Raw genomic sequence first — 68331 nt, forward strand, 5'->3', positions numbered from 1 at the left:
AATGTGGAGCAGTGCGTATGGATTTCATCGTCGCCTCCGAGAAATTCAAGCTCGAAGAACTGGGCCAATGCTGCAAACACACGTCTTATTGCTCGAGAAATTCCTCACCGTTGACTCCTTCTGGCCCATTTTCGACGCCTTCCACAACATACACCCTCTCGTTTACGAAGCCACTCAGGAGGTTTGAATTTTCAACCGTTTTTTCTAGGACTGGCGCCCTTGATGGCATTCCTTTCCAGTTCTAAATGTTCCAGAAGGAAAAAGGGTTTAGCGAACTGTTGGAGGATATTGGCAGCGTCGTCAATATCTTCAAAAGCATGTCTTTCTTCAAAGTCTGATTTTTTTCGGTTTTTCTGATTATTTTCAAATAAAGCAATTCTTTATTTTTCGCAAACTGCCTCTGGTTGGTGTAAATCTTTTGAAATAATATTTTGTGAAAAGATAGCATCTGATGACTTGTTATTGGAAATTAATAAAATCTTGCACAAAAAAAATTGATATCGTTTTTTATTTATTTTTTTTAAATTTATCAACAGTTTTTATCCTGAACAACATATATGCGTGTAGTAGCTAAGCAGTTTTTTTTAATTTTACCCGCCATTGACCGTTGGAAAAGAAAAGGTGTGACCGACTAACTTGCCCCCTGGCTCACATACACGCCCTGATTTAACCGAAAGAACCTTCAGTATTGTGGGTGACGCTACGAAAGTCAGGTGATTTTGAGAGGGAACTCTGAGCGATCGAATTGGTGAGGCTTTAAAGACTATTTATTTGGTTTTAATCAGGCTTTTAACGTTCCACTATCTGATTAAAATGTTATATTTCTCGAATTGAACAAAATACCCGATCAAAAGTATAATTCAGGGATCCATTTTTCTCTGTAATTTCAGACCCTTTACAAAACTATTGATTTCCAATTTATAAAAAGATTTATTATTGATTTAAATTCTTTTTTATGATACTTTAATAATTCGACCAAGAAATTGAACGGCGTATGATACGATCAGTACAACCACAAAACATGAAAATTAAAACATTATTTCAGAACTGTATTTTAAGAGTTGAGTTGTCGTCCAGGCGAATGTTTGATGGCGGCCATTTGCAGAACGTGTAATAGAAACCCTTTACAAACGGGTGGAAATTCATGTGCGGATTGCTGATTCCATTTAAGGTAGTATTTTTTCTTTTGTTAGTTTTGGGATGAATTTTAAACAAATATGTTTGCAGGAATTTCGAAGACCCATAGCACCACCCACCATATCCAGGTACAGATTACCAAATAAAATTAGTGGAGGATGCAGAAAATTTTTATCTAATTTTATTTCAGCTGAGTGGTGTGCGATGCCTTTCAATCCAAGGCAAGGTCAATTGCAGCCATTCGATAATCCATTCGATCCACCTCAATCTGCTTCCCAATCAATGGAACCAATTAGACAGCCCCACATCTTGCAACCGCAGCAATATCAAACAGGCATATATTTTTCTTCCTTTCCTCTGATTTTTTGTATAATGAATACGATTTCAGCTTCCTCCAGTCATTATGACGTCACATCTTCTTCGAATGCGAATTACAGTGGAAGTGTGCATGCGAATCAAGTCTATGAAAACCAAAATCAATACTATGGTAAAACAGTTATAAAAACAAACTCTTGACACTCGTACGGCAACCCAAATAGAGCTTTTCGTGTCCCATATTCAGACGCCATCTTGCATTTGCGCAGTGCGAACCAATTTTATTGCACATCTGGACCCCGCTGCACATCTATATATATTTATTGGTCTAGACTAAAAAGATCTTATCGAATTTCAAATAGGTGTTAGCCATGCATAATGCAAGCAAAATGATTTAACCACTTTTAATTCCAGCAGGGAAAAACACTAGTATGCCTTTCAATCAGTGTTTCAACACCAAGCGCAACCAAGATCTGACCCTTACAACACCACTCGATCCAAACAAGAGAAAATATTTAAAAGCTTGTTTTGGAAGACTACGAAATTAATTATTAATCTTAATTTACTCAACTCAATCTAGTTGCCAAACCTAGTCTGTCATTATATTTGTACAAAGATGATTAATATTGAATAATAGAGATTTCTTCTAGAATAATGCAACTTTCAGGATTCAAATGTCTACAAAAATCTATAAAATCTCGTTTACTCTCTTTCTGCTTTTCTAGGAAAATCGATTCATGATGTATCGCTCGACCTGCATTATATGGACGAAGTTCAACTACCAGGCACAGCTGAACCAAAGAAATTGCAGAATAACTCGAGTGGCCAGAATCAAGGTTTCGAGCAAATATATTCAGTTGGACAATGTTCCCCTTCAAATCCATCAGAATTTGTGCCTAATCCTACCATCCGAAATTATGCCAATGTCCATCATAGTCATGCCAACCAAGGTGTGTATTTTTTGAGTAATTATATTTCTGAAAAGACATCAGCGGCAGAGAGATAAAGGCCGACGAAAATTGCTGTTAAAATTTGTTTAACAATTTGTTTGATGTTATTTCTGAAGAATCGCACCTCTCTAGATCCAAATTAAAATTACTTTTCCAGACACAAGAAGAGTGCATGTCCCTCAGAGCTTTAGCCAAAGGAATTTCCACCAGCCGATCGAGCATCCTTATTCTCCAGCGCATTCGCAAAATGTTCCACCAAATGCTGTCCAAGAAGGTAAAATAGTTCATTTTTATCTCAATAAACATAATAGATTTCGTCAAATTGCTCAAAAAATGGAGTGAACAATTTTAATAATTAGTATCTATAGTGCACCATTTCAAAATAAAATTCCAGGTGCCGCGAGTATTGCTTTCCAGCAAAGTCAGATTACTCAACACTATGACCAAAGTTCATTTCATCTGCCACAAGAAGCACCTTACGTCGCTCAAGCTAGGGGATCTCAAGTTCCGCAACATTACGCGTCTTGTGAATTCCAAAATGGTACATTTTTATTGTTTAAACTTTTGCTTTGAAAAATATTATTATTCATTTTATTGGACTCCATCGGTGTACAACTAACAGTCAATTAATTACAAATTTATTTATTATAATGGAATGCTTGAGATAAAGTTAAAGGTTTTTTGACACAGTCTAGTAAATGGTATGTACTAGAAAGCTTTGAAAAATATGATAATAATTTGTATACAAAATAAGTTATATTTGGAGGAATTTTTTCTTCTAATATATTCTTCAGTTTTTTAATTGAATGAATATTAAATGATTTGTCTAGTAACCTCTGACAAGCGTGGACCTTCTCTCGTTTGGACCCTCCCAACCTACCCAATATTTCTCGCCAAATCAGGGAGCAAGAAGCATGAATCTGCAGCAAAAATGGCTGCTCAGCAGTCGCCTCTGCATGGTCCACGACGTTTGTTTCCAGCGCAGCCTCCATCCACTTCCTTTTCTCAGGCCTTCCTAAATGTGGCTGGAAACGCTCTAATCATTGATGGTAGATTAAATTAATAGCATTAATGAACAAATATTTTCAATCGAAATCTCTTGAGTCAAAATGGCTGAAAGATGGAAGAAATAAACAAACTGTTCCTTCAAAAGTTATTAAAAACTCAAGTTCAAGCCCCCGTTTCAGCAGATAAAGTCAAATTTTTCCAAGGGATTGATTTGCAAGGCACAAAACACGATTGTCTATATTTCCTGTATTTATTCCTTGGTGAATGTTTAGAATTAGAGAAACGAAAAGGAACAAAATAAATTTGTTCATTACCCTTTTCCAGGTCAATCAAATCGTTTCGAGAAGAAATATCAGTGCCCTTACTGTCGAGATAAAAGATACACACGCATCCAAAGTTTGCGTGTTCATTTTAAAAAAGACCACAGTCAATTTAAATTTTGTGATGTGTATCCTTGCGGACGAGAATTCGATACTGATGAAAAGCTGAGAGACCACAAACGCATGGATCACACTCAAGAAGAAATCGATGACCTGACACCTCCGAATGGCATGACCTTCTGCCCGTTCTGTAAAGAACGTTGGAGTGATGGTGGAGGAATCTTTGGCCATGTCGAAAAGTGTCATTCTCGTCCCAAGGGGCAGGATGTCTTGATTTGTGAATTACATCCTCAAAATATGTACTTCGGAAACGCAGCGGAAAAGGAGCAGCACGACGAGAAAGTGCACAAGAACCATTTTGGGTTTATTTCGTCACTTACAGGATAAATGCTAAGGACGATTCCCAAAACTTCTTTTTTGAATAGAAAAAATTACTATGGTGTTGAAAAATTAATCAGAATGAACTTACAGTTCTTTGAAAAAAGCCTAATTGATTTTTTTTACTTAAGATTCCCTTTTAAAATAAGCATGATATGTAAAAAAGCCATAAATGCTTTTGAAATTCATTTTCGATCTCACGGCAGCATCTGCTGGTGGTAATATTTATTTAATACTCAACCAGAAGAAACCAAAAGACGGACGTTTTGCTTCTATCGCCTGTCTGTTTTGCGGAACTTCAAAACCAGTAACTTATAACTTAGTACACTGCTGGCGAACAAATCCAATCTTGTGCTGTTCCGCTAAAGTGTGAATTGCATATTCCATGCGTTGTGTACTTCAGAATCGCGGAGGAGAAGAAACAGCATGACGGTGCACATCAAAAGTACCATGATGGATATTTTTGCTCTTTTGATCCCTGTCCGAGGACCGGGAAGGGCAGTAGCACGAATGCTGAAACCCGGGTCCCAAAATCGCCGTGAACGGATAATGGGCGCACACGTTCCTAACTTCGGTGATCTAACGAGAACCGCGGCGTGGCCAACATGATACACCCTGCTAGACGATAAATCGATATTAATAAAACCACGCTGATAAATCCTTCTTTTTATTCGATTTTCATTTTTTATTCACTGCGCGAGAGGAAAAAGAGCCAAAATTAACCAGGGTAAAAAATTAGATTAGAGAAGCAAAGTTATCGGGATTATAATGCACCCAATTAAAACATAAATAAAGTTTGTGAGTTGAGAACGCTGAGAATTGTACGTATTTACACAAGAAGGTTAAGAAGCTATTAAAAGGGAAGCGAGGAAGACACCGGCTCAAATTTTGGTCTCTCTGTAAGAAAAAGAAAGCACTTCTTGTTATTCATTTTTACCCGCCATTGACCGTTGAAAAAATAAAAGCGTCACCGACTAACCTGCCACCTGGCTCACACGCCCTGAGTTAATCGAATGAACCTTCAGTATACAGGGTGATGCTACGAAAGTTTGTTGATTTTATAGAATAGGTGAGGATAAAAATAAATTTAATTCCTTTTAATCAGGCTTTCAACGACGTTATATTATCTGATTAAAAAATATTAATTTTCCTAATTGAACAAAATACACGATCAAACGCAAAAATCTACGATCCTTGTCCCTTTTTTGATTTAATCCTTTAAATCAATGGATTTCCAAAGGATTGAAAAAGGGGGTCTTTTATTGATTTGAATTCCTATTTATTTTTTTATAAATCAAACAAAAAAAGGAACAGTCTCTTTCATGCGGGGTTAAATTAAAAATCTAAATTCCATTTTTTGTGACTTTTTAGCAAATTTTCTCATATTATTAATGTGGCCGCTCTTCATCGGCGGGGCCTTAGTCTATCGAGTTGAGTCGGCTAGTCGAAACCAATTTCCTTCATACAAATCTGTCAACTTCTGCATCAGTTAACAAGAATATTTTTTCGGAATATCTGCAATGTCTTTTCTATTAAACCTTTGCAAGCCTGAAAAATGCGATAAATGACGGGAATTCTTCTCCATTTCTCGCATCTTCCCAATTTTTTCGCGGACCCGCTGCGCATCCATCACATGCATGTCACTTTTCCTCTCGCTTTAGCGTACGGTCGGCAGTAGTATTCACGTGTTTCAGTTTCAGAGCACAATTTTACGGACATGGCCGAAGGAATAAAAGGTAAAAATTTCGAAATTATGTTCCGTTAGTTTCTTCAATTGCGCTGCGGCCGAGTTTTGTATTTATCCGAGTTCCGCAGATGGACCAAATTGGCAGCATTATCCGCGCGGTTCAAAGCCATCAGATGCAGCAGGTGGATCAACCATTATCCTTATGGAATTTTTGGCAAATCATTTCACATTATTTTCACAACGCCCACTTGCTTTAATCTTAAGAGACACGCGGCGCGTCGAAAGAAATCTCGATTATTGCCACCCGCTGCGACTCATTCTCAGCATTCGCAGCAGCTGACAAGAATTTTGTCTTGGAATCACTGAAATGCCTTTTCCTTTTCTGCCGTGGAAATCTCAAGAATTAGAGCAATGAGGCGAATTCTTCTCCATTTGTCGCATCCTCCGAATTTTTATACCGTCATTTCTGTCATTTCGAAGGATCCTCTCTTGCTCTTCACTCACTGCGTCCGGCTCTTTCCTAAATTTCACCAGTGAAAATGAGCGTTTCCGAGAGGATCTTTTCTGATATGAAGAGTTTTTCCGATTTGAGGCTCAGCCTCCTGGAAAAAGGTGACATTGCCGACGTCGAACTGACCGTCGCATCCGCCTCTTCTGTTGATAACCACGTGAGTTTTCGATTTTTTTATTCAGGAATTTTTGATTCAGACATTTTTGCAGCGTATTTACGCTTCGAAGGTGCACCTGAGTAGCTCGAGTGTGTATTTCAAGAAGCTGATCACCGACAGCAAAGAAAAGTCTGGAAAATTCATCGTGCTCAGATTGCCTCCAACTGAACCTGAAGTCGTACGACGCGTCGTCGAGTAAGATTTAAATTTATTTTTAAAGAGTTAATTATTTGAGTTTAATTTGTATTACAGATTTGCGTTTTTGGGAGGTAAAATGCTGACCGAGTTGGAAGATAAGGAGGTGTGCGTGGGTCTCATCGTCGCCTCCGACAAATTCGAGCTCGAAGAACTCGGCCAATACTGCAAACACATCTTGCTCCACAAATTCCTCACCGTGGACTCCTTCTGGTCCATTTTCAACGCCTACCACCACAAACACCATCTCGTTCACGAAGCCACTCAGGAGGTTTGAATTAAAATTGGATTTTTCCGGGAAATTAGGAAAATTAAATATATAATTTTGCCAGTTTTTGGTGAAGAACAGCGAGGCGGTGCTGAAGCACAGGGCTATGCACAGAATCAAACCTCAGGCCCTCTCCGCTTTTTTGCTCGACCCGAATCTGCACATTGATTCCGAGATGAAGCTCGTCAAGGCCTGCATCAACTACGCTTTGGCCAACGCAGGAAAAGAGGACGCAAGGTGATTATTATATTAAATTTTAAAACTATCGCAGGATTTATAACCAAAATACTAAATTCAGGACGATTTTCCGGCGAGTGGCCCTTCCACACCTGCGGCTGTACAACCTGGAGAAGGAAGAGGACGCGGACGAGTTGAAGGCCTTCCTGACCGAAAATGAGTACCTCTGTGTGGCGATCAACATGGCTCCAGGCGGCTTCAACCGCATCCTGGACGACGCCATGTATAGACTCTTTTACCCAGTCGAATTCTGCACGAAGAATCTGCCGAGGAAGCAAATAAAAAGGCCAGTCAAGGTCCGCTTCCTGCCCAGCTACCCCATTTCCGTCCGCCACAATTATTACCTCTCTCAGAAAAGCTGGTACGAAAACCTGGTGATGGGCGCGGTTCAGTCCAGGTTCGTGCTGAGTTTCAAGGCTCCGAGGGACATGGTCATCGTCAAGCTGCAAACCGTGCATCCAATTCGCATCAGCCACTCTAACATCACAGATGTCTTTAAATGGTAAATCAAAATATTCGTTTACAAATTTTAGGTTTAAAATTAAAGCCTAGCTAAATTGTCGTCTTTCGGCACAAAGTTCAACGTTTTAAAATTATAACAACTCGAGAAATTTTCCAAACAATTCTTACAATTAGCAACACATTTATTTGATGTATTTCTATTTTTTTCAGCACCTTTATGAATCCCGTGGAATCGCGCTGGCTGCTGCCGTCGTCGGTCACGATTGGAGAAAGCACAAAGTTGAAACTGGACGAGACAGAAAAAGACAGCCACCTTTTGACCTGGGCGACCTGGAAGACGTGCGCCCAGGTTAAGGAAGGCAACCAGGTGACAATCGAGGTTTTCTTCGACGAGCCGTGCCTCTTCAGAAGAAACGACTTGCAGATTGACAAAAAACGTGCCGGCGAAGGCATTCCTTTCCGGTTCCAAATGTTCGAGAAAGATGACAAGGATGACGAGTGGTCGGATGTGATGGACCGCGACATCAATATCTTCAAAAGCCTTTACTTCTTCAAAGTCTGATCTTTCTCTGCTTCTCTCAGATGATTTTTCAAATCAAAAATTTCTTTATTTTGTGCAAACTGTAGCAGCGTTTGTGATATCTTTTGTTATAATTTTGTTTGATCGCGCATTTGTCAAAAGAAAATGTAAATTTCACTTGGAAAATAATAAAATGTTCCTTTCAAAATAGGATTTCATTTTTAATTCCAGTCCATCTTCAAAGACTTTTAAAAACTCATAATATATTAAATTGAAAAATTCACTAAGCAGTTCCCTCAGAAACTAACGCAGTGTCGTTTCAGCTTAAAATTAAATAGAGATCTGCCGAAAAAGAATGCAAACTCTTTTTACCTAATATTAGTTAGGCAACCTGTTTGGCTTCGGCGTCCAGCAGGTTGCATACATCTAAATCAACTGTTTTTAATTATTTATCGGTTTGTTAAGAAGCTAAAAAGTGGGATCTCTCCTTTCTGCTAAAAAAAACCGAGTCATTTTTATACCGGTACTTTGCATCACAGAAGAAGCGTCTGCTTTTGTATTGTGTTAGACTTTTCCGCAAGTAAGACTTTCTGCTTCTGATAAATAGCGACCACGCCTTGATCTTCTCATTGCTGAGCAAAAAGTGAAGAAAAGAGACCGCAGGAAAGGCTTAAAAATGGGTGCAGTGGGGAAAAGTTTTTCCCTTCTGACAATTGTGACTCTCCTGCTCCAAATTTCGGGCTCGAACGCAGCTTTTAGGGAATTCCAAGATCAAACCCGAGACAACTTTGAGATGTGTGCTGGTGGAAACGGTTCGTATAAATGCGTTTACACACTTCTTTCTCCTGCTAAAGTGAAAACGAGCCATGCAATGAATTAATATAATACTGTTTTGTTGCAGGTAGGGAATATTTGTTCAACTTCTGCCAACGCCAGGTTTTGGCCAACATCAGAGAGTGTTATCGACTGGAAGAAATGAATGGTGTTTGCGGTTGCACTGCTGTTTCTCAATCCAGCGGCGGAAAAAATGGCTCATTCAACCTCGCGGTCAACTGCAACGGCGATTCACGTAAATCCCGAGTTTAAATTGTCTTTGGAATTTCCTAATTTATTCCTTCTGCGTGTATAGATTCACCCGACATGTGTCCTGAGAAGAAATTTGGATTCTACTACCAGTCAGACCCGATCAACGTCGTTGGAAAGACTGATTGCAACTGTGAGGATGCCAGCGGCAGTATCAAAACGGCTATCGCTATCATCTGGGTCCTGGTTGTGATTATAATATGTCTGATTTGCTTCATTTGCAAAGACCGGGTGCTTCGCTGCTACCGAGATTATTGCCAGAGGTATTGCCGAGCAGGCACGCAGATAAATAAAGCAGCTACCACCCAAGACGGAGCTCAACCGTTCCCTGCCGAATCTGCACTGCTGGAGGGAGTTCACATTCAGAAGGAAGAAAACTCTGATCTATGTTCTAAAACTAGCCAGAACGACGAGGAAACTGCTCTGTAATTAAATTGGTTCAAATACCATTAATCACAAAGCAATCCTTTCCTTTTGGATTTAATGCAGTTTGCGCTGGATGCAATTCTGCAATTTATATGAATAAATATGTACTTAAAAAATGTGTTAATAAATAAAACCAATAAAAAATAAGTAAAAAAACAAGCACAAGTTGGATTAGACAAAATATTTTTATTTAATTTAAATTACAGATGAGATAACAATGTTACACAAGAATTAACAGCGTAATAATATGTATATATAAAATATTTGCGATAGTAATAATGGCTTTCTGCGTTCAAAGCTGGGCTTGCGAGTCTCTCCAAAGCTGCGGCTGGTTGATATTCAGCTGCGAAAAGGCCGTGTTCGTGTATCCGTACACTTCGGACAGCGCCGGAGCTCCCGGCGGTGAACCGTTACCCTATTTAAGTGGAATGTTAGTGATTTTTATTTAATAAAATTAAATTTCATGGAAAGTTAACGCTAACCGATTTATTTTTGACCAAAAGTGGCCCAAAATCCAATTTTTCCGATTTGTTACGCCCTCTTTTTTAACAAAGGAAAATATAGTTGCTTCCGATATGAGAAAAATTATGAAAATCAAATAGTGAGAAGTTAAAAAATAGTTCTTTTGATTCTTGAGAGTTATTTATATATTTTTTTCACAAATTGCTGATTTTCGAAAGAGGTGTTTTTGGCCTGATTAAAATTCAGCAGATGACAGTAGCGTCAAAAACTATCTAAATTCAGAAAGCTGATTAAATTTCCAGTTTTTTCCTAAGCAAACTGTTCTCAAATTTATTATTTTCGCAAAAAAATCGTCTGAAAATTTCAGCTGGCCGTTAAACCTTTAAATATTTTTGGGAAAAATCAAAACACCCAAAAAATGAAATTAATTTATTCAAGATAGAATCATCAAGGCAAAAGGGGAGCATTATACCTGCATAAATTTGTTGAGCTCCTCCTGCGTGTCGAAGATCATGACGGAGAAGGGTGAGCCTGGCACGTGCTGCCCCGCCCATTTCACTTCCAGCTTGTAGTCTCCGGGCTCGGTGGGCTCGTACTTGCACAGAATCGAGCGATCGCGTTGGCTCTCGCGCTGCATCTCCACGCGGAAGGCACCTGCAGAGGGAGCGGTGAAAATTATGTTCATTCAGAGCTCAGGGTAGTGGCCGGACTCACCTTTGGGGCCTCTGATGCGGACGGTGAGCTGTCCAGCGCCTGCCCCCCGCGTGTCGCACACGAAGCGAGACTGGAAGGTGGCCAGCACGCCGTGCTCGATGCCAGGTCCGAAAACACGCACCTTGGACGCGTCAGGGGAGCCTGCAACCTTCAGGCTGAACGGACTTCCGGGAACGTGCTGGCCTGTGAGAGAAATAACCATAAATTAATTTCTTAATTTAGATTTTTTTTAAAAAAAACGAACCTCCGTATTTGATGGAGAGGGCGTGCTTGCCCGGCTCCTGCGGCTTCACATTCAGGGTGAAGGTGCCGTCTCCGTGGTCGTAGAGTTCGCAGTAAGCCACCTTGTTGGGGCCGACGCACTGCGCCGTCAGCTCTCCAGGGCCGGCTCTGCGCGTGTCGATGAACGAGCGGATCTCCTTGCCGACCGTGCCCACCCTGAGGCCCTCACCTGAGCAAACCACCTGCCTTGCGTCCGCCGCGGACGACACCAACACGCTGAATGGCGACCCTTTCACCTTTGAAAATAAAAAGGAGTGTTAATTATTCGGGATAAATAAAAACGCCCTGATTTTACCTGCCGCCCTGCCCACTCGACGCGGAGCTTTCCATGTCCACTCTCGACTGGAGTGAAGGTCGCTCGATGCACCCGTGCACCTTCAGGCTTGATGCTCACAGGGTAGGTCACGCCGTCCAGGGTCAGGCTCGCTTCCGGGTTTCCTGGGGAGGAAAATTGTTAAAAAAAACTCAAACTGGAATCAGAGACGAACGAAATCTCACCTGGCACAGGTTTGCTAGAGTTTATGAGGAAGTAGGTCTCCCTGCCGACGCGGCAGCCTTCGAGGGCAGGGCCGCTCAGGGTCACCTCGCCGTAGTCAACGCCGTTCGACCTGAGCATTCGGTTTCCATCAGTCGAGTCGCCTGCAACCTGAGCCAGGCCTTCTTCAGAGACGACGAAGGTTACCGGAGAACCTGAAGAAACCATTTTAGTTTTTAAATTGTTCAGCATGACCTGATTAAAGGTGCTCACCTGGAACCTCTCGGCCGCCGTACCTAATGCTGAACCTGTATTGGCCAGGGGCACTTGGCGTGAAGGTGATCATGTCCGATTCGGGCTGTTCGCCGCCCGTCACCTGCAGAGGAAGGTTTTGTCCCAGGGGAGACGTCGCGGTCACGTCAAGCTCAGCAAATCCGGCGCCCTTCCGCAGAACTAAAAGCACACCTTTACCCTGAGCATATTTTTTTTTAAATTGTTAAACTCACCGTGGAAGGAAAGCGGCTGGTGCACGAGGGCAGGGTCCTTCGGGCTGGCAATGCGCACCTTGGAAGGGTCGTACACCTGGCAGAAGAAGGGTGAACCTTTGACTGCCTTGGTGCCGTGCAGCACCTCGACTTTGTACGCGCCGGCCCCAGGAGGAGTGTACTGCGCCAGAAGGTTTCCGTCCTTCTGCTGATAGCATCGGACCTGAGGAGGACGTGGTTTCAAAGGAATAATTTAATTTGAAGACTAAAAAACGTACGGGAATGGCGATTCCGGCAGGGCCACTGATGACGACGTCAAACTCCCTGGCGGGTCTGGCGAGCGTGAGGATGGTAAAGGCGGCCTCCGCACCGGCCTCGGCCTGGAAGAGACCTTTGCCGGTTGCGGCCAGGTCGCGGCCGGCCGCTGCATCTCGGACGGCCACCTCGGTCGGGCAGCCGGACACCGGCAGGCCGTTCAGCTTGACGTCGACGCGGTGCGGCGTGCAGATGCTCGGAAGGAAGCTGACCTCGTGACGTCCGTGACCTACGTCGCGCACGGCCGCCTTTACCTCGCGACCGGCGGCCGTCACCACCACCTGAAAGGTTCACAGGGTAATTTTAAGAGGAAATTAAAATTAAGACCAATTTTACCTGGAGATTGGCTCGTCCAGCCTTGGAGGCGTCGATGGTCAGGGTGCAGGGTTGTCCCAGGACGGCGTCGGACACGTGGGCAAGGCTAGCCTGCGCAGGGTCGAAGACCTCGAGCTCGAAAGGGTTGTCGGCGGCGGCCAAGCCCGCCCTCCGCACCCAAACCTGATGCAGTCCGACGGCCACGGGCCGGTACTCGGCCCGCAGGCGGCCGGAGGCGGCCACGGGGGCCAGACGGACGGCCAGTGGCGCGCCGTCCGGCCCCAGAACCTCCACTTGCGGAGGCGGCTCCGAGGGTCCTCCAGGATCCACGTCAAAGAAGGCGGGAGCGCCCACCACAGCCCACCGGAGGCCCTCTCCGCGCACGGCCGCTGGCCTCTCCATCCTGGCCGTCTCCCCGGCGGCCACGGCCACTCTCCACTCGAACGGACTGCCCGGCACGTCTTCTTCGTTGAACGAAACGTGCACAAAGTGCGGCTCGGCGCGAGTTGGCACGAATGTAACCTGCGAGGAGGGCTTAGCTGGATTTAGGTAAAAAGGGTGCAGGGGCTCACCTTGTAAAGGCCGCGCGCCACTGCAGCCACCTCAGCCTTGACCGTGCCCTGAGCGGTTGAAACCACCAGCTCCAGGGTACCCTCTCCAGCCTCCGCGGCGTCTACCTCGAAGGTTACTGGATTAGAAACGACCTGAGAAATTAAAACGTTAGCATAAAGGTGTTTTAAACGATTTTGTAACTGACCCCAGTGGCCTGGAGGCCTGTGACCTTGACCTGGCTGACGTCATACACGTTGGACGCGAAGGGACTGCCCTTGACGTGTTCCGAGTCGAGCACAATGGACACGGCATGTCGACCTTTTGACCAAATTTACAACTTGCACCCTGATTATTTTATTCCGGGACTTACCGACTTCGAAAGGTGTGAAAGTGGCAAAGAACTTGTCATGGGCGGACCCTGAGACGACCGTGGGCACGTTTTGTCCCGAAGGAGCGAGCACCGTGACGTTGCACTCGCGGACGAGGGCGTCGTGCGGCTCGACGGTGAGCAGGGCGGGCTTCCCCAGGGCCGCCTGGCGCAGGGCGGTCCCTGAGACGACCGCCTGACCGGCGGCTGCCACCCGGCACTCGAACGGTGAGCCTGGAACCAGGTGGCCGTTGAAGCGCACGCTCAGCAGGTGCACGGCCGCCTCCTGCGGCTTGAAGTTGACCCTGAAGCGGGCGTTGCCCTCCGACTGGACGTAGTTTGGCACATTCCGTCCGTTCACGGACACAATTATCTCCAGGTTGCCGGCACCCGCTTGGCTCGCATTGACTGAAATTCAGGGTTAAGCGAGGGAATAACCAGAGCTCAGGGTATACTCACTGCTAAAGTAAACTGGCTTTCCGATGATTCCAGAGGTGACGTCCGTGACCTTGACCTTGTTGGAGTCGTAGGCCTTGAGCAGGAAGGGTGACCCTTCGACGTGCGCGTCCGCCACCTTCACCTCGACACTGTGGTCACCTGAACAGCCATATTTATCCCTTTTCTTTAATTAATTTAAAAGATCTGCACCCACCGACTTCCTCTGGTGTGAACGAGACGTTGATTTGGCCTGCGTTGGGGCCGCCGGCGGCCGGCTCTGCCACCTCGACGGCCAGGGACTTGCGGCCAGGGCTGAGCACGGTGACCACGGGCTTTGCCTGCGCCGCCTGCAGCCAGAAGTGCGCCCTGCGGCCCACGGGCACCTTCTCCTCGGCGCCAGGCACGATTCGCGCGGCCTCCGATATCTCCACCGCGAACGGACTTCCTGCAAACCCAGAAATTGCGTCAGGGCAACTCGGGGTCATCGCAGTTTTCTTACCTGGCACGTCTTCTCCGTTGAACCTGAGCTCGACGGTGTGCGGCGAGGCCTCTCTGGGCGTGAAAGAGATGGCGTACGTGTGGATACCCTGAGCCTGCGCGGAGGTGGGCACCCTGCCGCCGTTGACTGTCACCTCCAGGTTTCCCGGTCCGGCCTGACTCGTCTCCACTGTGCAGAATTTAAATGTTAGAGGTAAATATTTCCCTGGAGAATAATTGAGATCATTTTTTATTTTACCTGATATCAGGGTATACCCTGAAAATTTATGATAACTCTAAAAAATGATTGATTTTTGCATAATGAATGATTTCCGGAAAATTTGACTATGAAAGAGTTTGACCTGATAGGTTTCATGAACCTGAAATCAGGGTACAACCCTGAAAATCAATATATTGAATTTCGATCAGCATTTTGGACCTGAAAGGGTTGTCGTCAGGGTTGAAATTTGAAATACTGACCGAGGAAGGTGACCGGCTTGGCGACGCAGCCGGTGGCGGCGGCGTTGACCCTGATGGCCCTGACGTCGTAGGCCTTGCAGGCGAAGGGCGACCCTGGGACGGGCTCCCTGAGGACGGAGACGGCGATGCGGTGCTCGCCGGCCGAGCGAGGACTGAACTCGACCTTGAAAGAGTTGTCGCCGTTGTCTTTGACCTGCGCGGCCACACTCTGTCCATTCGGTCCTGTTAATTCGGTGCAGACAACACACGGTTCGTGTTAGGCAGTCGCCAGTCTCGTTTTTTTACCAATTGAAAAAGAGAGAAAGAAAGAAAGAAAGAAAGGTGAAGAAGAGAAAGAGAGTGAGAGGAGAAACCGCCCAGAGTCAAGTTGTCTTCTGGCAAATCACACGCACACAAGCAAGCAAACTACGAATAAAAAATTGTGGTTAGACTGTTAGCTACGGAAAGGGTGAGTGAGGGTGAGAAGGGTTGCGAAGAGAGTCGGTGTCTTTTGGTTTGGTTAGTAGTGTCTGAGACGAGAACCCAGCACGTAGGGACCTGCAACAGTGCGTTCGAGTCACTCCCGGGGCGAATGCAGTGCGCAGACAGTTTCCGTGCCGAACAAATATACATTTTTTGTATCTTAAATGGAATTTAAAAATAAATAAAAGGAGACAGAGAAACGCAAGGCATTCCGATCTCAAGAAATAAAGGTTGCTGACCCTCGACGTTGACCTCGACGTCGTCCAGCGCCGCGTTCACGTTGGACATGGTGAAGTAGGCCGGCTTTCCCACGGCCGCAGAGGCCAAATGCTGGCCGCTGACGACCACGTGGTGCGGGTCGGCGGCCACGCGCGCCATGAACGGCGACCCGGGCACCGGCGTCTTGTTAAACGCGATGCTGACCAGGTGCTCGAACGCCTCCACCGGGATGAAGCTGACCGTGAAGCGGGCGTTGCCCTGAGGGTGCACCTGCGTCGGAATGTTGTGGCCCCGCGCGCTGATCGTGATCTCCAGGTTTCCCTCGCCCGCCTGGCTTGCGTCAACTGGCACAAACAAGGGAATATACTTAGGAAAATTTTAGGTGACCCGAGGAAGGTCGGTGACAGGAAAATCGCTCAAATGTGCTCAAAAGTACAGAAAAAGCATTAAAACCGGATTTGGAGCAGATCTCAGGTCGAGGCACCCTAAAAAAGGTTGTCAGGGTATTCCAGGTAGAGGTTCAACTAAATACCTGTCCAAAGAGGGGTCGTGGACGATGATCGGACAAACGGCTGAATTTTAATAAAAAAAACATTATTTTTTAAATTTCGTGTTTTTTGAAATTTTGGTCGAAAAAAATCATAAAAATTCGAAAAATGGTCCGATTTTGAAAAACCACACACAGATGGACGTGCCCTACCAAGGAGCGTCAATTGACGATAAAATTGGGGCCATCCGGCTCATAGGGCCCCGCCTGGGCCCCAAAAACCAAAATTGGCAAATGTCACAAATCGCGATTTTTCGACTTTAAAAATTAATAACTCGGTTCCTATGGGTCGCAGAGTAAAAAACCAAAATTGGTTAGACTCGCCGTAAAATTTCTCGTCGAGTGAGTTTAAAAGATAACCCGTCCCACTATCAGGGTAGATTTTGGGACTGACCTGTGAAGTGGAGACTCTTTCCGACGGAGCCACTGGGCAGGGCGCCGACAAAGACACGCTTGGCGTCGAAAGCCTTTGCAACGAATGGCGTGCCAGAAACAGCGTGGCCGTTGTATTCAACGCTCACAGCGTGCCCTCCGACCTGACGCAAAGAATAAATTTTATTTAAATTATTAAAAAAAGGTAAAACTCACCTCTCTGGGCGTGAACTCGGCGGTGAAGCCGGCGTGGACGTTTCCAGTGACCTTGACGGGAAGGTCGTGTCCCGAGGGGCTGCGGACGGCGACGGCGAGTTCGGCGCCGCCGCTGCCGTCGACGGCCATGTGGAACTTGGCCGGTTCGTCGACGGCCACGAGCTCGAGGCCGCGGAGGCCGAGGGTGACGCGTCCGCCGCCGTGCGGGTCGCCGACGTGGCACGAGAAGGGGCTTCCGGGCACCGGCTCGCCGTTGAACTTGATGTCGACCGCGTGCGGCTTGGCCGTCTCCGGCGTGAAGGTCACCAGGCAGCGGCCGCCGCCCACGACGGCCACGTGGTTCGGCACCTCGCCCTCGTTCACCGAGATCTCCAGCTGGCCCTCGCCGGCCTGGCTCGCGTCCACTTTGAACTGGCACGGCTGTCCGACGACGCCGCTCGTCACGTCCGTCACCCTGATGAGGCCGGCGTTGTACACCTTGGCCACCAGAGGCCCTCCGGGAAGGCTGCGGCCGGCCATGCCCACCTCCACCAGGTGGCTGCCCACCTCCTTCGGCGTGAACTGCACGCGCAGCTGTCCACCCTGCTGCGTCACCCTCGACGCCACGGCTCGCTTCGACGGACCTGAGATTCAAATTCAGGGTTATGCCAGGGTAAAGGTGAATTTTAAAATTGCGCAAAAATGATTTTTTGCAAAGTTTGCATCTAAATAATTTAAATAGTTTGAGTCCAGACAGGTTTAAAACAACCTGAACCTGAAGTCAGGGTACAGCTTCGCATACCTGGAAAATGTTAACCCTGTGGGAGTAATAGGGATTGATTTATTTAAAGCCAAAAGTGCCTCCAGATTGAAATCTGCACCAAAAAAAAATATTGCGACCTGAGTGGCCCAACCTTGGAATCAGGGTGGGTAAAGTAGGGCATTTGAGAGTAAAGAATTTCAATGACTCACTCATAATCTGGACCTGGACCTGCTCTCGCTCGAGGCCGGGCGCGCTGATCTCAAAGGCGGCCGGCGTGCCGACGGCCACGAGCCGCACGGCCTCGCCTACCACCGTCATCTTGGTCGTGGTGGTGGCCATTCCGCTGGCCGCCGGGCTCCCTCCAACGGCCACTTGCCACGGACTGCCTGAAAAATCACAAAAATATAAAATTATTTTTTTCGTATTAAAATGAAAAAAACGCGTTTTTGGGTTTTTTAAAAATTAATAACTAATTTAATTTTTGTCTTGTGTATTTCAAACTTCCTGTACTTCAATTCAGGGTATAGGTTATTGACCCTGAAAACTTTCAACCCTCTGCTATGATCGGGGGTGGATTAAAACGGGGCTAAAAATGATATTTTGGGCTTTTCGACACTCAGTTAAAATAAAAAACGCGTTTTTAAGGTTTTTTAAAAATTAATAACTAGTTTAATTTTGTGTCTTCCAAACTTCTTGTACTTAAATTCAGGGTGCACCTTATTGACAATTAAAATTTTCAACCCTCTAGTATGATCAGGGGTGAATTTATTAGGGGCTAAATATGCTAATTTGGGTTTTTCGACGATTTTTTTAAATTTAATTTTTTATCGAACAGAACCTGATCTCAGGGTGAAATTTCACAAATTTTGTTATCTTTAACCCCTTTAAGACAGTTAGGGGAGGAACTCCTCCTTCGTTATATAATTAATTCTAATTTTTCTCGTTTATATTTGGTAAATTGCGCCAGAACCCAAACTGCGTCTCGAACTTTCTTGAACCCTGAGCTGAAATGAGGGCAGTGCGGGTCTACCGCTTTGTCGGAGAAAGAGAGAGAGAGAGGAAAAAAAGCCGGAGAACGGCTACAATTTACGCATTTTAATTTTTTGGCGTCTGTATTTTTTTATTTTGCGGTGGAAAAGGCTGACGCGTGACTTGAGAAACAGTTTCGAAAGGCAGACGGAGCGAGGAAAAACAAAAAGTGTCGCCAGGTTTTGGGCGGAGAGCTAGCTGTGCCGACCTGATGACCCACATCCGCGCGCTGCGAAGGAGCCAAAGAAGAAACTCAAACATTTGCACTCGGCCGCGTCGAGATGGCAAACAAAAAACAGCAGCGATTACGATTCTCGAGATAAGAAATCGCTCAAAGGGCGGCGAAAACGCGAAAAGCGAGAAACAAGAAACCGACCTGAGACCTGGGAAAGACGGCGGAAGGAAGGTTACGCCCCTGGACACGCGGCAGGTCCGGCTGCGGCGGCCCTGAGAGCCCCTCGGGGGCCGCGGGGGCCGGCCGGGGCGCTGCTGCTGAGCTCTGGCCGCCTCTGGCCGCCTGCTGAGCGGCCACTCGTCACGTGAACGCTCCTGTCCGCGCCGACCGACCGACCGAAACAAAACGCAGACACACACACACTCACGACACACGTCTCGGAAATGCTCGAGAGACGGCCGGGCGGCGTTGCAATTCGTGAAAGAAGAGACCGACTGCGCAACCTCGCCACCTGCCGACGATCCTCCTCGACTCGCTCGCTCGCTCGCCTGCTCACCGTTTCGTGCGTGCTTCTCATGCCACCGCGACGACGGCAGACGTAATCCTCGCGCAAATAATATTATAACAGAGCGGAGAGGAGAGGAGAAAAATTCTCGCCGCCGCACCGGGGCCTCGAATCTCGGAAACCGCGCGCTTGCGGAACATCTTCTAAATCGCCTAACTGACACACTGCGTCCCGTACCTGACGTCAGGCTCAATTATCTACACTCTAAATAACTCCGAAATTGTTTTCAAATATTTTTTAATTAAATTCAATTATTTTTTTTAGGTTTTCAAGAATTTAAATTCCCTCTTAAGAAGGTGATTTGAATAGGGGGTTTCATCCCTCAAAATAAATCCTATTTAAATTCGACCTTTCGGGCCAATCCCGTCCTGAATTCTCAATGACGAGGTGACGCAATCGACCGAATGGACGCAACTTCAAAGTGCCGCTGCTTCGCGTGTCGCCTTCTGCCAAGAAGGTCGCGGCCCCTGAAACGCTGGCAGACCCGCAACAACGTCCTGGCACGCCAATTGCATGCATTTTTCTAACTTTTTTCAGCATATATATTCGTTTTTAGTGGGGTAAAACAAAAAGGTTGGGTCTTACCTGGCACCTGTTCGCCGTTGAAGGTCATCTCGAGGAGATGCGAGCCGGGCTCGTGCGGCACAAAGGAGGCGAGGAAGCGCTGGTTGCCCAGGTCACGCACAAAGCTCGTCACGTGGCCTCCGTTCACCAAAATTTCCAGGTTGCCCGAACCCGCCCTCGAGCCATCAACTGGGACAAAAAAAATAGAACAACTTTTAGATCAGCCCTTCTGAACTAAAAATATAAATAAATATTTAAATTAAAAAATAATACTCACTCTCAAATTCGACTGATCGGCCCACGCTGCCGTCCGGAATCCTTCCCACCTGAATTGCCTGCGAGTTGTACGCATGCACCCTGAAGAGAAAAATTAAAACATAAAATATCTTAAAAATAAACAAGGCGGCGAAATTGACCAAAAGACAGCAACAAAAAGCCATAATAAAAAATACATTCTTCAGGTTGCGCGACCTAAGGAAGGTCGGTGACTGGAAAGGATTAATAATCGTCGCCAAATATGCTCGAAATTTCTTAAAAAAGCATTAAAAACTGGTCTTGGAGTGGATCTCAGGTCGTTATACCCTGAAAAAGGTTGTTAGGGCATGCCAGGTCGAAGCCCCGTTCAAGACCTGTCCGATGAGGGTTCATGGGCAATGATCAAACAAACGGCCGAATATAAATAAAATAAAAACCAATATTATTTTCAAAAATTCGGCTTTTTCGAAAATTGGGTAGAAAAAAATTCCTGAAAATTCGAAAAATTGTCCGATTTTGACAAACTGAATATATACGAACGTGCCTTACCAAGAGGCATCGATTGGTAGCAAAATCGGGGCTGTCCGGCCCATAGGACCCCATCTGGACCCCGAAATCAAAAATTGGCAAGTGTCAAAAATCACGTTTTTCGACTTAAAAAATTAAATACTCAACTCCTCGCAGAATAAAAAACATCAGTTTTTTAGACTAGCCGTAACATTTCGCGTCGAATGAACCCATAAGTTACCCCCGCTCGCCCCCGACGCCGCCCCCGACCGCAAAATCGGTGCTTTTTTAGATTTATATTTTTTTTTAAAAAATTCACCTATGCGCTGGATTCAATTTTTGAATTTAAAATACGCTTCCCTGCGACAAAACGCGTCAACCTTTCAGGTTTTTTGCGTCAAAAGACCTCACGAATCAGGGTGTTCTCAGGGACTCACTTAATTGGTGATCCGGCGACTCGATGATCTCCATTTCGCAGTTCGACGACGTGCTCGCCGATGTCCTTGGGCACGAAGTTGACGGCCAGGTGGTGCGGCGGACGCGGCGTCACGCTGCAGGGCACGCTGCTCAGGTATGGGCCGCTGACGTACGCACTCAGGTCGCCCGCGTCCAGACCCTGGGATGGCACTAAAACGCTCGCCTGACGGTGCACGGCCACCAGACGCGGCTCCGTAGACTCCACTGCCGGACTTGCACTTCTCAGGGTGTACCCTGACGGCCGGGAAGTGTACGCTGAGGAACGATTTTAATTTCGAAAAATATATTTATTTATTTATTTATTTATTTTAAAGAACATACTGGAATGGACGTGGTTTTCAGTGTTGTGGACGTTGTGGACGTTGGCCACGGACTCGAGGCTTCCGTAGGACAGAAGCGACTTGGTCTTGGCAATCGCGTCCCACGAGTCACGTCGCTGGTTCAAATTGTTCAGCATCGACGACACTGCAAATAAATATAAACAGCTCTCGCCTTTCTCCTAGGCACATTTTATGCCCACCTCTGACGTTCGACGAGGTGTCCACCTGTCCGGGCAGAGGTTTGGGCGAAGGTGTGGCCCTGAGTAGGTGGGCGCTGCCGTTGAGCAGCTGGGGCGGCGAGCCTCCAGAATTAAGCAGCCGGCTTCCACTCGTGAAGCTGCTGTGCTGCTGGAACCTGCTCTCGGTCACTGACGTGTAGTCTGCAAAATAGTGGGTTTTAATTCTCATGGTACCATACCCTGGAGTCAGGGTAAACAAGTCAAGTTTATATTTGAAATAAAATTGATTTAACAAGTGCTGAAAATCATCCTAGACAGTTTTTAAAATATATACCTGAGGTTGAACCTGATTTTCACGTACCATTGGAGAACGAGTCTGAATGTTTGACAGTGGCACTGTAAGTGATTGGCGAAGGGTTGAACCTGGCGGGAGACGGCGACCTGACAGGTGAAACAGCACGCAGGTGCGTCGTCAGGGTGGAAGTCACCTTAGCCGGGGCAGTCAGTTTCTTTGTGCTGACCGCGTAAATGTCGGACGGATTCACCGCTGGCGGCGTGTGTCGCTCCTCTGCAAAAAGTTAAAGTCAGGTTGGTGACCTGGCGAAGGGTTGGAGCCTACCTTGTGTCAGTCTACTATTCATGGTTACTCTACTCATTTCCTTGGTTAGCTGATCCCGATTAATGCGGTCGGGCGAGTCGCGACCTGCGCGTGCGAAAGACGAGGATCCTTGCAGAAAAAAGACAGACCCTGAGTTTAGTACCTGATTATACACTAATCTCAAAAGTTTAAATTTTGAGGAATTAATCCCAATTGTTTTAATTAATTTCGATTATTTTTTTAATTAAGAGACCTGAACCCTGAGCCTTCCTCAGGGTAACACTCACTGTTTTGCTCAGAAAAAGATGAGCTGTGGTGCGTTGCTTGCTTGCTGTGCTGTTTGGTGCTCCTGTAGCTGCCAATGCGCATGCTGAAGGCCGACCCTGCGGAGGAACAAACGTGAATCCCTTTTATAGGAGGGGAAGGTGTTAAAGGTAAACTCACCCCTGACCTCCTGGCCGTTGAAGTAGACGTAAACCTTGTATTTTCCTGGCTGGGCCGGCAGGAAGGTGACCTTGTACCTGTGGGGGCCGATCTCGTCGACCTGGTGCTGCACGGAGCGTCCTGACAGGGCGATATCGAGCACCACGTCCCCGAGGCCTCCGGTGGCGGACGTATCGCAGATGAACGAGTGCTGCCGGCCAGGCGTCGCACCCTCCAACCCCTCGAGGCGCACCCCGTTCGGATCGAAGACGAAGCACGTGTACGGCCCACCCTGAACGTTCTGTCCGCCGTGCAGAACGTGGATCTGCCACTCGCCCGCCTCGTCCGGCTGGAAATTGGCCGTGTACACGCCGTCCCGCTCCTGCACCGGACACTCCAAGTTTCGTCCTGTCGGGGAGTGGGCCATCACCTCCACCTGACCGTTCCTGGCACCGTAGCTGTTGACGAGGACCTCGACAATCGAGCCGATGGCGCAGGGCTCCATGCCCGGATAGGAGATGCTGGTGACCTCCGGCATGACCCTGAGGCTCGTAGGGCAGCCCTGGATGAGCTCCCCCTCGCAGTACACCAGCAGTTGGTACATTCCAACCTCGGTGGGCGTGCAGGAACCCTGACCGCCACCTGACGTCATGTTGAAGCGGCTCTCAACGCGTCCAGAAGGTCCAACCACCTCGGCTCGTACCTCGGACGCTTCCACGTTCTCCTCAAGGCACTCTACCTTGAATTGCGCCGCCTTGTGCACTCGGCAGGTGTGCTGAAGGAGGCAAAAGGGTTTGGAAATTAGTTGGAGGCGTTTTTTGGTCTTTTAGTTTGTGAGCACCCATACGGATGGCACTGTGTAACTCAAGAACCATTTATTTCTGCTAATATTAATTCGCTCTCAAGCAAATAAAAAACTTTTAACATTTTAGAATGTTCATGTAAGTTTAAATTGTCTTAAAAACTTGATTTCATGTCAATTAGTTAATTAACAAATTAAGTAGAAGTTAAAATACTCTTTTAGGGCAGATAATTTACCTGAGTCCAGTGTGCGGCGAGCCGTTCGCTGGGCTGGTTTCGGGCGCGCACCCACTGGAAGTGGGCAGCGTAGGCCATGACGCCGAGGTGCTCGACGTTCTGGTCGGCCATGTCCTTCGCCCTGAGGATGGGTTCGACTCCAAGTCGCTGTCCACCTCGGATCCCCAGCCCCAGGTTGTTTTCGCCGTCGTCAGGCGACAGCTTTCTCAGGTTGGCCACCGGGCCGCCCAACGAATGCACCAGTTCGCACAGCACCAGGCCAGAGTTCCAGTCGCGCTGCAGACTCGAAAGGTTGAAATAATTTATAGAGGGGAATTCAGGGGGCGTTACCGTGAAGTTGGACACCCTGGTGTTGGGCAGCTGCGAGTTGACCCAGCGCAGGGTCGCGTGGAAGCCTGGACTGTCCTCCTTCATGAAGTAGCTCAGGTACGTCATCCCGGACAGTTCGTCCAGGTGCGGCGACGCCAGGTACTCAGGTTCCAGCACCTTCGGAATTTGAAACTCGCGCTGAGCAAGTTCCATGGCACGACGGCAATTGTTGACCCTGAGAAGATTTTTTAAAGGGGTTTTCAGGGTAAATTAATCACGACACTCACGCATCATGGGAGTCAAGGGAGCGCCAGTGGGGGAAGAGACCTGGTTTGCAGTAGTCGAGGAGGGCGCTCAGGTACACGCCTGAATTCCAGTCGGTCGTGAAATTGTGCACTTGACACTCGGGCAGCACGGCCTGGAAAAAAAGAGATTATAATTAACCCCGTTTTCGTTTTGGGCTCTTGAAACATGCCTTGAGCCACGCGAGCATCAGTTTCCGGGGCGGGAACTTGGAGCGGCCGATCTGGTAGCGCACGATCAGCGACCAAATCAGGCCGAGGATCAGCTTCAGGTTGCCGTTCACGATGTCCACGTTTCCTGAAATGGACTTTGATTAACTCTAGCGCCAAATACGGACGCGTGCAATTAAGGAGAAACTGCGCGTTTTATGACTCTTGTCGTTTTGCGGCTGAAATTTTAATTTTTTGCCGGAAGCGAGGAAACTCTTAACCTGAAATCAGGGTATGCCACCCTCAATGACCGAAAATGGATTTTAGCTGGCCTTTTTTTATTTAAAAATAAATCCACGCTGATGTTATAATTTTTATTAAATTAGTTTCGGCAGAGGCGAATTTAGCAGCGCTGGAGGCGAAGAAACGCTCGGCTTTTCTAGCATTTCCAAAAGGGAATTATTGTTATTGACGAACGGTCACGTAACAAGCTAGCTGCTTTGAAAAGCAACTTGCGAGCGAGTGAGAGAGTGAAAGTGGCCCGGCGATCGCGCCTTATATGTCGACGCGGCGGCACAGCTGTTGCTGGAAAACGACAAAACCAACCCACACGAGAGCCGATCCCAATCTGCTGCCCGCTTTGCCCTCTGCTCCCCGGACCACGGCAAAAAAAACCATTTCCTACGCAGAAAATAATTTGGAAATTGTTTTAAATGACCGTCGGGAGTGAAAATTTACTTTTCTAAATTATCCACCGGAATTTCTTTCCCTCAAATAGTGATTATTTTGATCTCTGCTTAATTTAATTTAAACTATTTCCCAAGAAACCAAATCTCTGATGTCATACCCTGAGCTCAGGTCGTGACCAGCACTCAGGTATAAGATAATAATTTGCCAGGGGTTGATTGTAATAAAATGGCTCTATTAAAATTTTAAAAAAAATCATCCGCTCCTCGACACACATTTTCAGGTTGAGGGGAGGGCTGGAAATGCTAATTGGGATTCGTGCGTCGACGGAAAAAGGAGGTTGGAGCCGCGAGGCCGGTGTGTGTGTGTGTGTGTGTGTATGTGCGACGTGCGTGCGCGTTTAAAGCGCGTAACGCGACCCGCAGAGAATACACAAACAGGAATGCGGCACGAAAGCGGAGACGAAGAGGAGGAGCAGGAGGCAAGGTCACTCTCCTAGCTCACTCAGTTCGGTTCGGTCGGCGTGACGTCATTGTGCCCACGCCTGCAGTTGCGTCACCGCCGAGAAAAAATAAAACGCACCCAGCAAATTTATTCGACCCGACGACGACGACCATTTTTTTCGCTCCCAGCCGCGCGAGAGAACAAAGAAAAAGGGTCCCACGGCGCGAAGTAGCGGATTATGCGAATCGATTAACACACCGCCGGGGTTAAAACCCTGAACTCAGGTCTCAGGTTCGGGATTGTAACATGTTTAAAAATTTCACGCGATGTTACTTTAAATTACCCTGGATTCAGGTGGTTTGCATGTCAACATCAAAGATGTTTTTGTTATTTCAGGTAAACACCCTGAGTTCAGGACACTGAAATCAGGTGGTATTTGTATTTTACATTCAGGGTCATTTCGAGAAAATAGATAATATTCCTTAAAAAGATATCCACCTGAATTCAGGTTGACCCTGAGATAAGTTACCCTGGTGTCAGGTGAACCCTGAGATAAAGTACCCTGATTTCAGGTAATACGGAGAAAACATTGATTTTTAAAAGGAAAGGGATTAAATATTTTTTAAAAATTTTTCTCGCACCAATATTGACGAGTTTGACGCCGTCCTCAGCGACGGCGTTGAGGGCGGTGGTGACGTTCTCGAGGAACTGGTGTGGGTTGGCCGGCCGGCGGATGTGCCTGAGAGGCCGCTTCTGCAGCACCTCGACCAGCGCCACTAGTTTTGTGCCGTCGCTGAAGTCCGAGGCCAGGTCCATCACGGCCAAGCCCACCGTCTTCAGGTGCTCGTTTACCCAGTTGCGGAATGTGTTGGCCTTTTAAAGGTGCAAGACGGCCGAATCAGTTACACGCTCACGGAATTAAATGCCAAAATTTCATGCAAATCGAAATTAACTGTAATTTTAATTATTTAAAAGAAAATTCAGGGTCCGGCGTGCGAACGAGACGGAGAGTGCGAATGAAAAGTTTTTTCCGACCTGGATGTGGACCCACATGTCCTCGTTGCCCTTGATGGCCATGCCACCCTTGGCGGCGTGCCCCTCGGGGCTGCGCGCCGCCAGGCCGACCTGCGAGATGCGCGAAGTTTCGGCCGCTGCCATTGTGCCTCACTGACTGCCGCGACCTGCGCCCAGATGCCACCTGCCCGCCCTCCCTCCTTTGTTTACCTCAGCTGGTGGCCGGCCGCCGCAGCGACGCCACCTGCCGACGCCCCGCCCAACCAGCGCCGCCGCACCTGAACCAAAACACTCCCCCGTGCAGTACAAGAACCAAAACAAACGCGCAGATGCAGGTCGGAAGACGTAAATCGACCCTTTTGGCGATGGTTGTTTCCGACAGGGTGACCCTGGATTCAGGATAAGCGCCAGATGGATATAATTCTGATCGGAATGAAGGTAAGAAATATTTCTTTGAATGTTTTTGCGTAGGTTTCCTTCGCAGGACCTCCTGCTGAGCGCCGTTTTCAGGTTGTGCAAATCTGGAGACTTCAATGCTTGCATTTCCTTGGTATTTCTTTTTAAGAAGTAAATACGCAAGCAGTTTATTTAAATATTAACATTTTCAAAAATTCTCCTGCCATAAATCAGGACATTTTTATCTTTATTATTTACCCTGAGAATATAAGGATTTTTAAATTCAATAATCGTGTGGAAAGTTAGGTGTGAATTGAAAGGCAAACAAATTTACTAAAAACCAACAATTAATTTAATCGCACGTTAAATTATACATATTTATTCATTTATTTATTTACTGATGTGTGGGACACGAGCGAGTCTCATCCTAACGGTTTTATGTACACATAGACAAAAAGCGACGCGTGAGAGAGAAGTGGGGGAGGCATAAATTAAGTCGACCTTCGTTGAGAGATGAGCAATGGCTGGGCCGGCGACACACACGTTCTCAGGACAGTCCTTAGGCGGCCCCCGCGGCCCCTGAGGCGGCCGACGACGACGAGGCGGCCACTCCGCTCACCAGCGAGAACAGCGTGCGGAAGATGGAGAACTTGACCTGCAACGCGATTTGCTTTTTACCAAAAGCACACGCATTAGTCATTAGCCTCGCACAACAACCCCTGCACCCCCAACTACCCCTACCGTTACACATACGTACACCTAGAGGCTACTGTGCGAACTAATAACCAGTACGATTCAAGCAGAATATATTGCCATTTTGCCCTTACGAAATCTGGTTTCTCTTTAAATTTGGGGGAAAATTAAGGGTTTTCAGGTTAGACAATTTGGGATAAAAATCTCAATAAATCAGGCTCAGGTCGGATTCTAAAGGTTAACCCAGATATGAATTCTAGTCTAACCTTTTGACTAATTCAATTTTGAAGGAAATTTCGAGTCTAGGCAAATAATTGGCTTAATTTCCAGGATTAGGGTTAGAGAAGCCAGATTTTTCATCCTGTGTTAAGGGTGGCATTTTAGAGTTCAGGTCTCACCCTAAGAACGGCCGACACCGAGTCACTGAGCAGTCTCAGGGGGCTGAAAGCGCCGCCAGCCGCTGCTGGGTCCTGAAAAGCAGAGAAAAATGTTAAACAAAAACATAATTCGACCTGAATTCGAAACTTACGACAGGCGCCGCGTTGGGGTCGGGGGCGCCACCGATGCCGAGGACGCGAGAGCCGACGGCCGTGGCCGCGGAGGAGGCGGCCGAGCTGCTGGCGCCGAGCACGCTGGAGATGAGCGAGCCGACGAGCGCCGTGGCCGAAGATCCGCGCGCCGCGATGTCCTGAGCGGCACCCACCGCCGCCGTGCCCGCACCCTGAGCCAGGGTCAGGGCGGCGTTACCCGCTCCGGCAGCGAAAGTACCCTGAAAAATGGAATTTAGTAAAAATTGTATTTATCACGAGACCCTTTCCCTCGCTGTTGTGTTGGTAATTGTTCGAGTGACGGACCCTGAGACAGGTTCAGGGCATAGAATTGAAAAATTGAGACCTTTCACTTGCACTGATTTGGAAAGAAAAATGGATTGTAAAAAATTGTTCTTTTCTTGCGCCGAGTGACCTGAGCGATCGCCTCTCACCTGAAAAAGCTCTGCAGCCATTGGAAAGGCAGATTTAAATTATGAAATAATGCCTCGCAGTGCTAAGTATTTATTATTTTTTTTTAATTTTCACCGCGCACCGGAATCATATTTATTTCCTATCATTTTCGTGCTAAGCTGTTGCGGTTTTTTTCCTTATTGTGGTGTTTGTTTGCTCGGCTGCGTGTAAATTGTGTACGCGCGCGGCTTTAATTTGTAATTTATTGGGATGCAAAGGCGAAAGCGCGGCGCCGAGCGAGTGAGCGAGCGAGCGACGAAACGAAGGAGCAAATAAAGGCACGCGCCGCAGAGGAAAAGCGACAGGTGATTGTGCTTTTTGCGGCGCGAAAGCGAAAGTTGAGCGATCGCGTCTCGAGAGCTGCTGCGCCGCTGCCGCCGAGAGCCTTTCGCCTGCTCGGCTGCTCGCTCGACTTGAGCTCACAGCGGCTTTTTTCTGCAGCCGCTACTTGCGGAAAAGAATAATCTTAATAGCGAGCGAACGAGCGAGTGAGCGCTGCGCAATGTAATGCAAACCTGAATTTTGTACTTGAGAGTTTAAACCCGTTGATACGATCAATTTGCCATTACTCATTCAACCTTCAGTTATTTTTTGCTCCGACTGAGCAATAGATTCAATTTTTTGCTACATTGTACCTTTGTAACTTCCTGAATGAAGGTTCAGGCGGGTTTAGATCGTCAGGTAAAAAGAGCAAAAATTTTAAATTTAACAAATTGTATTCTAAAATTAATGAAAATTGATAAAAGCTCTGAATTACCTTCGTACCCTGAGCTCAGGGTATGTCTTTCAGGTCAAAATTTGAATAATTTAAAGATTGCGAACAAGATCAAAGCAAAAAATAATTTTTACCTTTGAAATTGAACCCCTAGATGAGCTTACCCTGAACTCAGGGTCTAAAACAATTTTATTAAAATGATGTAACCAATTTCTACCCATCATAAATCACTCCTGGGGCTTTAATAATTTCCAGGGTTATAAATCTGCAACCTGAGCTCCGGTCTAGAAGGTTAAACCTTTTGACAATCCGAAAAATTGAATAAATCTAACCCCCTTCTCCAGAAATTAACGCACCCTGACTCAGGTTAAAGAAATTTTCAAACCTGAAGGATAAACGAATTTAAGACCAGCACCCTGAGCTGTCAATCAGGTACGGAACCTGTCAGGTGAAAGGTTGAAAGAAGAACCGAGGTGTCGAATATACAAAAAAAATAACATTGAGCGCGGACCGAGTTGTGTGAGTGTGTGCGTGTTAGAGGGGAGGGTGAGCGAGGGTTGGTTGGTGGGGGAGGGAGGGAGGGTTGGTGGGGAAGGGAGACTGACCCCTGCGGAACTGCTAGCGCCGAGAAGCCCGGTGATGGCCTGGACGGTACGCTTGTCCCTGCGCACCATCTCGGACAGCTCCTGCGTCCTGAGGGCGCGGCGCTCAGGGTCCTTCTCCTTCAGGTTGAGCACGGCCGCCGCCAGGATTTCGTCTTCCAATCGCTGCTCCAGTTTGATGGCCCTGGCCGCCAGGTTGGCCGCCGCGGCCGCCGCCACCTCGTTCTCCAGCTGCAAGACGTACGCACCCTTTCAGCCACCCTGACAAACTACCTTTCAGCTTTCCAAAAACGCGATTACACACCTGAGGGTGTTTTTGTTGTGCCTGGATTCAGGTTAAATGCGTCAAAATATTTATCACGACTGATTGGTTTTTAAATCAGATTTGGAGCGATCGCGGAGAAAGGTCGTTTCTCGGCGCGTGATTTGTCGGTGAAGGTCGTTGGAAAGCAAAAGTGTTTGCCCGGCAGTAAATTAGCGACGACGAATGAAAGGGGCTTTTCATATTCTTACAATCCCAGTCTATACCTGTGTGTGTGTTTGCAAGGTCAGCGTGCGAGAAACGGTGAATTAGTGTTTGTTAAAAGTGAGTGAGAAAGAGAGAGAGAGAGAGAAAAAAAAGGAATATATATCGATCGATACATATCGTCGGTCGGAAGAACAAAAATTGTAGGACGAGCTGCGCGCCGCTGCTTTCGAGTTTAATTGCGGTGGAAAGGAGCAATTTGCCGGCAATGCATCTCTTTCAATTAAACGAGCTTTCTCCCGGGAGCGAGCAAAAAAGCCGCCGGAAGTGACGCAATTTGCATGCACTCGCGCAAACAAACACCGACGCGCGAAAAGCCGTTAGAAAAGTGCACTTTCCAATCAAGCAATCAATCGAGACGCGCACTAACTACTCGCTAAAAATAATCAAATTAAAAAGCGGTTATTGCGAAAAGTGCACTACGCTAATTCCTCAGGGGATGCGAGAGAGAGAGAGACTGACTGACCTCGTCAAGGTCGGAGGGCGTGGCCTCGTCGATGGGCAGCTCGTCCTCGGGGTCGTTCTGGCGCTGCTGCAGCCGCGACCGCTGCGGCGCCGCGCTGCTCAGCGCCACACACAACAAAACACACATCGCCGATCTCAACTGCATCTTCGAAAGTGTATAGTTTTCCTGAAATCAAAATACATATTTTTACATAAAACCGGTATTACCTTCAATTTACAAAAAAAAAACCGGTAGTACCTAATAAAGTTTACAAAAATAACCGACAGCTGATATTTTAGAAGATACCTAATTGGGAAAGAGTTTAAACTAATTTTCAGTTCGATAACACCTCAGGGTATCAACTGAAGAATAAGGAAGTGCTGAGGTAAAAATTTCAGGTGGCTGCAATAAAAATTGAAAAACCGGGTCTTGCTTGGCGCAGCTGCCTGCAATCTGATGTGTGTGTGTGTTTTTTCAATGGACCGATTAACACACTTCCTAGAGGCGAGTGACGCAAAAATTTGGCTGCTCTCAATTCGGAGCGTGAGGTAATCGAAGAGGCCCGCCGCCGCCGCCGCCGGCCGAGAGTAAAAGTTATGCGCGCGTAACAGATTTTTTTGTTTTTTTCGTGAAGCGGGCTCAACAAGAATTAAATCTTGTTGATTTTTCAAAAAAGCCAAAAGTGAAAAATTCGGAAGCGGGGCTGTGTTTACCTGGCAAAGGTGCCGTGTGTGTACCTGAGGAAGGTGCTTGCCTGCCGAGCAGTCGGTCGAGAGTGAAACCTGGCTTTGTCGAGAGCGGCGCCAACAACGAGAGCCGAGAGCGAAAGGCGGAGAGGGGGCTGACCACCGCCACTTTTCCGAATTGCAAAACTCCCGTATTTTACGCCGATTTTAATATTATTCGCCCCAATTTTTTTTTCAAGCCACCTCATTCCCCAGTTCAACCACGTCCGCAAACCTGTAAAAATAAAAATGCAAACGTACGCACCTCCGGGTTTCTCCATTTTATTTATTTTAATTGCCACCGGTCCGGCACCGCACCGGCAACTCTGAATTTACAAATAATAAAAAGGTATTCAGGGTATTCAGGGTATTCAGCACTGAACTGAACTTCTAATTAATTAAAAGCGTTTGATTTCGACACTATATTAAATTAAAGAAAACTGAGATTTAAGAAACTTGCACAACCTCATCTCAAGGTATTTTTTCTTAAATCTTCCTGAACCTTCTTTCAGGGTATAGTTCGAGGACCCTGAAAATGATACCCCTTCTAAGTGCACGATTTGTTTATTTATTTTAAGATTTTTTTTGTCCCACCGCACCAACCTTAACTTTCAAATAAATATTAATCTTTTTTTTGGAGAGTGCGGCGTGAAAAAATATTTTAATAAAAATTGCGCGCCTCTTTTCTCCTCCATTGATTGAACAATGAGAATGAGAAGAGACCGTGCTGTCACAGGCGAGCGATTGTTGCAAAAAGCGCGACTGCTGGCATTGACAAAGAGAATCGCCGTCGCCGCGCTCGCAATTCAAGAGCGTCGAACCGATTTTTCTCTTGGCCGTACACACACAATCGATCGCGGACAAAAACGTTTTTCATCCTGCTCTCTTTCTCTGGCCGTGAAATGAAAGCCAGCGCGATTTCCACACTTTCTGCGGCTTTTCCGGTCCATCGGTTCCGAGAGCGATAAGCATTTTATTTTTTCAGAAAAAGCGAATTATGCAAACGAGCCGGCTGGTCGGTCTAGTCGGAAGCAGGAAACATTCGGCGCGTTTGTCTCGCTCCGCTAACTTCCGTTTCACTAAATTTACCAATTAATTCGACACGCAAAACTCTCACGCAGATTGCATTCTTTATTAGCCAAGAAGCACAAGGCGCGCTTGCACTTCGCGGAAATGAATTTCGGAAACGATTGTTTGTCATTTTTATCCATGATTTCAAATTACTTTTAATTCATAAATCAAGGAGATCATTTCTTTTATGGGATTCCTAAATTTTTGAGTAAAGTAAATAAAATTTTCAGGTAAATTCAACCTGAACCTGTATTCAGGGTAACCCTGATGATCGAGTGCATGTAGTTCTATGTACTTCAATTAAAAACCACCTTAAAAGTTGTTCGCAGATCAATTTTTCGATCTTTCAGGTACAGAACCCTGATCTTGATCTCAGGTTAACTATGCACAACTCTAATTTTTAAAAGATTAACCAGATAATCTAAAACATTCGATGCACACTCACCCTAAAAATATGCAAATCGCAATTTTTATGCTAAACCTGAACTCAGGGTAACTCTAAAAATTTTCAGCTTTACAAAAAAGATTCCAAAAAGTCTAAATTAGAAATCATCTTTGACAAAATTTATCTCTATTTTAAGAAATGCGACCTACAACCTGACAGGTATCTAACGTTCTGAACCTGAACCTGATTCCAGAGCAAATCGTTATGTAAATGAGATTATCCCGCTCCTAGAGACGCACTTCAGATCAATTTGCATGCAATGAGATAAACACATAATTACATCAAGCATCTTATAGTTGTACCTGAGTCCAGGGTCAACCTGTAACCTTTAAAAGGTTAGGTTGCGTCTCGGCGGCAATTGTGTTTGACGTGAAATTTTTAGCACATAGTCTCTAAAACATTAATCTTCGATCTCCTGTGTGTAAGAACATTAAATAACCGGCTACCCTGAATTCAGGTCGAGAAGGTAGAGTGTGTTCATCCGAAAATTGCAACTAACGTCTATTACGCTGGTCTGGCTGGGAACAAAATTGGAGAATAATTTCGTTATGTCAGTGGATGGAGGTGTCGGTGTCGGGATAGGATGTAGAATAATAGAAAGTAGATAAACGCTGATTAATTCCGTGCTTTCCAACACTTTTCCGACGACTCAGTCTCTCAGTTTGTACTTTCATCGGGACGTGAGTGTGCGGAATTCGACTATGTGTGCAAGTGACGCAATTACTCGCCAGTCAGCCAGCCAGCCAGCGAGAGTTTCGAGTGCAGGCTGGAAATATGAAAGTGACCAAACCAGACACAGCATCTTCTTCTCGTTACGCAAATCTCTCCCGGCTCCAGCAGCACCGCAAACTAATCTCGGATCGACCTGCGCGCCCTGACTCAGGTCATCCAGCGAAAAATGTCCCGAAAACGAGATCTTCTAACGTTATGCCGAAAAATAATAAAATAAACGTAGAATTTGATTGGAATTTAGCCTGAGCAGGAAAAGAACGAACAGGTGCTGGTAAAAGTCAGGCGTCAGGATGACTTGCTCTTTTATTATTCCATTCGTTAATGCACCCATTATGAATTTGCCAGGATGACGGTTCATTTCTAATTAAATCATCCACAAATTTTTTTACCCTGATTTCAGGGCATGCAGTTTCCAATCGCTCTAATCATGATGTACAAAAAACTCCACGCACCCCGTCACCTGAGCTTCACAGAGAAATGAAAATCAACCTTAAACTCAGGTTAAAACAACCTGAATCCAGTCAGGTCGCTTTTTAATCTCATCAGTAATTCAGGAAATCCACACAAATCGTTTATTACATTTGACACTATTGCAAAACGACCTTCAGGTACCCCATAAAATATCAGGGTAACCCTGAATTCAGGTACATAAAATTTTAATATCACTCATTGTAAGAATTCGATGCAGGCCTTCTCTATTTGAATTGTAAACCATGTCTCCAGGTCGATCGAAACGAAACACTCAGGTCCCTGCTTAACCAATGCGCGCGATGATTGGAATTGTCGGTTTTCAGGTGTCGTTTGAAAAGGGTAACCGCGCGCGGTTCGCACACTCCAGATTCGAGCAAATGCCGCCTCCGGAGAGCGATTGGTTTTGTCGAGATGACGAAAAGGGCGTGGCCTGCCCAGGTAATTGGTTCAATGAAAGCGAAAGCAAGGCCGCCTACTCCAACGCCGAGCGCCGCGCAAATTCACCTGATTTTTCCAGAAAAATGAGAGAAAAATCAAAAGACACCCGACGCGGTAAAGTCCCCACGCGTGCGTGCGTTAATAAAGTAATTCACACTCTCATTAAGCTAACTCGTTTACAATCTCGATGCTCCTAATTAATTCTACGTAGAAAATTATTATTTACTAGTTTTAATTAGAGTCAATTTTTATTTTAAATCTCAGGGTCACTGTTGAAATTTAAGGGCTTCTTGTATAAAATTGCTTTTCTGCAATTTTGGATATTATTTTTCACGTCCTGTAAGGGCCTGAAGGGTCTGGAAATTTCTTACCCTGATATCAGGGTGGAGGACTTTAACCCTGAAAGGGCAAAAACTATTTTATACCTTCAAATGGTGTATAATCAGGGTCTGAAACTACCGATTTGGCGACATTTTAAGTTTAATTTCTCCTTATTTTCACTAGAACCTGAATTCAGGTTAGATCGCACCCTGAAAAAAATGACAACCTTTTTAGACGAATTGCACGGGGCTGACTGTGTCGATTCCGTCTGCTCTATATTAAATAATAATGAACGCTGGATTATGTCGAGCAGAGAAAGAAAAATAATAATGGAAGTGAAGGTTTCGCAACCGTCCGTGACATAATAATACACGACACACACACACACGGCGTGCAGGAACTGGAGCTGCCGCCGCGAGATGTGGAATGAGTCAGAAAGAGAGGCAAAAGCGGAACCTAGCTTTTACTCCGACGACGGCGGCTGCGACGGCGGCTGCGACGGCGGCGGCCAAGGCTCGGAACTACTATTTTTAGCACTCAGTCTTAACCTGCGACAATCGCTTTTCGTGCGGAACCAAAACTCACGCCGTAATTATGTACCAGATCCGCCGCGAGTGTGAATGTGAAGGCGGCCTCTGCCGACACGCACGCAACCCGCGAAACTCGACACCGCAGCGGCGCAGCCTACGCATCCGGCGCACCAAAATATCACTAACATTTTTTGGTAAAAATAAGTCAAGTGACTTTATCTGCATTTTCAGGGAGATTCAGGGTCTTAAATTTATTTTAGGCAGTTTCGATTTGGGCTAGTTTAATTCACCAGGGCCCAGATTGCGATTTGTGTTGGTTAAATCAGTCAGTTTAAAAAATTCGCCCATTTAGAAGCTGCGCAGTAGACTTGTGCGCATCTTAAGCATGCGCACTATGTTTCGATCGCTTCCAAATCTCACAAGGAGGCTGAAATACATCACTGCGCATGCGTGACCTAAACCAAAACCTTCTGCGCAGTCGTAATTCCCACCGGGGGCTAGATTGCGATCTGTGTTGTTTTCCCGCCGGTCAGAATTCAAAATGGCGTCGAAATAATGGAGGCCAATCAGCAGACAGTCCAGCGGCTAATCAGAAGCGTCAAAAAAGAGGCGTGCCGACCCAATAATTTTTTTCCCGCGTATTTTGTTCCAATTCCATCAGCCTGGTGTGCCATCTAACGGTCGGTTCGCCAGTTAATGGGCTATCAAAAATAAATAACAACAAAAATATTCATCGTGCTGAACCTATTTTCATGATAAATTTTCCCGTCGCACTCTTCCAGACGCCATATTTGCGCGTCGCGTGAATATGGACCCCGGTGTTCAAAATATAAAAGTTCCAAAAGTTTTTTTAAGTTAAATTTTATAACAAAAGAGGTGAATTCTACTAGCTCTTTGCAATTAATAATAAAAAAAAATCATGTTCTTTTCTTTAAGAGTCTTTTTAAAACATTGATTTTCTAATTTTTAAATGGAATTTAAATTGAAAGTAATTTCCATAACGCATAGCGAATAAACTTTATTGCTGTTCAGTTCAGAGAAGGTTTAAACGAATCTAATAACAATTAAGGAACTCAATTATTGCAGTCGAATTTCGCACGTGAAGTGAGATTTAACGCTTCAAATCCGGAAATAATTGAATCGGACGTAATCCGCCGCGAGTTTGGTCAATTGAAACCATTTAATGACGCGACCTCTGAGTGGAGAAAAAGGCGTCGGAGAGAAAAGGAAAAGAAATTAGTTGTATTATGCAAATGTTTGTGCGCAATCAACGCAGCAGACCATTTCATTTGCAACTCTCGGCTTCAATTTGAGCTGAAGGGTCGCCTGCGTTTCCCCGCTCGCTTCTAAACACGTGCAAATCAATTAGAATTCTACTTGAAAATGCTATTATCATTAATAAATTCGCTACAGGACATGAAATTGTTCTAAAAAGTGCCCTTTGTTTAACATGTAAATGGAAAGATTTTAGTTAAATTTCGATTTTTCGGCAGGACACTGCGCGGCTGCCCTCGGCCACAAAAACTAAGAGAGCGAAAAGAGATTTGAGTGCGGTTGAGTGTCTTACTGCCGACCGCAAACTCGGCCCAACACGCGGAAAAAACCTTCTGTCGAAATTCAGTCGAAAGTCTAATCAATTTTCCCGTCTAAAACCGAACCACAACAAAAAATGCGGAAATTAATATATTCATAAAAAGTTTAAAAACCCATAGATAATTCCTAGAAACGAAGTGAATCAGAAATAACTAGAAAAATAAACTGGAGATTTCAACGCTTGAATTTCCTCAAGAATAAAATGCACCTGAATATTGGCTTTACCCTGACCTAAGTCATTAGACCCATCGTGATAAATATTCAACAAATCAATTTGCCAGCTGTAACACACGCTTAATGGAAATTTCACACGCGCCCTGACGTCAGGTGCGACCTGAGATTTGAATTTGCATCGCAAAAAGGCTAATTTCGGCGTGATTAAGCTTTGTTTTCGGTCAATTTGGCAGCGCTCACGTTGTTTTTCAGGTGGCGGTGTGAGGGGAGCGCGGCCAGGTATAAGAGCGTCGCCCCACCAGTGCAGGTCCTAAGTTTCGCTCTCACTCGACGCCTGCCCTCGTCCAGGTGAACACGCATCGATCCTCAGCCGCTCCACGCAACACACACCGGTCAGTCTCGACTTTTATTTTTGTTCGGATTCTAAAATTCGACCTTTTTCACCCTCCCCGCCTCTGCCGAACGGTTTTATTGCTTCCGAAAATTCGGCAGTTTGCCGAACCTAAAATTTCTCCGCTCGCACGCGATGAGTGAAATGGAAAGCGAGAGTCCTGCACCTGCAGATTTCACTTTCCTTTTCCTCTTGTGTGCCGGGTCAGTTACATCTCTCGTGGACCAACCTGAAATGGGGGAAAAACCCTGGTTTTCGTTTCCGAAAATTAGAAAAAATTGGAAAAGTTTGATAAAGCGTGGGATGTTAGATATTTGTTAATAAGATCTGTACCTGACCTCAGGGGATATTTTGCGCCTGATCCCAGGGTATATTTGTGTACCTGAGCTCAGGGTTAATTTTAAAAATGCTAATTTTTAAACTCCACAAGCACGTGGAATTCCCCGAGCCTGACACCAGGGTTGAGTTTTATTATCTAACCGCAAACAACCTTCAGTAACCGGTTGTTAGAGTTAATTAAAAAATGTTCAATTGATTTTTATTATTAAATGGGTCAAAACATTGCCACACACTTTAAGTGAGCATTGTCCAGTTTTAAGAATAGTCGCAATTGAACTTTTTAATAACGATTTGAAAGGCAGCAAAAGCCACAGCGACGCGGTTACGGCTTTTAATCAGAAAAAATCAAAGGATTTTGTGAATGAATGAACGCGCGCGATTTGAATGGAATGCCGTAGAGCGTAACCTGGCCGGCGGACAAAAGGTCGTTTAACCTTTACAATTGAGCGAAACAAATTCATTTCAGTCGAGTGTTTGGAGGTTTTTGCGAAAATGCACAGAAGCCGACCTAGATTTCAAGGATTCGTTTTATATTTTGGGCGTGGCAATATTGCTCCTGTCGGCCTCGCCACATCGTTTGTTTCGCGCGCACAGATCATGCAAGAAGTAAAAAGAGGAAAAAGGCGGAAGGCGGCGGCACCGCCGGCGACAGGCACGAAAGCGAAAACCGCGAATCGAGCGGAAAAGGCGCGCGTTTTCGGCGACACAATCGTGCGTGTCCAGCCAGCCAGCGCGGTGCCGCAATTCGAAAGTAAAGCGACAAAGCCGCAAATCAATCGACGATTTCCGCGCAAATCGACAATTTCTAAACTCTCTAGACCTGGCATCAGGGTGTAGGTGTGCGACCATTTTAATTGCAAATTTATTACGTGGTGACGTCACTTCCGCTCGTCTTCCTCGTAATTGATGCGCAGCAGCTCGGGCCTTTTGCCTCGCTCGCTCGCTCGGACGCGTTTCGCAATTTTCCGCTGCGTTTATTTATTTGTATTGCCGCAAATGTCAAGTTCGAATTATGGTTTTCCCGCAATAATTTATTGCGGTGATTGTTGCAAGGTGATTGTTTGAGTAACACAGTGTTGTTCTCGGTGTGTGTTGCAGCCGCTGCCATGAGGACGTGGGTTCTGAGCGCCGTCTGCCTGCTGGCGCTGGCCGCCCTGGCCGCCGCTCTCCCGAGGCCACTCGACGACCCCAAGGTCAGCCCCGCACTAACCCTCATAATCACCCCTAACAATCGATTTAAAACGCGCACATCTCTCATTTTTGCACCGCAGGTCGCCCAAGGATACTCAGGGTAGGGGCACTACCCTGAGCAAAAATTTTACTTTCAAAATAGATTTTATTTGGTTTAAAAAGTGAAAAAATCATTTACCCTGATATCAGGGCTCATCGACCTTTGAAAATTCAGGTCAAACAGGGTTAAGGCTTAGATTTTTGTCAATTCGAATTAATTAAAGATTTTTCCTTATACCTTTTTCAACCTGGCAAGCAGTTTAATCACTGATCCTGACCTCAGGTTGTATTTGCGAAACCCTGAGATAAATTTGAGCCCTGCAGGCTAATCACGTGCTCGGTTGACTCTTATGCCAACTTGATGCAATTACATAAAAGACATAATATTTCTGCGTGCCTGACAGGTCTTACAGAACCTGAACTCAGGGCCTAGACGCGGCGCAACAATTTAATTCTCTTGGTCGGCTCAGGATGCATATTCACGAGAAGAAGGTTGAAAGTTGTTATCTCTAATACGGACGAGATCTGGTCCGCGAAGGTTGTGCCGCGCAGACCAAGGTCCTCGGCACCCTGAGCACAGGGTACCTACCAGACCACGCCCGAGTTACCCGAGCTCCGGCTCGGCTTGGGAAATTCCTCATTTTTTTGTCGTGAGATCCATGCGATTAAATTATCCGCGTCGAATGAAATAGCAAAAATTGAAATCAACGTACGCACTCGAGCGAAATCGTGTTTGTTTTGGCATCGTTTTCGCACTATCACGGACCAGGTAAAAAATGTGTCGTGAAGAGCGAACGGCCTTGACGGCGCCACCGCACTCGAAAAACTCGTTCTTCTCGCGGGATGGTTAAATTAATATTGTAACGATGCCTTGTCGGCTGATTTGTGGCTTTGATTATGGTTTATTATTCAATTCTAAAAATTCAATTTTTGCTTCAGGGTAAAAAATTAAACGCCACAAACAATCAGGTTGGTTTGGATAAACACTGGTTGTTACACGAATCAAATTTTAATTTTATACAATTCTCTAAACCTGATCTCAGGGTACTGATTTACCATATTAAATTAATTATACCCTTTGGATCAGGAAAATCACCCCTCCCCTCCACCTGACATCAGGGTAAAGGTGCCGCACCCTGGGAAAATCCTCCCCCACTAGACTGTCAGGCTTAATGAAATTTTAAAATATTCTCCGTCTGCCACCAACCGACGTTTGGTTTCGGTGGCAGGTGTTTTACCCTGAAAAGTAACCTTCCCGAGTATTGACTTAGTTAGTCGAGCCGTAGACGGTGGGTGATAATTAAGTTGCAACAGTTTCGGGGAATTCTGATCGCGCGGCGATGAGGTCGGAGAAGAGCCTTGGCAAAAAAAATTCGTCCCCTCGACGCGAGAGAGATGCTGTGCTGGAGCCGCGAAGCTGCAGATCGAAAAGCCTCGAGAGCAACCGGTTTTTCCTCGCGTCCAACGAGCGACTGACCCACTTTTCAAAGCCGACCGGTGCATTATTAGTTTATATATTATTTTATCCTTTCTTTCGCCTGAAAAACGAGTTCAAAGACACCGAAGCCGGTTTCATTTTCTTTCTCCATTCCGTATGTGAGTGTGTATGTGCAACTGCATCCACACACATCATGTAACTACACTCGCTCTCGGTTTCTCGCGTAATCGACACGCACGCAAACTCTCGATCTAGCTGAGCGTGAAGCAAATGACATCATTCCGGCGTAATCGTAAAATATAAAACTCGTAGCCTGCTAAACGACCGGAAAATGTAAGCGATCTCAAATTGTCCACGTCAAAGAGCTCTTTGTCTAGTTGCGACCTGAATTCAGGGTATGTATTCAAATCAAAATCTTTGGTTGGGAAATAAATCGGTGAAAAAATTTTATTCAGGGTAAATCTACCCTGACGTCAGGGTATATACCTTAAAATAACCTTTAAAAGGTAGAGTTTTATAGCGTTACCTGACCCTAAATTCAGGGTATGTCCTGAAATCAAGCTTTGATTGGGAAATTAATCGGTGAAAACTTTTAATTTCTTCTCAGGGTTTACCTACCCTGACGTCGGGGTATGTTCGGAACATTTTCAATAGAAACAATGTAAAATGAGTAACTGACCCTGAATTCAGGGTATGTATTGATACCCCTCAAAACCCTGAATTATTTGCAGGGATTTCGAAAATTCGTTCATCTCCATTTATAGCTCTAATTTTTTTGAACACGTCATACAAAGATGAAAAGAACTGCCTGTCAACCTTTCAACCTTTGAGAGGCAAAGAGAATGGAACAAAAGAATTCGGGAACAAAGGATTAAAGCCGAGTCGTGACTCGTGAAATTATTGTCCGAATTAAAAAACCCGTTTGCATAATTAGCACTCTGATTAGAGGCTTCTTCAGAGTGTGGCAACGCGCGTGATGCTAGATAAAAAAGCAATTAATTCCGTCGCGAGCGGCCGAGAGATGGAAAAAAAGGGAAAGTTACGTGCGTAACTTTTATATTTTTCGTTAGTTTTATTTACATTTTCTCCGAGTTGTGTGCTTTTGGAGGTTGAACGCCGCTTTTCTCATTCGCTATAGTAGACTAGGCTCGCTGTGTGTACATAACACTACCCCCATTTGAATGAGGCAGCAGCTTTTTCACCCCCGTTTCACCCCCAGCCCTTAATTTGCTTGAGTGGTGACGCGCCTCTTTTCAGGAGTCGACGCCAGCGCAGCAGCAGACGGACGATCTCAGACACAAGAGGACCATCGGCTTCCTCAGGAGTTACTTCCCCTCGCTGACCGAGGTACGTCCGCCCCTCCCCTCAACCTGACGCACCCACGCCCACCCTGACTGCACTCGAAACCACTTCTGAGTTCTTTTTCAGCTGGAAAATAATCATTTTCAGATTTATAGGGGAGGGAGCTGTATACTCTGAAATCAGGGTGGAGGGGAAATTTTAGTTTTTTATTATTTTTAAACGATTTCATGGGTTTAAAGGGGCCTGACCGCTCGGTCTCATCTTCAGTCGATGGACGTGGATTTTGGGTGTAGGAAGAGGCTGGTGGGAAAAGGCGGTCGCAAGGTCGCGCCGCGTGAAAGCGGCCGTTTGATCAAACACTCTATTTGCACTCGAATGAGATCTTTGTATCAAGAGACGCCGACCTTCGCGCTCTCGCTTTTCAAAAACCCGCAACAGACTCGGCGCATTCCTCCTGTCCAACCAATCTGCCCACAAATCACGTTTCTTCGACGTTTGACCGCATTATTGAATAATATCGCCTACCTGATTTCAGGGTTAAAAGTCCTCGTTTAAAATCGCATAAATCAATTTCTTTTAAACTTAATTAAAAATGATAATTAATTTTAATTGTAGTGTAGTATTTTAGTTGGAAAATAATTTTGAATTTAATTATAACAATTAAAAATCTCCGAAGCGGCTAGATAAATTAAAATGTGCAACTGTGCCGCGGGGCGTGCGAGACTCGCCGCTCGGAGGATGCGAGAGATGAAAAGTGCACTTGTTTTCGCATCGATTAAGCGCGATTGCACGCGTCTCAGGTTTGCAAACGTCGCGCTCGCTCGCGAGAAGGGCGATTATGAAACGGCGGCGACCTCGTTTGCGCGTCCGACCGAATCAAAGAGAGTGAAAGTTGTTGCTCTGTGCATTTGAAGGCGCCGTGTATGCACTCGGCCGATCATTCATTGTGCACGAGATGCACAAAAAGCTCAGCGCGCGCGCCTGCCTTTTTGTCTCGTTTCTACGGTGAAAGCAAACAATCTCGCACCCTTCTCTTTTTATTTTTTGCCATTTAATTCCTCTCCTAAATGCATTCACTTTCTTCGTCGGCGAAAAAATTCAAATATAGCGCGGCTAGACACAAAAAATAGAGAGACAGCTCAACAAAATGACTCTTGATTGTGAGCAACGCGAATTGAAAGTGTCTCGCTCATTGGTTTGTTAATTTGTTTGTTTGTCGCAAGTGTCCAAAAGCGGCGCCGACCGATCAGTTGCGACAAAACGAGAAAGCGCAGACCTTTGCAAACACTGTAGCATTAATTGCGGCTAAAATAATCGGATTAATTAATTAGAGGTTTAAATTTCAGTGAAAAAATTTAGTTCGGATAGAAATCATCCCCTTTGCCTGATTTATTTAGGGGATGAAGTTTTTTCTGCAGTCACTAATGTGATTTTATGCATTTTTAGAGTGACTTTAACGAACGAATTTCGTTTAAATAACAGTTTCCCCTCCTCAACCTGTAAAAAAGGTTCAGGTTAATGACCCTGATAAATATCAGGTTATTCGGATCATCACGGTACGATTTCTAAGGATCGAAAGTCACCAATTTAATTAAATTCACGAAAAATGTTTGGAAATTCGTCATCTAAAATGCCCAAATAATCAAATAATAAATTTCAGGGTAAAAGTGGGCAACCCTGATAAAATATTTCGTTCTAAAAATGTAAATTTTAGGATTATATAAGATTTGATAGACTTAAAAAATCATATTTCTCGTAAATTCAGGAATATTTTAAAAATCAGGTACTCACCTGAGAAAGGTCAAACTTCCTGAACCTAAACTCAGGATATATAACTTTAACCACAAATATTTTCAACCCCGTCGGAGCTCTAGGGGCTGTTTTACAGGGAGTTAAAAATTCCAAATCAGTCGAATTTTCTAAAAAAAAATTTTTTTTGGACAATTTGGACAATTGCGAGGACAAAGGACTGTTCGGACACTTCGGACGGACCGGTCCCGTTTTTCAGCAGCGTTGTTGCTCTAGATTTTGGACCGCAAGATCCAGACGATCACGCGCTTCCTGTTCCGGCTGATCGGGCGGCTGGTGCTGGGCGGCGCCGACAACGGCGGCGGCGGCGGCGGCACCGACGCGTCCTCCTCGGGGGGCGCGGGGGCGTCGTCGTCGGGAGGCGCCGGTAACGGGCGCCGCATCAGCATCACGCTGCCCACGTACCCGCCGGGCCTCGACGACGAGGACGAAGAGGAGGACGAAGACGACAACGAGACCGCCGCGTCCGCCAACGACGTCGACGCCAACGCCACCTCCGCAGGGCCGGTCTGTACCCTGAGAGCCCACCGCACCCTCAGCCCGCTTTGCATGACCGCTTTGTTTTGTACTCACCTTTCACTCTCTCACCCAATAGCTTTTTTACTGTGTTTTGCTAACTCTGTGGTTGACTCAGGTTCTCAGGTCTCAGGACCCTGACTCAGGGTCTAGGTGTGTAACCCTGGGAAATTTATCTGTAGCTAATTTTAAATAGCAGTGAGGAATAATGACATCAGTCCTGATGATTAATGAGTGCAATATCAAATTGACAGGTCCCATTGGTACCTGGCGTCAGGGTCAGTTTCAGAGGTGGATATTTAAACGAATTCTATGATAATTTATTGTTGAAAATTTGTCATATCAGGTTGTGGACCCTGATATCAGGGTATTTACCCTGGAATCAGGTCATGTGCCCTGAATTCAGGGTACATACCCTTAAATCAGGGTATTTTTCTAGAAATTCTCAAATTTTATGAATTCCCTTTTGACCCTGAAATTAACTAGAAAATAATTTTCAAGGTCCTGCCGTCTAGGATTTTCTTTCTTATTACGTAAATAATTACGTTTCACGGTTGGTAACGAGATCAATTCAAGTGGAGTTCGGCGCGCCGCTTAAAAAGGATGATTGTGCAGAACGATTTTGGTGGTTAACCCTTTGTCTCGGTGTTTGGCAGCGCTTTCTCGCAATCACAATCGCCGCCGCCGTTGCCGCCGCCGAGATGACATAACGTTTATTTTGCGCAACGCGTTCTCTCGTCGCAGCGAGCCAGCAGCGATCGCATGTGTGTGCGCAACGCACTTTTTGCATTGAGATGAATGACGAAGCACAACACACACTCCTGCGCGGCCGCGCTCTGTGTAACCAATTTCACAAGAAACAAGGAAAATCAAGCGACACCGCCGGGCAAAAATCCCCAATCACGCATGACTCGAACAACTTCCCTTATTCATTTTCACAATCGATTTCTCTGATGAATTCCCAATGAATGAAAATGATTTAATACTCGGATTTCGTGCTGGGTCATTTAAAGCCGCACAAAATCTTCCAATTTTTCAATTATATTTCTATTTCTTATTTCTTCTCAGTTTCAGAATAATCCGCATGCATCGGAGCGTTCAATGTATCGTAAATAACATCACTAACGAAGCCAAGACCAAAAAATATTAAAGGCCCACTGCAGTCCACCATCTTGATTTTTAAATTAATTTAAAATAAATCAACATGGCGAATTGCGTGGAAGTTTTGAGGTCTTTTAAAGCTTTTTACAATTTAATTCCTTTCATAAAAAAGCTTTAAAGGACCTCTGAATTTGGTCCGCCATCTTGGATTTAAAAATCAAACCCTTCTGGGAAATAACGCATCTTCATTTAATGTGTTGCAGGAGGAAGTGAAGAACCGCGTGGTGCGCGCTACCGCCGAGGAACCTCTGGAGGCGGAGAAGGAGGGGAAGGAGGACCAGGACGCGGCCGCCGACGACCAGGACGCGCGTGACAAACGCTTCCTCTTTGGTTTCGGCAGGCAGAGCGAGGAGGGCGGCCAGGGTAGCGGCGGCGGCTCAGGCAACTTCCTCTTCGACCTGATCAGGGTATACTTGCGCCTGCGCGCCCTCTTCTCCTACCCCTCTCTGACAGAATAACCGCAACCTTCACCCATATACCCCTTCTGCACTAACAGTCGCCGAAACAAAGAAAGGAAAAATGGCTCCGAAACGAAGTAGGGGAGGGGAAGTCAGGGATGGTTCGTTTCGGAGCCATTTTGCCTTTCGTGGCGTCTTTCGGGTTGTCTTTCGGCGGGAAAAACGTGTAAAAAACGAGCGGCGAATGCAGGACACGGCGACGCGGACGGCCAGGGCGGCTGGCGGCTTTTACAGGATGGTGGCCGGCACGGACGGTGAAGAGGGGGACAAGCAGGCCATCCGCTACAGCCCGTGGCTCAACGGCAAGAAGGATGAGGAGCCGGAGACGGCCGCGTCCCACCTCTCGCTCGGACTCAGCGGCAAGGCGTCGGTAAAAAGCAATCTCCAGAGACTCGTAGCCGCAGCAATTAATTATTTTTTGTACAATAGTGTATCATAGACAGTTGTTGTTTCGGCCAACCGCCACCGAGCGGCGCAGGATTCTCTTCTTATCTATATTTTCCGCCTTTTCCTGACCAAATTCACTTTCTCACTCTCTCTCAGCACCTAGTTCCGCCGCGGGTTCCAATTTTTTTGCATGGTTGGAGCCCGTCGCATCCTCCCAACGAGCAAAGTTCGTTGCGGAACTCCATCCACTCAAAATCACCAACTTAGTTCGATCAAAAACGAGCTTTTGCCGAGTTTTAATCTAAATTGCGACTTGTTGAGCAATATAAAATGGCGTCTTCTTACTCAAAAGCTCGTTTTAGTTCCAAATTCGTCCGCTTTTCCGCTAATTCTCTGGTCTATTCGTAGCTCATCGCCGGATCTGGCGCGACCGAAGATGTGAACGACCACGCGACGACAGGACCCTCTGCGCCGTCCTATTACTCGACCGGCGCCGCTGCGGCGATCGCCGAGACCCCCGAGGTCGACGCCAAGGAGGACGGCTACACGAGCGGCATCCCTGGCCCCATCACGCGCCTATTCGTCATCGCCAACCGTGGCATCTCCAACCTCGTCCAGGACCTCATCCTTGTGAGTTTCATTCTTAAAATTCAAAATGGCGTGCCAAAGAATTTTTCCACTTAAAAGTAGATTTGAAAACAAAATGGTGGCACTTTAATTTAAAAAGCACCATCTTGGATTTGGAATTAACAAAATAGACCCGTTGCTTTTGTAAAAAATTTTATGATGCGAAAGTTACGGATGATTTAAACTGCGCATGCGTCAAGTGTCGTGTTTTGTAGTACAGCTGCGCTCTCCAGGCCCCCTAGCGAGCATCACTGTAAAGAGAAGAGTTTTAAGAGGAGTGTAAGGAAAGGAGTAGTGGAGTATCAGCTCTGATGCCATTGTCGCTTGTCGCCTGCTGTTATCTACTCTCCTTTCCTTACACTCTAGTGTGGGCGCGGTCGTAGCGGGCAGAGCTCTTTCTCTGTAGAATGATGCTCGCTAGGGGGCCTAGTGAGCCGGCGCATCTGATTGGTCGCGGCGCTGCTATACTAGAAAACACGACTTGACGCATGCGCAGTTTTAATTTAATTGTGAAAAATGATCGCAATGTATTCAGAATGATATGAACGCCATTTTGTACCTTTATAATTTGATTTTTTATTGAAACTAATTTTTAACCTTTTTCCACAGCGTTTGGCGCAAACCAGCGAGAGGATAGTGAACTTCAAGGCCCGTCTGATCACGTCCATCATCTAAGAAGGGAAACGAGAAGGAAAGAAAAGAGCAGTCGTCAAGTTTGTTCTCTCGATTTATTCGTTCGGCCGACATGCTTCAATCAATCATTTTAAAATCGCCACTTGACACGGCTCTGTCGCGTCCAAAGGACCTGACTCAGGGCCTTTGCACTCGAATGTGATATTTCTTACGTTGTTTACGACGACGGAAGGTGCGCGTTTCTTCTGTAATTTTGCCTTTCTCCTCTCTTACTCTCTCTCTCTATCGCTGTATCTGTATCTGTCTGTCTCGTGTGTGTAAATTATTATTTTATTTTCCTACCGTTTTTCGCACTGCTTTAAGATTATGTATCATTTACGTGTATAATACTGCTGCTGCTTAACTAATTCTCACGCGTCTGTAGCGAGTACGAGTGTTTTCGATGTAAGTAGACTTAAGACAGCCGCTCAACCATGAACCAATCGGACACAATCAATAAATAGAAAAATAAAAACTCGTGTGCTTACCCCCCGAAATGTTACACTGTGTTTCATTCAAATGTACTGAAAATTGTCCTTGGCTTCGAGCAGCGGCACTTGGTCCGCCTGCCCTTCGAACTCGAACTGCTCCAGCCAGTCCGTCCGGTCGGGACGCAGCAGCCCGCACAGACGCACGCCCGTGAAGTCCACCGCGTTCTGGAAGAAGCCGCGGTGCCACGGACTCCGACGCTTCGACTTGAAATGCTTGTACCGGCCGCAGTTTATCCGCTCGTTCGTGGTCATCGCCAGCACCACGATCTGAAAATTTTATTCGGGTCCTTTAAAGGTCTCAACCAGTCGCCGTAGTGGAATTGGAAGCCATATTGCAAGGATTTTAATTTGAATAACTCGTGAAAATCGGTTTTCAACGTTTTTTTAAAAATATCGGTCGATACATCGATATTGCGCAGTGTTAAAGGATAGGAAAGTATCGATATATCGCCCAGCATTGACTGATATTTTTAAAAACGCCGCAAACGCCCTAGGAAATAAAATTAATTAATATTATCCATTTAAATTGGGGTCTTAAGAGGGGAGGTAATTCAGGGTACCTGGTAAACCTGGCAGAGGGTCAGAATTAAGACCCAGAGTGAATGAAAGCCAGCGTGCACCGCGATCCAGGCCACCCACGTGTCGCAGGCCATGACTGTCAGCACGTCTGGAACATAATCAGGGTAAATTCAGGTACAACCTTTCTCAGGTAGATTTTGTATCCCTGTCCGGGCATGCACGAATGATGAAAACCGGGTCCCAATTCCCAATAACGTCAATATTTCCACTTTTGAGGGGAAGGTGAAAAGGTAACTGATACTCACAGGAGGGGAGCGATTCGTTGACGGCGCGGGGGCAGGTGATGTGCCAATAGGCGCAGCAGCCAGCCAACATGGCGACGCACATGACCAGCAGCATGACTAGGAAGAGCATGAAGTGCCGGTGGTTCTTGGCGCCCACGCAGTTGTTCACCCACGGACAGTGGTGGTCGAACTTGGCCACGCACCGGTTGCACGCTGAGCAGTGCTTCGACCTGATTGGCCGACGCACCAGGCAAGAGCTGCAGAACCATTGCGGCTCGAATCCGTCCCGCTCCGCAAGCTCGATGATCACCTGTCAAGACAAATCCTTTAAGAATCCGCCATTTTGAAATTTACAAAACAAAATAGCCGCTAAATTTAACTTTCAAGAACCATTTTTCTACAACTTATCACTGATCCCAAACAACTAAAATTTCGATCTTACCCTGAACTTCTGGTCCATGGTGGTGGCGACGACGCCAGGGTCACCGCGCCAGGTCTTGAGGTAGGCGTACCAGAGGATTAGAGAGGAGGCGAGGAAAGCGATTGTGGCGATGGCCGGGAGAACGGCCGCCAGCCGCAGCAGCCACACCAGGTACATCCAGAACTTGGTGGCCAGGTAGATGGCCATCGGCAGGATGTTGGACAGACGCTCGTCGAACACCACGCTCGAGCCGAAGTGGAAGGCCACGAAGAGCAGCATCAACACGCCCAGCTTGGCCGCCGTCGGCAGCGTCAGCTCCAGGATCACGCCCACCAGGTAAAAGGCGAAGAATGGCGAGCCCATCATGCACCAAAAGCGCAACCTCTGCGGAAATACAAAATGGCCGTGCGTTTAGGGCGTTAAAATGGAGCAGAGAATCAGGGTTGTCAGTCACGTCGCATTAAAAATGTCTTAGAGTTGGCAATCTGACGTCATCAAAGAATTATTTTGAACCTGAGGGGCCTTTAAGGTTTTAACAAAATGGTGGATGCTGATAAAATAACGGTTTTTGCGTCCGCCATGAATTTTTTTCAAATGGGAAACGATTCAGAGAGTAGGAATAATCGTTATGTTGACCCAGAGTTATCCAAAATTGCCGAAGATCGTTAAGCAAAATTCAAAATGGCGGCTTACCTTATCTCTAGTGACTCTGTGACAGGCGTTACGCCTCGTGGCTCCGCCCAACTCGTGCACCTTCTCCATGGTCTTGTTGTTCATCCAGCTGGCAGCCTTATTTATCACAAGAAGGCTGTACGGAGTCATGCCCTGACCAATCAAAAATAGCCGACATTTATAAATGGCGGATTTGTTTTAGAATTAGTTCAAGATTGCGCACCTGGTTGTTAGGAATGTCGATGCTAGCACCATGGTCGATGAGCAGCGTCATCGCTATAGGATTCTTGGCAAGAACGGCGCAGTGCATTGCCGTGTTGCCGTATAGTTTGTCCTGCGCAGACGTGGATGCACCAAATGTCAGAAGCAGCCGTGTAGGATCCAGGCTAAAAACATTATTATATAAGTAAAATGGCTGCCATTGGCCATAATTCGATGAAGAACATTATAAAATGGCTGGAAATTTAAATTTTTCAAAAAAAGATGGCGGACAGTGCATGTTTCCTTTAATGCAAAATGGCGGATGCTCATAAATAAACAATTAAACGTCAAACAGGATCTTATTTTTTAAATCGGAGACGAGTTCTTTAATTCTATGGCTTATAATTTAAATTTATATAACCAAGATGGCGGACAGTGGGTGTGTCCTTTAAATTTTATAATCAGACTTGACCAATATTAAGAGAATTTCGGAGTTCTAGCGGCCATCTAGAGTTCCATTCCAAACCTTAAAGGACTTCAACATCCGCCATTTTTAAAATTCTTAAAATTTCGCGCCATTTTTCAAACTCGTACTTTTGGTTCTTGCAGACGCTCCACATGAGTGGCGTCATGCCAGCCTTGTCCTGCAGATTGACGTTGACGCCCTTGGCGACGAGGTAGGCGACGACGGCGGTGAAGCCGAACTGCGCCGCCAGGTGGATGCACGAGCAACCCTCGCCGTCGCGCAGCGTCGGGTCGGCGCCATATTGCATCAGCAGCGCCACGGAGCCGAGGTGGCCCTGACGCGTGGCCCAGTGGAGCGGCGTCGACTGCAGCTCGCCGCCCACCGCGTCCACGATGGCGCCCACGCCGATCAGGTAGCGAATCAACTCGCGACGGTTGTTAATGGCCGCCCAGTGTAGCAGCGTCACCGTCTCGCCGTCCGCGGCGTTCACGTCAACGCCCCCTTCGATCAGCTCGCGCACACGCTCCAAAGCGCCATACTGCGTAATAAAAGAGGGAAATTTTTCAAAATGGCGACTAAATTAAAACTGAATGAGATCTTTTTTATAATTAGACGTTCATGCATTTTCAAATTTAACAACAAATTGATTTGCAGCTTGTAGCCGCCATGACAGTTTTTCAAAATGGCGGATATCAGGCACTTTAAAGGACCTAACCGGATTTTTTTTCATTTTTAAAAATACTAATGTATTTTAAAATATGTATCCACCATTTTAAAGATGGCCGCCATTAAATTTTGAAAAAATCTTTTATCAATGGAAAGTTCCTTTAAAGAGCTGATCAAATTGTATTAATTCTTCGGTTCATTTCACGTTTAATTCTGAAATTCTTTATAATTATTAGCAAACTTTGCATTACTTTTCCTTTAAAAGTCTGCATTCCAGCACAAATCGTCAGGTAAATCTCAAAATTTAACCAAAATATATTTAAGTTCATTAAAAAAAAACTATTATTTTGCGTAAGAACTTGTATTTTGTGATATTTGTTGGTCAACATCCTCTTTCAAAATTGATCAATAAAAATTGATTGAGCGGCGAGGTCAGCACGAAGGGCACAGACTGACCTGCGTGGCCTTGACGATGTCGTAGCCGCTGTAGTCGTGGGCGGTGGCGTCGCCGGCCGACGGCTCCGTGAAGATGGTGCTGGTGGCGAGTTGGTGCTCCTTTTCGGCGCGCTGTGCCGACGCGCCCGGCTTGCACGCGTCCTGCCATTTAATTTTGTCAGTGTTGATTCGACATTTTAAGGGGTTGCGAGGGGGTTTCACCTGCGCCATTCGCTGCACCGGGTTGCACATGCTGTCCTCCCCCGACATGCTGCTCGTTCACGCGTCGAAAGGGCCGAAAAGGCGCCGAAACCACCACTTCATGCCCGCCCCTCCTCTGTCGAATCGAATCGAGCGACCAAAACAATGATTACGATTACGGCGCTGAAGTTCTCAAGGGTGTATCCAGGGGAGCTAACGACTGGCAACTTTTACTTAGAGCTAAGGTGATTTTTTGAAATATATTGACCAAAATATGAATAAAATTATTTTATTTAGGCAAATTTGCATCCGATTGTGAGATTTATTCTGTAATTTCATCAAAGAATTCGGGCAAAATCTTTTTCTCCTCTGAGTACTAGTCTTGCCTTGATCGATTTGTAAACAATCATTGCTCAAGAATTTTTTGAATATACCGGTTACTTTTCTATGAAAAACTGTGAAAATTCACAATATTTTCTTGACAATCACAAAATTTACTCTCTTTATTGGAAGATGCACTGTTTTTACCATTTATTTATTAAAAATATAATATATTATTAATATTTTTTATCATTTTATTAATAAAAACCGGTTTTTCCAAAAGGCTTCTTTAACTCACACTTCCTCCAGTACCGGTTCTAGAGCAGAATTTTCGGTATTTCAACAAGAAAATCAGCTGACAATGAGAGTTATCTTCCGCTAAAGTACCTGTCACAGACGACCGGAGGACCTGCTGCCTGAGGATGGGTGTGGGTTCGGAGGAACGAAATCTGCTGATCCTGTTCGGCAGTCAGACAGGCACGGCGCAGGAGGTCGCCGAGCAGATTTGGCGCGAAGCTAAAAGGTTTAAAAGTTCATTAAAACCCTTTTTTCGAGTTTCGAATCTTACCTTGGAGCCTTTTGCAGACACGGATGGGAAGGGTGCGTCAGGGGCATGGATGAAGTGGAGCCGGTGGCGCTGCTGAGGCAGGAGGCGTGTGTCTTTGTCTGCTCGACCACCGGACAGGGTCAGGAGCCGGACAACATGCGCAGTTTGTGGCGCTTCCTGCTGCACAGGGCGCTGCCTCAGGGTTCCCTCCAGAACATGAGCTTTGGCGTGCTCGGCCTCGGCGACTCCAGCTACGCAAAGTACGTGAAACCTGACGAATTAAATTAAACCTGTCAGTTGAACCTTTTTGAAAGTCTTTTGTTTTTCTCACGGTGAAACCGTTCAGGTCAGAACGTAGAAATCTAAAGGCCCCCAGGCGATTTGCATCCTGGAAAAAATATGACCCTATATTTCCCTCCCCTCTTCCAGGTTCAACTTCGTGGCGAAGCGGCTGCAACGGCGTCTGATGCAGTTGGGGGCCACGCCTCTTTTAGCTGCAGGGCTGGCCGACGATCAGCACCAGCTGGGCCCTGACGCCGTCGTTGGACCCTGGACGACTGACCTGTGGAGCAAACTCGATGAGGCCTTTCCCCTACCTCAAGGTGGACGAGGGCAGGAGACTGAAGAGGGAAAGGTCCCCGAGGTCGTGCCAATGCGGTACAAAGTCAGAATTGGCAGAAAGGGTGACAGGGCAGTACGAGGACGTGAAATCCCCAGCGACCAGGTCCTAGTTGCCACCCTTGAGGAAAGGGTCAGGACGACAAGTGCAGACCACGATCAGGTAGACCCACCCTCTCCTAATAATTTAATTTTGTTACCCTCTGGCAATGTAGGAGGTGAACCTGGTGCGGGTGCGTGCCTCAGGGCTGAGTTACTCCCCTGGCGACGTGCTGATGGTGCAGCCGCTCAACCCTGACGATAAGGTGGAGCGCCTGCTGCGACTCTTCCGCCTCGAGCCCGATGACACGATCGAGCTGCTCGAGACGGACGAGCGCCATCCTATTCCCCTTCCACCTTCGTGGATGTGCCCTAATCCTTGCCCTGCCGCTGAAGTCGTTGCCAAGCTTCTTGACCTCCAGGTATTCTGTCCCAAGGACTCCTCTCAGTCAAACGACAGTCTAATTTTCATTCCTCATTTATTTACCTCAATTCCCTCCCTTAAATGTATTTCCATTATTCTGCCAGGTTCTCTTGAATCTTTGTTATTGTCGCCATCGCTATAAACCTGATTGCCCTCCCCTTCGTACCGTGTAAACAATCCAACCTGAATTGCCCTCCCTTTGAATTTACGCTCTTTTTATAATACAGGCAGTGCCGCAACGATACGCCCTGACGCTTATGGCGCATTTCACGACCAGCGAGCTCGAAGAAGAGCGTCTTCTTGAGCTGGCCTCCCCTCAGGGTCAGGAGGACCTTTTCTCCTACTGCCACCGGCCGCGCAGGAGTACCCTGGAGGTGCTCGAAGACTTTCCACACGCAGCTGCTGCCCTCCCACCTGAGTTTCTTTTCGACATCTTCCGGCTCATTCGTCCCAGGGCCTTTTCCATCGCCTCTGCGCCCCAGGTACGAAATCAGGGTTATTTTGAAATGGGAAGATTTAAATTTCGTACAGACCTACCCTGAGTGCGCCGAGCTACTCGTGGCCGTTGTCAAGTACCGGACAATCCTGAGCAGCCCTCGCCTCGGCCTCTGCTCCAACTGGCTGGCCAGGCTTCCTATCGGTGCTCCCCTCCACGTCTGGGTCAAACCTGGCTCTTTCACCTTTCCCAAAGATCAGGTAAAACGTTCAAGTTCAAATAATATGAAGGTTCATGTTATATTTCTTTTTCTTCAGACGATTCCTGTGATTTGCGTGGGTCCAGGCACAGGATGCGCACCGTTCCTCAGTCTGGCGCAGCAGCGGGCCTCATACCCTGAGCCCAGGGCCGAGATGGTCATGTTCTTTGGATGCCGGAAGGAAAAGGGCGACTTTCATTGCGAGCAACAGTGGCGCCGTCTAGCCGCCGAGGGTGTCATTCGTCTCTTCTGTGCCTTCTCGCAGGACCAACCTGACAAAGTGTAAGTCTTATTTGTCAGGGGGATTTTTTTACCTGAATTACCCCTCTCAGGTACGTGCAGCACAAAATAGAGGAGCAGGCGGCGCTTCTGTGGCGGCTGCTCGCTTTGGAAGGCGCTTTCTTTTACGTGGCTGGAAACGCCAAGAACATGCCAAAGGGCGTGCGCGACGCCGTGCTTCAGGTTGCGCAGAGTCAGGGTGGCCTGGACGTAACAGCCGCCGAAACCTTCGTTTCCGGTCTAGAAAAGGGTGGCCGATACCAAACCGAGACCTGGGCCTGAATTTCGTCATTGCTAAGTCTGTGATACGCAAATAAGGATGATTTTTTCGACCCTGATGTCAGGTTAGATCAGGTCTGGCGAATAAAGGTTGCTGTTTGTGAAACTGATATTATTTAATGGTTGTTTGAATCGTAACCTAACGAAGTGAAAGTCAAAAGAGCTATGAAAAGCACCCTGGTTTGGACTCCACTCCCTTCTTTACCCTAACATTTATTAACTATTTCCCCCTTCTACAGCTTTATCATCCTTTGTGCCACTTCAATTAATTGCTTGCTTTTTTATTCTTGGTCTTGCTGCTTTTATTTCTAGGAATCGTTTTTACCCTGAACTTCCTCCCCTGCATTCTTAAATTAGTTTTCAGCATCTATAGACGTTGCTCTCGCGTTATTACCGCTATAATCTAGCTGCTGCTGACTTTTTTACCTTTGGTTCTTATTTTTCCCTTTCAACCTGAAATAACCTTACCTCCCTCCCCTTATTAACATTGGTTAAATTGGTTATCATGCATTAATTCCTTTTTGATGACATAATATAGTTCATCAAACAAAACTTTCGCTCTATTTAAGTGCATTCAGATAATCTACTTAACCCTGATTTTCCTCCCCTACTTTACCAGATTTTAAATAAACGTAATTTTCCTTCACAAATTGCCTCTAGATGCCGCTGGCCTTTTATTTATTTATTTTTTCTAATTATTCCCGCCAAACTTTAATGTACCTGAACTCTCTCTCCCCTTGCTCACCTTGTTTAAATTTATTTACCTTGCTTGGTATAAATTTAAATAATTAAAAATCACTATTGCTAGCATATATTTGAAATTTTTCTTATCAAAGGTTGTTCGCATTAGGAAACAAAAATTATTGCCCTCCTTTCAACGTGATAAAATTTTAATTGCGACGAGTTTTAAGTAAGATTAGTCCGGAGAAGCGAAAATTCGTCTTTTTATCTCGGCGGTGTGAGCGGTGACGTGCTGCGCTGCTTCGGTGTTGGTCGTCATCGATCATGAGCGCGAGCGAGAAAGGAGGCGGCGGCCGCGAGCGCAGGCAGAAGGCCGGCATGCCCGCTGTTATCTGGTGCTGAGCGGCGACTCTCACGTTGCACACTGCGGACGCGGACTAATCGGTCGGGACATGTCTGGCGACGAACGTGCGGCGGACAACCTGGAGGAGCAGGTCGGTCGGCTCGACCTGGACGGCCCTGAGCACGACGAGCGCCAGCCGGCGGCGCAGCACGATGAGTCGACGGCGCCGCCGCCCGGCCACCAGCGCGGACAGCGCAGCTTCCGCAGGCGCGGTCGCGGCGGCCACCGAGGCCGCGGCGGCGGCCGGCCGCACGCCGACGACCAGCAGTACGCGCCGGCCGCCGACCAGCAGCAGGGCCCGGCCGAACGCGGCGCCGCCAGGGGCCACCGACGCTTCTACAGGGGCGGCGGCGGCGCCGCCGCCCACAGGCCCAGGACCAAGAGCGAGAGGTCCTCCCGTGAGTCACCCTTTTTCCCCTAAAGGTCAAAGCACAGATCCCGGCCACCTTGAAATTTTTTGTAATTTTGGTCAAATCTTATGGCCGACGAGTGTATAATTTAAACAAAAATTCCGGTAAAGAACCAGAATTTAAACCTCTCAAAGGGTAGTCTGTAAATAGTGTTTTGGAAAAAAGCAACCTGAATAAATCTTGCAGCAGAGCTTTTGGCAAACTTGTCTAATTCGCGCTTTTGTCGGCGGCGTGGAAAAGTGCTGGACGGAATGCGGGAGCCGCTGCCGCAGAGCGACCAGGCGCTGTTCGACGGCGTCGAGGACTTCTGGGACGTCGTCGTCGCCGGCTACGGCCCTGAGATGACCGAGGACGACCTGTGGGAGGTGTTCGGCCAGCACGACGTCGCCGAAATCATCCAGTTCCACACGCATGACATGAGGTATTGGTTCGAAAAAAGGCAGATCGAGCTCAAAATGCCATTTTCCATCCCTTATATATCAACTCCTGATTAATTTAAATAGATGTAAATTTTAAAGGTGATACCTATGCACCCTGAGATCAGGTTCAGAAGTTTTCAAAGCTCTAAGATGTTTAGTTTGATTTGTATGAATTTCTGAAAATTGGAAAAAATGATTTTATTGGTGCCAAAATGATTTTTGTAGCTTTTATTTCTTCTCAAACATCAATCCCTGATTATCATACAGGGTTGAAACTTTTTGTGTTTATACATCTGCATGTGGAAATGAGATTTGGAAAGTTACAAAGGTGTAAAGGCGACAGTTCAAGTAAAATTAATCCCGGAAAATCGGAAAAAATAAGACTCGTGTGCATCCAAATCATTTTATCAGGCATTTTGAACCCCAAAAAAACAGCCCTTCGAATAATACAACTGGCTTAAAATTTTTCATGATAGTAATAGGGCACCCTGAGATTAATTCCAGAAAGGTTCGACCCTATCAGGTCGAAGGTCGTTCCAAAATTAATTTTTAAAATTTAAATTACATTTTTTCTGGACTAATAAATTTTTCATAACCTATTGAAATCATGCCTCAGGGTAAACTAATGGGACCTGAACTCAGGGTGTATAGGTAACAGGCTGAAAATCATATGTCAAAGGGTTAATAAAGTATTTTATAATAAAAAATTGCGATTATTAGAATTTTTATGTTTTTAAATTTAATTTTTGTGATTTTCCTATTAATTAAATGTTTTTCTATTTCAGGCCGTACTGCCACATCTACACGACGACGCAGCGGATGACGCAGGAGCTGCTAAAGTGCGACCGCGACCTCTTCCGCGGCCACCAGCTGCACGTGGCGCTGTCCGAGGACCTGATCGGCCGCTCCATTTCGCAAACGCTGCGCAAGCAAGCGTCCAAGGCGAACCGGCGGCCTCAGCCCAGGACTGCGGACGACGCCGAGCAGGGAACCTACGAGCCTCCCTTGTCCGCCCCCGGCCCCACCGCCGCCGCCCCCTCTGCCGCCGCTTCGGCGCCGGCCGAGGACGACGATTGAGTTTCTGAGTTGCGTGTGCGCGACCGCTTTTCTCTGCTTCTCTTCTTTCATTCCAATTTTTATTTAGGGGTGAAATGCACCCCTGGTGTGCCGAGGGATCATCTTTCAACCCTCAGAAGGGTGGATAAATTTGATTTTCGGTGGAATATCGATTTGTCACCTTTAAAAAAATGATTTTGCTTTGGTTAAAGGCTTTTTGAGACGTTTCTGGTCAAATTTAGATTAATAATTGGCTTTTCAACCCTTAAAAACAACCCCTTAGTTTAGGGGTGGGTTGTAAATATTTTAAACTGTGATTGACAATTTATAAAAATAAAATTTTGTTATTTCACCCCTTGTAGTGAGGGGTTGTTTATGCCTCGACACATCCCCGAGTATTAAATCACGTCAACGAACTTTTTGTACTACTAACATTTCCGTTTTTACCGCGGCCGAATCGTGTATCGGCCAAATGCTAAAAATTGTGATAATATTCGTTAAAAATAATGTCTTTTGCGGCGGCTAATTCGTATCTTAAACATTTGTTTACCAAAGAGGGAATTCATATATTTACCTTTTAAATTGTTGAAGGTGGACGAAAATAAAATATATTATACGCTGAGAGAAAAGTTAAAGCAGCCGCGTTTCATTCCAAAAACATGAATCACCCACCAATGGAAGCAGCGACGAGTTATTCTTGATTTATGAGATCGGATTCGACTGATTGGACGGGATTAGACGCACAGAGGCCACTTACCACAGGTGCGATAACTGCTGACGCCCCACAAGGGAATTGAAAAAAAAAAATTCAACACGGCGCCGAGATCGTAAATAACTTGAATTAATTTAAAAAATTACTTATTTTTATTTTTCCTATTTTTAAATTAATTTTATTTAAAAACGCCGAGATCGGAGCGAAGGGCGAAGGGAGATGGAAACGGGCCGAAAGGTCGCGCGTTTTGCTGGCACTGTACATTCACCTGGCGTCAGGTACGGGCAGCCGGGGAGAGCCGCGCGCGAAGGGAGGGGGAGGGAGGGAGGGAGCGGCGGCGGCGGCGAGCGAGCGAGCAAAACGGCAGTCGAGTGCGAGTTGGAGCCGCGGCCGGAGCTGCACTCAATCGGTTGTGTGTCTCGGTGTGTTATGTGGATTACCGCCGCCTCCCGCCCTGACCAACACTGCCTCAGGTACGCACCCTGTTAAATTCACCCTTTCGTTGTAACCGAAATTCGCGGAATTCGCAGGGGTGGTTTTTTTGGTATTCGGTTGGAAAATTCCTTAAGCACCTGTCAGGTGGAAATATTTATTTTTTATTAATTATTAAATAATTATTTAGAGCACTTGTTGGGAGTTTTTATTGGAGATCCGTGTTGGCGTTCGCGGTGGAGCGGGTCAATAATAAGCAACGAGAACCAACCGACTTGTTTTTCGGTTGAGGAGAGGAGAAGCAGCAGCAGCAGCAACAAGTGGCCGGCGCGTCGCTCCTTCCCGCCGAAATGCAGACACGATTATCACGATCCGAATTCATTTTGAAAAATATTTCCAACGGTAATTAAATTTCTTTCGAATCTAAAATGCAGAAAAAATAAAAATAAATCACATTTTTTTCACCTGTCCTTGGAAATTCGGATTAATCCATTTTAAAAATATAGAAAGAGGTCACATATTTAATTGCCTTTCCTTAATTTGCCACTAATGAGGAAATTAAAAAATTTCTGCTTGATTGGCGATTTGTCTAATTGTTTGGGGCGACGACGGCGACGGTTGCGAACGCGCGGCGAGATGAGGTCATTATCGCGGCGAGTCGCCCGGGGCGCAATCCACCTTGGGACCCGCACGGACAAAAGCAAGGGAACCCTTTTTCCTTTCCCCCCGGTGAGGGTGCGCATTGCTGCCCCCTTTGTGGCGCGACAGGGACCGGAAACGGCCAGCCACTCGGCGACAAAAGAAATAAGCCCTTTGGGGAATTAACGATAATTGTTGTTTGAGCTCTCTCGCGGCTGTGGTCGCGGCGCTGAAGGAATGCAGTTATAATAATCATCATCTCACGTGTGTGTGAGTAAAACGAAACGAGAGAAACAGGCGAAGTGCATTAGGCACTGCTCTTTCTCTCCTCTCTCGACTCGACAGCTTCCGAAATACAATATTCCCTGCTCTGAGTGAGAAGGAAGGCCGCAGAAGGAGAGAAAATAGAGAAAATTCCTCACCCGAAGATTAATCCGACCTTTTTAACAAAAAAAACTCGCTTTTTATCGCCTCGTTAAAGCTCGAATGGCTTTTTTCCTTCTTCCGAAAGATATCACATTTATAAATGGAGAGAAATTCTTATTATTTTAAATTTTTTAAAATAATCACAAACGCTTTCTTTTCTCGAATGGGACAATTTCCTGGGAGAAAAAAAGCCTCAGTTCCCACGCGGAGCGGTAAAAGAATTAAAAATAAAAAACGGCTTGTTAATTTTCTGTTTTCCTCTCGGTCATTCCGAGAAGCATTCCTCGATCTATGAAGTCGGTAAATTTTCGTCCAGGGTGTCAGGTTTTGTCTTCGGAACGTGATTTTTCTCCAAAGCCGCGGATTACGAGTGCATTCCTGCTGCGGCGCGAAAGAAAAGACGCCCACCCGTGCGACAAACAATCAACTTCGAAAACATTTTTCAAAGTTTTCTTATTGCGTCGGTTGCTAGTTGCTCGCGCGCGCGTCTCGTCAAAAGGGGACGAAGAGAGAGGGGCACAAGTAGGATTTCTCACGCTTTCCAACACACAAAGGGGCGCAAAACACTTCCGCTTGTGCTGAGCAGCTGATGCACTAAACTCGCGGGCGACGAGAGAAAGAAGAAAAAACAAACAAACAACATCGACGCCAGGCATTTAGTTCTAAAAATAAATCTAAAGGTGCAGCATCAAAAACTCGTTGATTTTTTAATTTAATATTTGGCCAAAAAATCAGGGTGATTTTTACCCTGATATCAGGTTCAGTAAAATTAGTCGTTAAAATTAAATTAAATCCCAATTATTTTGAAAATTTCACCAAAGGGATTTTTTATTACTGAATAAACCAACCCCTAACTGGTTTGGAGGGTTTTAAATTTTCAGGGTGATTTATCTGTACCTTGAAATGATGGTGTGAGAAATTTTTGACTGTCAGATTAATGGTCTAATTAATATTAATTTTTTTAAAATATTAGAAATTTTTTAAAAATTCAACCGGAGTGGCATCTTCACCCCTTCATAAACCAACCCCTAATTGCTTGGGGAAGCTATAAATTTTCAAGGTCATAGACTTTTACCAGCTGATTACGTTAAATTAGATTTCAAAACTGTCTTAGCCGCGGATATTTTTTTAAAAGATGTCAAAAAATTAGAAAAATGATTTTTGGTCAAAAATTTAAATTTCTTCTATTTAATTTTTTAACCTCTGAAAAACACGTAGTGAGTTTTAAATAAAGCAAAAATTAAAATTAACCTCTTTGGAAATATTCAATTTAATCATTTTTTTTTCTACCTGTCCATGCAAGTTCTGGGAGCGTTTTTTTTTTATTTTCGTAGCGTGTCGAGTGAGGAGACAAGTCGGGGCGTATGCTCAAGAATCGAGAGATATAAAAGAAAAGAATAAAAAGGAATTGGGCGAGTCGCGTGGCAACCGAGGGCCGCTCCCTGTTTGGCGGCAAAGTGCGGCGGGGAAAAGCGGAAAATACACGAATTCATTCAAACGAGATGCGCGCGCGCGCGCTCGGTCGCGGATCGGCCGCCGCTGCCGAGAGATAAAGTGGCTGCGTGCATCTCGCTCGCATCTCGCAGCCAGCAGCGGCAGCAGCAGCACCGGCGAACGACGACTTTGCAACGTCACGAGCGAGCGAGAAAACAGGTTTCGAGATGACCCCGACCGCCGCTGCCGCCGCCGTTCGACGCCGCGCGCCACGCCAGCGACACAATTCCCAGCTCGACTTTTCCCGCAAACTCAAAAGCAACACGCACTAATTGAATCTCTCATCAGGCCACCTTCCAACTAGAATGCACCCTGGAATCAGGGTCTTGCGATTAAAGTCGCTCGAGAGCGGACTTTTTATTTGGAATAATCGTTTTTTGCCATTTTTCGATGGATGTAAACAACTCAAATTCGACCTGACAGGTCCGTAACTTCCTGAACCTGGTATTCGGGTGCGAGATAATTACCCTGAATTTTTAGAAGCTTTAAATATGGCTCAGGTGAGGAAGGGATAGAAAATGCCACAAATCGTTACTTGAGCTATTTCAAATTGATTTTTCTTATTTTTTGGAATTTAATTTAAAAATAAACGAGAACCTGACACGTTTTAAACCTAACTGAATCTCATCTCAGGGTGCAGCTTAATGAGTAAAAAAATAGAAATCCCAGGGAATGACGGGGGTTGGTTAAATTATGAGGGGTCGAAAATACAGATTTGGCTCATTTCATTATTTTTGGCAGACAATTTTTTTGTTAAATTTTTTAGTTTAAAATTTGCATACGAGTATTCTCGGAACTGAAAATCGTGAAAAAGTAATTGAAGTTTTCCGTTTGGCGCGGCGAATTAATATTGACCTTGGGGCAAAAGGTGCAGACGCGCTTTGAATAACTGTTTCTCTCGGCTGCAAACGCGCGCAATGGCCAAATATTTTTATTATGTAACGCGTCTCCTAGCCTCAAGCCACATCTCACGCTTCACCGCCAGCGTCCACAAACCAAAGCGCCCGATTCTCCACTTAAAAAAAAAATCGGGATCTAACAATAAAATCAAAATTAGGAAAATTAGGGTAACATTTTTATTGATTTTTGCAGATGCGAGAGAGTGTGAGGAGAGTGGAGCAGCCGCGGCGGCGCTTTTCCTCCGACATGCGGCGCCGCACATGCTGAAGCACATGCTGACCCCCGCGTCGCCGGGCCCCCGGGCCCCGCCGCTCGACCTCCTCGGCGGTGCCCCGCCCCCCAGACACCCCCACAGATCACACCACCCCTCACAGGTAGCAAAATCCGCTCAGAAGAGTTCAAAACCCAGATTGTACAGTCAATTTTAAAATTTACCCTGAATTCAGGGTCAGGTGAATTTCAGACCCTGATGTCAGGGTAAGCAATCTATCCGAAATGTTGATTATCAAGAGCTGAAACTACTTTTAGCATAAAAATCCTAAGGTTTAAAGCAATAGACCTGAATTTCATACAAAGGCTCACCTGAACCTGAGCTCAGGGAAAACACAATCTTTTTATAGGCAAAATTGTATGGTCAAATCTTAGATATTATTTAATATGGTTGTTATTTTAAAGTGGCTTCATTTTCAAGTCGATGGACCTGACCCTGAGATCAGGGTAATTTAAAAGGTTAACTTCAAAAATGTTGCCCTGCATTCAGGGTGGGTAACCAATTTATTTATTAAACAAAAACCTTTTATCAGGTTAAAAATTGAACATATCTTACCCTTGCATCAGGGTAGCAATTCCTGACCTTTGTGATTTTTGCCCTTGCAGCAGCTGAACCTGAGTTTGGCGTCGCACCACAGCGGGCGGCTGAACCACTCGCACCTGTCGACGCTGTCGACGTCCAAGCACTCGCTGGGTGGCAACTCGAGCAGCGTGAGCCCCCTGGGGCCGCTGGGCCCCCCGGTGGGGCCACTGCTAGGCCCGGCCGGCGGGCCCAAGCTCGCCAACGGCGGACTGCACCTTTCGTCGGTGCCGCGGGGCCGGCCGGCGCCGCCGCCGGCGTCCGCGTCGCCGAGCGGGCCGCCCGGGGGCCACGGGAGCCCCTCGACCGGCCCCCCGGGGGGCGTGCGCGAGATGATGACGTCGCTGGGGCTGCTGTGCCTGGTGTCGCTGCTGCTGGCGCTGCTCGCGCTCGTCTTCCTGCTCAAGATCTCGCCGGGGGCGCCGGCCGGGCCCCCGGGAGGCACCGAGGGCCACGTCACCCCCGAGGAGTACGTCGTCGTCTACGAGGTGACCTTGGCGCTGTGTGCCCTCACCCTGTCGCTCAACCTCTGCTGTCTGCTCGTGTGCGCCATCCAGTTCCTCTTCGCGGTCAAGCTGGCCAGGACCTTGCACAACGCCCCCGACAGGTACCCAACCTGAAATAAATACCCTGAGCCCTGAAATGAACACCCTGAGCCAACCCTGACCTTGAAAACATGTGCCATGATATACCTGATTAACCTTTTCTCTTTCCTGGACTGTAAATTATTTATCCTGACCTACCTATATTCACCCTGAGATCGACCCTGAGCTACTTTTGGCTACTTAAATTTAAAATTTTCATCATTTACAATTCTCTCATACTATATTTACTTCATCTGACCTAACCCTGGCCTATTAAAGCATACCCTGATTTACCCTGAGCCGTAAAATAAACACCCTGAGCCAACCCTGACCTTGAAAACATGCGCCCTGATATAACCAAATAACCTTTTCTCTCCTTTATTGTAAAATTCTTACCCTGACCTTACTATATTCACCCTGAAATCAACCCTGAGCGACTTCTGGCTATCCAAATTTCGATTTTTTACTATTTACAACATTCTCATACAATATTTACTCAACCTGAACGCAAACTGACCTAACCCTGGCCCATTAAAGCATACCCTGAGTTACCCTGAGCACACAAAATACTTTCATGTCGAGCTCTGCTTAATTTTAAATCACTCGGAGCACGTCAAAGCCAATTTTAACCCTTTCATGAGAAAAACCTGACTATTTCTGGTCTACCCTGATCTTACCCTGAGCATTCTGCATACATTTTACATTGTAGAATTTCGGAAAAATCTCGTAAATTATTATTTTTAAATTAAATTAAATTTTTCAAAAGGGTCGAGTGCGATATTTGAACCTTTTGAAGGACCGACCACATTCTAATTTCCCGTTAAAATGTAAATTTTGAGCTGGTAAATTCCATTTGAATCGAAGATGAAAAATCGAAGGTGCAGATTGTGGAAAGGATTACATAGAGGCGCGCGGACGGACGGCTTTTATTTTGCCACACACTCTGTGAGCTGAATATTCTTACGTCACTCTCACTGACGGAGGCATTCCTCAGGCCGGCTCCCCTCCCAGGCTCCGCATTCTCGTTTTTCTCTCGTGGCCACTCGAAACTCTCCATTCGATTCTCTCTCCTTGATTCGCACCGTAACACGTTTCCAGGCCAAAATATGATTCGCGCTCTGCCGATTTCGGCATCGCCGCATTTCACTTTTTAATTAAAATGAAAATTTTCTAATAATTTTTTTTTCACGTGTCAGCAGAACCAACAAGTACCTGCAGAAATCGTCGGTGACCCGCATGTGCGCGGTCGGCGGCTTTTTCGTCTCGATTCCAGTCTTTCTGACCGGTGAGTTAAATTATTACCGAAAATGCAAATAATTCAGGACGCCATTTTTTAAAATAAAAATATTAATTCTCGACAGGCATCATCTTGTACACGTTTATCCAGTTCCACTCGACGCCGGCGATTGTGACGAGCGTGTTCATCGGCCTCGGCATCATCTTCTGCGGCTGTGCGATGGTGCATAATGTCTTCGTGTGGCAGCGGGTGAGGCCCTGAAAATTTTTAAAAAATTGAAAAAGAAAAAAATCGAATCAATTTCCTCTCGGATCGGCAGGAGAAGACGAACGCGGTGAAGGCGATGGCGCAGCAGCAGCGGCAGTTGTCGGTGTCGACGTCCGAGACGACGTCCGGGACGCAGCTGCGGCAGGACACGCCCCTGACGCCGGCCGGGTCGATGCCGGCGGCCACGCTCGACCTCAGCGGCCTCGTGCTCAACCCGCACGAGCTGTCCACGCTCGTCTGAGCCCCCGGAGCCGCCATCTTGCCCCCCTGCCCCCCGAGAACTCTTATTTGTTGAAAGGACACACGCGCGCAGTGCTTCTAAGTTATTGTTTTGTGCCAACGGACTAAGTAAATAAATGTTATATCCGCCGCACCAATCGCATTTTCTTCAAAATTCTAAATGTTAGAGCAAAGAACTAAAATTTTCTCACTGGGTTCGTTCCACTTTGACTTGCAAATTAATTCGTTTACTTTTTGCAACGCTTACATGGAGTCTGAATTTTACTATCTATTTTGTTTTCGAGTTTCGGAGTGGACATTTTTTAAAAAAAAAACCGTGTAATTTAATTTTTATTGTTCAATCGTGCTGATTTTTTAAAATTTAGACTCCCCTCGCCGAGGTGAATCGGTTAGTGGTACATTTTTTACTTTTTATTGCAGCTATCTGTTCGCAAGCGTAAAAAATCGTGAAAATTCGGGATTTTATCGGCAATTAAAATTTATATCAGCGCCAAGGATTAGAAAAAATGAATTCCAACCAGGCTTGAAAGCAATGCTCGACTTGGTAACTTACTGAAAATAATATGCTAAATTTTTTAATTTGATCCACACGTTCGAGGGACATTTTGGCTTTTCAGAGCGAAGTGACCCAGATATTTAAATTTTTAGGCAAATCGGCTGCACATTTTTAATTTCGGTCTTGCAGCGAGCAGTCTCCCTCCTGAAAATAATAATTAATTTCATCAGCAGTTTGATTTACTCTATATTTTTGCACACTGTTGGATGGATGGGTTATGGACGAAAGGAATGGAAATCAAGAAATAATACTATATACTGGAATAATTGGATTTTCAATCGGTCCTGATCTTTCCTCCATCAACAGGATTTACAATGCGAAATACTTTTGAATATTTAACGATGAAAATTGTATCATTCATATTTTTCACTCAAATATTTTTGCAAAACATCATCTCAAACAAGAAGAAGAAAATACAAAAGCCCCTTAAATCAATATTCCAGTCTGAAAATTCTTTGATTTAATTTTTAGAAAATCTCGGAATGCTCTCGCAATAAACAGGTAATGAGAAAAATCCAATTATTTAAATTTTAATTAATTCTATCATGTGTCTGATATTAAAAAATTTTCTCCCTAGGCTGCTCCGTAAATGCGTTGACTGCGTAGATTCGGGCCGGGAGTAAAACTGCTGTGCGGCGCGGCGCCACTCTTCGTCTTCGGGCAACGAAGCCAAATTTGCCGAGACGATATCTCATTTACCTGATGGATGGCGATAGGTCACACTGTAGCTATAGCTAATTAATAGTTTCTAGATTTTAATTGTTCTATTTTCATTTCAAGAAGAAAAATTGATTTTTTTAAATTACCTAAATTTTTATCTAAATATTTATAATTGTCTGAGACTGGAAATTTAAAATAATTGGAAATTTGCTTATTGAAAAAGGTGTTAATGGAACCAAAAGACTGCGTCGAGGTCGGCTTTCACAAAGATTCATTTATTTGGCGCCGCTTCAGATTGAACATTTTGATATTCAGGCATAACTTAATTCTTTTTTATACAAAATCATCAAAATAACACAAATAATCCAAATTCAAAACCAAAATCATTTTAAAAACGAATAAAATTTGTGATGGTTACAAAACATTTTTACAGACGCACCCCTAAAATTTTACAGGATCTAACCTGGAGCACAGAAATAAACAGCTGCTTCCAATAATAATAAAAACACCTCTCAATTTTTTTATTCTAATAAATTCGGTTCGAACAATTTAATTTCTTGTGTCAGCACAATTTTTTGCATTAGCAAAAGTTTAGTTCAAAGTTGTGGATTCTATATAATACTCTGGATTTGTTGAAAAGCAAAATTAATTTTCCATGTGACGTCAAATGTAATTCTTTAAAATAAATTAATTCAAAGCACTGAATTCCAATGAAGAGTGCGTGACGAGCTAGGTAGACGCGCACCTTGCGACGAGAGGAGCGATGTGCTTGCTGCAGGCCAGGAGCAACGCCATCGCCAGGGTAGAACCCTGAAAGTATGGAGACTGGTAAATTAGTTTATTCTCAGGGCTGTTCAAGGGTTAATTATATGCGCACCTTTTATCTGGCCTTGAAACTCCTCCAGGTCCACGGTCCGCTCACGAAATTA

The 68331-nt window shown here is 45.9% G+C and overlaps 7 protein-coding genes across 9 annotated transcripts; 4 read left to right on the forward strand and 3 right to left on the reverse strand.

The window, feature by feature from the left end:
* The first annotated feature begins 8811 nt into the window (after positions 1-8811).
* On the forward strand, positions 8812-10189 carry LOC135946023 (uncharacterized). Its single transcript, XM_065494028.1, has 3 exons — positions 8812-9017; positions 9107-9274; positions 9335-10189. Exons 1-3 carry the CDS (start codon positions 8882-8884, stop codon positions 9715-9717), a joined length of 687 nt encoding a protein of 228 aa, XP_065350100.1. The 5' UTR covers positions 8812-8881; the 3' UTR covers positions 9718-10189.
* LOC135945977 (filamin-A-like) lies at positions 9881-26863 on the reverse strand. Its single transcript, XM_065493945.1, is given in 36 exon segments — positions 9881-10129; positions 10649-10830; positions 10891-11073; positions 11135-11408; positions 11468-11610; positions 11671-11862; positions 11921-12100; positions 12154-12355; positions 12411-12728; positions 12784-13284; positions 13335-13534; positions 13537-13632; positions 13685-14089; positions 14141-14278; positions 14334-14564; positions 14619-14786; positions 15077-15298; positions 15778-16101; positions 16699-16840; positions 16893-17515; positions 17844-18020; positions 19989-20156; positions 20245-20324; positions 21167-21461; positions 21528-21671; positions 21727-21906; positions 22067-22273; positions 22325-22432; positions 22591-22686; positions 22748-23501; positions 23765-24040; positions 24095-24308; positions 24361-24491; positions 24549-24673; positions 26298-26529; positions 26692-26863. Coding segments are annotated over 36 exon segments (8157 nt in total). The 5' UTR covers positions 26815-26863; the 3' UTR covers positions 9881-10006.
* Positions 26864-27089: 226 nt separating this feature from the next.
* LOC135945993 (uncharacterized) lies at positions 27090-48375 on the forward strand. Of its 2 annotated transcripts, XM_065493970.1 has the most exons (9): positions 27090-27108; positions 37801-37940; positions 39377-39471; positions 42204-42293; positions 44274-44564; positions 45938-46141; positions 46383-46562; positions 46988-47209; positions 47816-48375. In XM_065493970.1, exons 3-9 carry the CDS (start codon positions 39385-39387, stop codon positions 47879-47881), a joined length of 1140 nt encoding a protein of 379 aa, XP_065350042.1. In that variant the 5' UTR covers positions 27090-27108; positions 37801-37940; positions 39377-39384; the 3' UTR covers positions 47882-48375. The 2 variants fall into 2 exon arrangements, with proteins under 2 accessions (XP_065350042.1, XP_065350050.1); XM_065493978.1 differs by lacking the exons at positions 27090-27108; positions 46383-46562.
* LOC135946016 (uncharacterized) lies at positions 27396-31881 on the reverse strand. The gene is made up of 6 exons (XM_065494014.1): positions 31762-31881; positions 31070-31234; positions 30081-30308; positions 28289-28528; positions 28158-28229; positions 27396-27721 (listed from the first exon to the last, which is right to left on the reverse strand). The coding sequence occupies exons 2-6, from the start codon at positions 31211-31213 to the stop codon at positions 27626-27628; spliced, it is 780 nt and encodes a 259-aa protein (XP_065350086.1). The 5' UTR covers positions 31214-31234; positions 31762-31881; the 3' UTR covers positions 27396-27625.
* Positions 47916-52428, reverse strand: Hip14 (palmitoyltransferase Hip14). The gene is made up of 9 exons (XM_065493957.1): positions 52256-52428; positions 52055-52195; positions 51061-51470; positions 50489-50651; positions 50287-50418; positions 49615-49977; positions 49194-49482; positions 48930-49036; positions 47916-48636 (listed from the first exon to the last, which is right to left on the reverse strand). The coding sequence occupies exons 1-9, from the start codon at positions 52301-52303 to the stop codon at positions 48394-48396; spliced, it is 1896 nt and encodes a 631-aa protein (XP_065350029.1). The 5' UTR covers positions 52304-52428; the 3' UTR covers positions 47916-48393.
* Positions 52429-52916: 488 nt separating this feature from the next.
* On the forward strand, positions 52917-55551 carry LOC135947791 (NADPH-dependent diflavin oxidoreductase 1). The gene is made up of 8 exons (XM_065496731.1): positions 52917-53078; positions 53141-53362; positions 53532-53883; positions 53936-54181; positions 54411-54665; positions 54715-54879; positions 54937-55160; positions 55211-55551. Exons 1-8 carry the CDS (start codon positions 52978-52980, stop codon positions 55437-55439), a joined length of 1794 nt encoding a protein of 597 aa, XP_065352803.1. The 5' UTR covers positions 52917-52977; the 3' UTR covers positions 55440-55551.
* Positions 55552-59461: 3910 nt separating this feature from the next.
* Positions 59462-66319, forward strand: LOC135946007 (uncharacterized). 2 transcript variants are annotated; one of them, XM_065493991.1, is made up of 6 exons: positions 59462-59590; positions 63201-63382; positions 63885-64465; positions 65639-65727; positions 65804-65928; positions 65999-66319. In XM_065493991.1, the coding sequence occupies exons 2-6, from the start codon at positions 63269-63271 to the stop codon at positions 66185-66187; spliced, it is 1098 nt and encodes a 365-aa protein (XP_065350063.1). In that variant the 5' UTR covers positions 59462-59590; positions 63201-63268; the 3' UTR covers positions 66188-66319. The 2 variants fall into 2 exon arrangements, with proteins under 2 accessions (XP_065350063.1, XP_065350073.1); XM_065494001.1 differs by having other exon boundaries at positions 65642-65727.
* The last annotated feature ends 2012 nt before the right edge of the window (positions 66320-68331 follow it).

This window comes from Cloeon dipterum, chromosome 1, assembly GCF_949628265.1.
Source record: "Cloeon dipterum chromosome 1, ieCloDipt1.1, whole genome shotgun sequence".
NCBI classification, from domain to species: Eukaryota; Metazoa; Arthropoda; class Insecta; order Ephemeroptera; family Baetidae; genus Cloeon; species Cloeon dipterum.

Bases quoted from the DNA above. Each gene is read 5' to 3' on its own strand.
- LOC135945993 (XM_065493970.1), top strand. From the start codon at position 39,385: ATGAGGACGTGGGTTCTGAGCGCCGTCTGCCTGCTGGCGCTGGCCGCC. The intron at 44,565-45,937 runs GTCTGTACCCTG...AATGTGTTGCAG, and splicing joins ACGCCACCTCCGCAGGGCCG to GAGGAAGTGAAGAACCGCGT. The intron at 47,210-47,815 runs GTGAGTTTCATT...CTTTTTCCACAG, and splicing joins TCGTCCAGGACCTCATCCTT to CGTTTGGCGCAAACCAGCGA.
- LOC135947791 (XM_065496731.1), top strand. From the start codon at position 52,978: ATGGGTGTGGGTTCGGAGGAACGAAATCTGCTGATCCTGTTCGGCAGT. The intron at 53,884-53,935 runs GTAGACCCACCC...CTGGCAATGTAG, and splicing joins CAAGTGCAGACCACGATCAG to GAGGTGAACCTGGTGCGGGT. The intron at 54,182-54,410 runs GTATTCTGTCCC...TTTATAATACAG, and splicing joins CCAAGCTTCTTGACCTCCAG to GCAGTGCCGCAACGATACGC.
- LOC135946023 (XM_065494028.1), top strand. From the start codon at position 8,882: ATGGGTGCAGTGGGGAAAAGTTTTTCCCTTCTGACAATTGTGACTCTC. The intron at 9,018-9,106 runs GTTCGTATAAAT...GTTTTGTTGCAG, and splicing joins GATGTGTGCTGGTGGAAACG to GTAGGGAATATTTGTTCAAC. The intron at 9,275-9,334 runs GTAAATCCCGAG...CTGCGTGTATAG, and splicing joins CAACTGCAACGGCGATTCAC to ATTCACCCGACATGTGTCCT.
- Hip14 (XM_065493957.1), bottom strand. From the start codon at position 52,303: ATGTCGGGGGAGGACAGCATGTGCAACCCGGTGCAGCGAATGGCGCAG. The intron at 50,652-51,060 runs GTACGAGTTTGA...TAATGTTTTTAG, and splicing joins AGCGTCTGCAAGAACCAAAA to CCTGGATCCTACACGGCTGC. The intron at 48,637-48,929 runs GTACCCTGAATT...TAAAATTTTCAG, and splicing joins CCCTCTGCCAGGTTTACCAG to ATCGTGGTGCTGGCGATGAC.
- LOC135946016 (XM_065494014.1), bottom strand. From the start codon at position 31,213: ATGCAGTTGAGATCGGCGATGTGTGTTTTGTTGTGTGTGGCGCTGAGC. The intron at 30,309-31,069 runs GTCAGTCAGTCT...TACGTCTTGCAG, and splicing joins CGCCCTCCGACCTTGACGAG to CTGGAGAACGAGGTGGCGGC. The intron at 28,529-30,080 runs GTCAGTCTCCCT...TCCATTTTTCAG, and splicing joins GCGCTAGCAGTTCCGCAGGG to GGTACTTTCGCTGCCGGAGC.
- LOC135946007 (XM_065493991.1), top strand. From the start codon at position 63,269: ATGCTGAAGCACATGCTGACCCCCGCGTCGCCGGGCCCCCGGGCCCCG. The intron at 63,383-63,884 runs GTAGCAAAATCC...TTGCCCTTGCAG, and splicing joins GATCACACCACCCCTCACAG to CAGCTGAACCTGAGTTTGGC. The intron at 65,929-65,998 runs GTGAGGCCCTGA...TCGGATCGGCAG, and splicing joins ATGTCTTCGTGTGGCAGCGG to GAGAAGACGAACGCGGTGAA.